This window comes from Diospyros lotus, chromosome 3 (assembly GCF_014633365.1).
Source record: "Diospyros lotus cultivar Yz01 chromosome 3, ASM1463336v1, whole genome shotgun sequence".
Taxonomy (NCBI): domain Eukaryota; kingdom Viridiplantae; phylum Streptophyta; class Magnoliopsida; order Ericales; family Ebenaceae; genus Diospyros; species Diospyros lotus.
Genome location: NC_068340.1, coordinates 31,061,705 through 31,121,358, shown reverse-complemented (window position 1 = coordinate 31,121,358; position 59,654 = coordinate 31,061,705). Strand labels below are relative to the sequence as shown.

General features: G+C 40.0%; 4 protein-coding genes across 5 annotated transcripts in view; all 4 read left to right on the top strand.

Moving 5' to 3' along the window:
• Positions 1 to 9,671: 9,671 nt before the first annotated feature.
• Positions 9,672 to 30,396, top strand: LOC127796636 (ubiquitin-activating enzyme E1 1-like). Of its 2 annotated transcripts, XM_052328887.1 has the most exons (7): positions 9,672 to 9,895; positions 10,086 to 10,483; positions 10,860 to 11,077; positions 26,833 to 27,627; positions 27,846 to 28,714; positions 28,861 to 29,293; positions 29,541 to 30,396. In XM_052328887.1, exons 2-7 carry the CDS (start codon positions 10,096 to 10,098, stop codon positions 30,135 to 30,137), a joined length of 3,300 nt encoding a protein of 1,099 aa, XP_052184847.1. In that variant the 5' UTR covers positions 9,672 to 9,895; positions 10,086 to 10,095; the 3' UTR covers positions 30,138 to 30,396. The 2 variants fall into 2 exon arrangements, with proteins under 2 accessions (XP_052184847.1, XP_052184848.1); XM_052328888.1 differs by lacking the exon at positions 9,672 to 9,895 and having other exon boundaries at positions 10,063 to 10,483.
• A 6,664-nt stretch (positions 30,397 to 37,060) lies between these two features.
• On the top strand, positions 37,061 to 38,449 carry LOC127796407 (uncharacterized protein At5g39865). The gene has a single exon (XM_052328539.1). It carries the CDS (start codon positions 37,379 to 37,381, stop codon positions 38,120 to 38,122), a length of 744 nt encoding a protein of 247 aa, XP_052184499.1. The 5' UTR covers positions 37,061 to 37,378; the 3' UTR covers positions 38,123 to 38,449.
• Positions 38,450 to 41,735: 3,286 nt separating this feature from the next.
• LOC127796935 (protein NODULATION SIGNALING PATHWAY 2-like) lies at positions 41,736 to 43,136 on the top strand. The gene has a single exon (XM_052329336.1). It carries the CDS (start codon positions 41,736 to 41,738, stop codon positions 43,134 to 43,136), a length of 1,401 nt encoding a protein of 466 aa, XP_052185296.1.
• A 15,804-nt stretch (positions 43,137 to 58,940) lies between these two features.
• LOC127797404 (probable phytol kinase 3, chloroplastic) overlaps positions 58,941 to 59,654 on the top strand; it is a 15,181-nt gene continuing 14,467 nt past the window's right edge. Inside the window, exon 1 of the mRNA XM_052330269.1 lies at positions 58,941 to 59,328. Coding sequence (XP_052186229.1) covers positions 58,987 to 59,328 — 342 coding nt within the window. The 5' untranslated portion in view covers positions 58,941 to 58,986. The remainder of the gene's footprint in view (positions 59,329 to 59,654) is intronic.

Genomic DNA, 59,654 nt, shown 5'->3' with positions numbered 1-59,654 from the left:
GATTGAACTCATAATTCACCTAAAGTAAATGGATAAAAATTTTTTTATTTTTTAATAAAAAATATTTTTAACTTTTTAAATAAATTAATTACATTTTATAGTTACTTTTATGTAAAATATTTAAAATATCCTTAATCAAATTTAAAATGGAGGTCTATATTGTCATTAGTCGCATTTACCAAAATACCTTTGTTTATTTCACATTATTTTTCATTTATCTCTTCACTTCCATTATGCACACCTCTCACTTTCTTCATTATTGAAACCATCAAATAATAAAGGCTTTTCCTCGACCATTATTCCTACATTCAAGATTTTTGTTTGTTGGATTATTCAACCTTCTTCATCAATCGTAATTAAGACTTCCATTAAAGCGGCATTCACCAAGTTTTTTTTTTATCTCTAACAAACATTCTCAATCTCAATATGAAAATATATGGTTGGTTGTTGGTTGTTTTTCAACTATATTTTTGTTCACGTTACTTAGTTTAAACTGTGTAAAATGATTGTAATAGTGAGTAAAACATATTAGGTAGATATCATGCCAGATTTTAACTAATTTGTGCGAAAATTGAGTTTCAGCACTATAATCAAGTTTAATTACCCAATTAAACTAGATCAACAAGGATGTTCATTGGCCTTCGTCGTGCAAGGTAGCTCGAGGCATCGCAATAAAGCACGTCCACAAATGCTTTACAAATCTCATCATAAACTTGATTTTTAACTCTAAATCACATCTCAAACTATATGTAAATGAAAAATCTAAGAAAAATCACACAAAATGGGATAAGACTCGCGATCTAACATCTCGTCATTGACAACAAAAGTTTGGGAGTCACGATGCAAGGCAGTGGTAATGGCACATGGCTACGATAATGGTAGCGCTCGGGTTTATGAGAGAAGGATGCTATCGATTTTTGTGGGTTGAATGTGGATAAAGGTATTTTGGTACTTGTTTATTCTTATTTAAAAAATAATAATAAATAACATGGTGGTCAAAAGTAATAAAGTGAGTATAGCATGTAATTAATTTGTTCAAGGGGGATAAAAATGTTTTTTTGTAAGAGAAGTAGTTAGAAATGAATTTTGTATAAGAGAAGTAGTTAGAAATGAATTTTGTATTTGAAGGGTTATTAGTTTTTTCAATTTTTATTTTTTTTATAGCAAGAAATTAACTGTCATCATTTTTTAGATGCATATAAGATCAATTTTAAGTATTTATAATAATTTGTAAATTACACACATCATATCAATTCATTAAAAATTAATGAATTCATGTTCCCATAGAGACTTAGATTTGACTCCTAGTAAGGTGAGAATAGTAATAAACCAAATTTTTATCTTAGCATATCAAAATTTTGCAATAACAAAATTGCTTTCTCGTTCTTATAAAAGCTAAATCTTAATTTGAAAGTGTCACCATATAATTTTATAAATAGAAAAATAATTTGTTATATGAGAATAAGCAATGATAGATGAGGAATGAAGTAGTCCTTGAAAAGGGCATTAATGTGACGGACAATGGTTATAATTGATAACTTCAAACGATTGTAGATAACTGATAGTGATAATGAGAGGGGGGAAATGCACATTGAAAAAGATGATTACATCAATGGTTTGCTATAACTGTCAAAATATATTAATTTTGTTAGATCTAAACTGTAAAAAAAAGATAAAAGAGTGGGGAAGGCATAGTGATAGCAATTGTCGTTAATGGTGGCCCAATGATAGCTAGTGATTGGGAGAAATATAAGGTAGTTGGTGACGTTTGATGACAATGGTAATACTTAAAATACAATTAGAAAAAAAAACATATGTTAGACTGAAAATGATCATTTTGTCAGGTATAAAATTTTGATGTGTTATAATAAAAAAAAAAAATTATGTTAATATCCTGACCTTACATTGCATGTTAAAATTGCAAGTTGGGATCCTATGATACTTAGATGTGTTTTAAGTGCAACATAACTAAAAATAAAGCAACTAATAATCCAGCAGAAATTACTTAAATGAGCCTTGCGTGTTGTGTTAGTAATATATAATATTAAATTGAGACTTAATATATAAGTGGGTATCTGAATTATTGAAAAATGCGAGATTTAGCCCTTGGACTAAAATATTGTCATATTTTCTTATTTAATCATTTTTTTGTCACTTTAAATCCCATTCACATGTGTTGTAATGCGCATATAATTCACACTTTAATTATAAGGTGACAAAAAAAAAATGATTGAATAAGAAAATATGCCTAAATTTTAGTTGGTGGCCTAAATGCCACATTTTTTAGTAGTATATGAATTCCTTTATGTATTAAACTAATTTTAGGTGATGTTGATTGAAAAAATAAAAAAAAAATCTAAACTCTCAAATTCAAGACTCTACCTACCATTGTTTTTTCACTCACCACCATAAGATCTTCCAAGCTTGTTACAATTATGCCCTACTTGCCTCTACAAACTCTTTGTTGACATCAACTATTCTTACTTGTCATACTTGCTATAATTGAAACTCTAAGTCATGGTAAGAAGTCAACTTATTTTCTCTATTTTTGTGCACTTTCAACTATTTCATATATATCTCTATCTCTAATATTCAAACACTAAAATGATCGCAATCACCACCACCATCACAACTAATCGTTGTATCTCAAATAACTAAAACATCTGCAACTATCATCACAACCAGCCGCTTAATCTTAAACAACCACTATCATTACCTCAACCAGCCATTATATTTCAAACAACTAAAACCACCGCCACAATTAGCCACTCTTTTTCTATGAACAGTAGTGATGTGATTAGGTATGATGGATCGGTCTACGTCCATGGACTAGTCAATATATTGATTTAAACTCTGGTCACTATTTTTCATTTCTCATGTCTTTTTATGAATTCGGTCTTTTTCTTTTAGTCACAGTTATTGTAGTTGTAAAGGTTGTTACTGTTGATGAATAAAGTTTGGTTTGTTACTTCTTTGTTTTGTGATCGAGAAAATTAAGCAAAATATGTAATTATGAATCTCTATAATTTTTATTTAAAATTTGTTGCAACCTGTTATTTAATTGCAATTGTGTTATATTCAGAATTTATTCAATCTTGCATTTCCTAATATGTGGTTTTGGTGTGATATGGAGCAGTGGAATGGAGTTTTTGATGGTTGGGTTTTAGTTGCATATAATCGATTGGGGATGGTGGTGTGATGGAAATAAAGGTACGAGTGATTGGGTGGTAGTGGTGGTTGAAGTGATTGGATGGATTTTGCTTTGGTGATGGCCAATGATCGGAGGAAGAGGCAAATAATTAGTTTGTGCTGCAAATTAGAGATTTTTTTTATTATATTTTATTTATTAGAGATAAAGACAGTGACTGTGATAGACAATTGGTGATAATGGTAATAACCACCAAAAAGAAAAAAAGATAAAGATGGTGGCGGTGGTGTAAGATCGAGAGTGAAATAAGAAAAAAAAAAAATGAGGGGTGTTTTGGTGAACGGATAGTTAGAGAGATAAACGATTATGATGATAGTAGTGACTAGCAGAAAGAAAAAAAATGATGAAAATGATAACGGGAGTATACAACCAAAGAATAAAAAAAGAAAGGAAGGAGAGAAAACGTAACAGATTTGAGAAATTTATTTTTATTTTTTCGTGTGATTATTATAGAAGATGATGTGTAAATATTTAATCTAATGTGTATAGATTAATCAACGCGTTAGATAAATTTAGTTTTACTTGCCACAATTAATTGAGATATTAACTTTTAATTAACTAAATGACTTAAATGGCCAAAAAAATGAATGAAAGAGGAAATATGCTAAAATTTTATTTGAGGGAGTAAATGTTACATTTCTTAATAGTTTTGGGGCCCTCTTACGTGTTAAATCCCTAAACTTTGCTTATTTGCCCATTCTTTGTCCTCTTCATATGCTTGTAGCATCTATGTAATTCACGTTATAATAAAGATTAATATTAAATATTTAAGGTAATGAAAAAAAAAGAATAATAATAAGAATTATGATTGATTGCGGTATTATCAGTTATATGATATTTTTATATTGAATGAAACTAGGGAGATCATGTGTCATTATTATTTTTTTTTTGTCTAGTACCTCATCAAATGAGGACGTGACACATAACCGATGACACTATCATGAGTCACATCGTTATTAAAAAAAATAACTGAATGATAAAATATGTTAAAAATTTTGTTGAGGAGGTAAATGTCACATTTCTTAATAATTCATAAATTTCATGACGTATTATACATTAAATTAATCATAACAAACTTACTTTTATAATTAGATAGTGCTTGTGTTTGCAAGGTTAATTGCACCAATAATCACTCAACTTTGTATTATGTTACTGTTTAGTCACTGAACTTTTAGATGTTATCTGTTAGTCACTAATATTTCAAAATTGTTACTGTTTACTGTTTAGTCACTGAATTTTAAAATATTACCTACTAGTCATTAATGTTTCAAAATCGTTTCTTACCCGTCAGTCATTAGTCACTGAACTTTAAGTTCATAAGTGACGGATAAGAAACAATTTTTAAATATTAATGACTAATATATAATATTTTAAAATTCAGTAATTAACTAATAATAAATTTGAAATATCAGTGACTAATAAATAACATTTTAAAGTTTAGTAACCCTTATTTTGCATGTAAAAATCCATTAATGTAATATCCTAAAATTTGAAAATAAATAATAATTATTTAAATCGGTGTTTGAGGATATTATTGAATATTTGAGAATTTAAGAGAAGTATTTATTTATGTGATTTGAGGGAAATAAGGAATGAAAGGTAATTAATTAAATTATTTGGTAGATGATTATTAATTATTGTATTTGTGGTGATTATTGAATATTTGTGGGTTAAAAATGAAATATTAAATTGTTTGAGTATTTGGATAATTAAGAAAAATGTTTAATTATGTAATTTTGAGGAAATAGGAAATTTAGGTTTAATTAATTTAATTGGGGGTATTTATGAAATAGGAAAATAAATTAACTAAGTGGAATTTATAGAAATGTCAGGGTGTAAGTGAAATAAGAAGGAAATAGAAGATCGGGTGTATGTGCAATTAATGGAAATAGTGGGTGCTGAAGTGTGATTTGCGAAAGTGACTAAAAGTCACTTTAAATTTAATAGAAACCCTTATAGGTTGAAGATGGGCATGGGCGCGGGCGGTCGCGCGCAAGGCCGACCAAACGAGGGATACGGGGTCAAACCCGCCGGCGTGCGCGCGAGACTGGGAGAAATTTACTGAATTTTCAGCAAATTCCTCCCCGAAATGACGTTGTTTCAAGGAGGCGGTGAAGCCTTCAGCGGCCGCCACGTGGCCTCTCCCCAACCGCCCATTTTGTTCTCAATTTAAAGCCCGTTTCAGGCGTTTATGAAATAGCAATCAGAAAGAAAATTGAGGAAAGAAAATGAAGAAGAAGCAACGCGCGCAAGGGCCAATTTTTGGAGAAAAATTGAAGATAAAACTATGTTTAATCGCGGTTTAATTAATTAGGTAAGTAAATAAATATGTAATAATTATTCTGTATGGTTGAAATTTCATTTTGGGCCTAACTTTGTTAATTTTGGGAGTTATTCTATTTTACAGCGTGTATTAATTTGGTGGTGTTTAGGCGTGAAAATGCTGTAAACAACTAAATAGAGGCAAACTCCCTCTGCTCTTACAAATTCTTTCCATTTTATGATCCCCTTGTCTTCCCTTAACTCGTTTCGGTATCGCGTATTAATTATATATATAAATTGAGGATGTTATTGGTGGTATTTAATTTAAAATAAATATGAGATTTATTGGGATTTTATTTGAGGTGTGCCTACGTGGGATTTTAGACGGTTAAATTATTTATATTACACAGGTATATTTAATTAATGCGAGCCAGGGTTTTATTAATCGCTATTAAACGTTTTACTTCGAAGCAGGAGTGCAAGAAATGGCCGTGTAAAGGCAAGCTCCTAACACTCTCATCGTGATCTTTAATTCTCGTGAAGACCCTATGATTTCCTGTATCTTATCATCTCCCTTACTCTAATTCGGCGCCTAACCTTTTTTGTTGAATTATTGTTTATTTGTTTCAGGTTAAATTAAATCCGAAACTTCTAGAGTTTTATTTGTTGAGTGCCTACGGGGGTTTGTACCGCCCCCACTCATTTTGGGAATGATGCTAAACCAGCTTGGGGATTAGGTTCATAAATATGCGGGTTTATTTACAGTTTTCTCGGGTTTATTTATGATTCAGTTGAGCTATCGAGCAGTAGGGCAGGGGTCGGTTGTTTGGTGACGTTGGGGTAGACTATTGTACGGCCCTGATGTGGACCGTCGGGTGGACACTCCTAGTCATTGGCCGTTGACCGGTGCTGGATACTGCTGACTAACTTTACCAATATGTGATTTACTACACGTTTAGATTCATTATATTACTGTTCATGATTTGATATGCACATGGGTACGGGTTGCATGTTGGGATATTCATTTATTGAGTATGCTTGGACACGGACATCTGGCTTGGTTAGGTTGCATCCAGCACGGGCATATGCATCGCGTGTAGTTTACTATGTGGGCGGAGCATGGCCTGATGCTTGAATGTATGGGCACCAGTGTATCACGTTGATGCTCACTACGCCACTGTATTTTTATGTGCATTGCATGGCTACTGGTAGTATATAGTTCTCGGACGGGAGACCGTTCCGATAGAGCCTATGGCTCAGGTGTCGGGAGTACTGACATGGACGGGTGACAAGAGTACCGACCCGGGATGACACGCACAGATTTACTAGAGGTATTTGTTACCGTCCAGGGCAGCGACATGTTGGTATGAGACTTGGGTGCCAGGTGTCTTATGTGGACCCCAAGGACCGATATGTGCTTTTATTATGCTATACTATTGTGTTGTAGCGTCTCATGACTTGTGTGTATTTGGGGGTTGGTGTTCTAGGAAAAGTTTATTGGCTTTGTGCAGCATTCAGCCTTTCTTCTCTTATGCTTGTTGAGTCTCTCGACTCACTTTATTTTTCCATCATTCCAAGCAGTGGCAGCGTGGGCCATGGGCAAGAAAGTCAGCTTTTAGCGACAGAGTTGGTATGGTGTACAGGCAGTCCCGTCAATCCCAATCAACTCTGATGTCTGAGTAGGGTTTACTCTATTATTTTGTACTGTGACGGGTCTTTTCTCGAGTCTCGTGTATGTCGGCACAGGAGTCTATGTTTATTTATTTATCATGTAACCGCTGTGCTAGCGGGATACCCGTAGTGCATGCATGTGTTTAATTTCGCTTTCGTTGTCCTTATTTTTGTGTATGCATGCCAGGGTAATTTTGGTCTTGTGTACCATTCTCTTTCTCCTCCTGTAGGCGCTCCCGTTCGGGTATTCCGGGTGATTGGGGATATCCGGGCGGGGCGCTTACAAATAATAGTAATTTAACTTTTGTTCTTAAAAAAGAAAAACAAAAGACTATGACTTTAATTTTTAATCATGTTAATATTTAATTTATTTTATATCTTATAAATTATGATATTTTAGTATAAGTCAAGACAAACCATCAACAAGGGCAAATTACACGTAACACACTTGAGATCTAATAAAAAATTAATTATTAATATGGAAAAAATAGTAGAGGCATTCTCTAACTTTAAAAGTCTAGCTATATTTTTTTTTGTTACTTCATAAATATTAAAAAAATTAATATAATAAAAATATACTCATATTTTCTATTCCCATTGCTCTCTTATCTCGATATAGTAAACTAGATAGAATTCGATCATCTATCAATCTTTCTCTTTGGTAGAAAAATATTAATAAATTATTAAAATGTAATTAATTACACATATTTATCACAAAAAATGTGTAATTATTATATATATTTTTTATGAAAATAATCAAATACTCTTAATTTTTTTATAAAAAATATGTGTATAATACAAGTATTTAAAATTTATTTTCATGAAATTCATTTTATAAGGGGGAGTGATGGTTTTTATTTTTTATGCAATCATTACCTATAATTAAATTATAGGTAATGCAATCAAACACACTCTTAGATTCTTACCAATTCTTGACAAAATATGAAAGAAACAAATTAAAGATATTTTCATCGTGCTAATAATTTTAATAATGAAAAAAAATTATAAAATCAAAATAGATTACTTTCATTAAATATCAAATATATAGTAATTATCATTTTGTTGAATCTCAACAAACTTACAAAATATCAAAGTATAATTTATCCATTATAATAAGAGCATTTTCTCTTTCAAAAAATGTTGGCTTGCGTTGTAAGTAAATGCGCAAACATATAATGTAAGAATTTACGTAGTATTGCTCTCAAGACATAAGTTGAGCGGTCGGACAAATGATATATTAAGTTCGTATCGGTGGATCGTGAGTTCGATATTCACTCTATGCACTGAGAACAAATTTTACACATGCGATTTATCTTATTTGCTGAAATTAAAAACACGAGTGGCGGATGCTGCACAAGGAGTCCCAAGAATTTGCGTAGTATTTCACTCATTTTATTTTAGTATAGTTTTGATGGAGTAAAAAGAGATAGGGGCACCCATATTTGTCTAATATCTTAATAATAGCAAGTAAATACAATTTTCTATAAAGATAATAGTATTTACTAATTTTTACGCGAATCTCCACAACAAGAAGAATGGTATTTACTTTTTTAAAAAGAAGAATATATACAATGATATCTTCAACTACCTTTGAATAAATTTTTGAAAATTCGATAATCTCTTGCAACCAAATTGGACCACAGTCCAGCCCACTACAATAAAAAATTAAAAAATATCTTATACTTACCGAATGTTATTTGCGCGATTCACCATGTAAATAAACTTAAATCATATATTTGAATATTTATTAATTTTAAAAATAGGTTAAACCGCATTTTCACATTAAAAGAGTAAGGTCTGGTCTATTATTTGATTAACTTATTATCTTACACATGAAAGTAGACATTATGCAATAAATTATCTGATGAGAACAATAAAATAAAGGCACATTCAAGTGTCATCTGAATTCAAGAATACCACATTAAGTTTTGTAATAATATTTATTTATCTTTTAAATTCAATCAAATTATGATAAAGGATTATGTGAAACCTCAAAAAAATCATCTACAAGACTTGAACTGAACGTCCGAAAATCGTTGCAAGCAGTGGAATTTGGTGTTGATTTTGAACTGAATGTTTGTTTATTAGATTATATTACTTTTATATCAAGAGTTATATTTTAAGTTATATAAACGTACATAAATAATTAAAATATTTTTTTATTTCTCGTCGTGTCTCGCCGTCTCGCACCGCCCTTAGGTGGAGAGTAAAATAACATTTTCCTTGTTTATTGCGCGGGGGCTATCATTTCACCTCACAGGATCAATCAGCTTTCACCGCGGTAATAATACGCAGTTCGAACAAAGGGCAAATCCTTTGCAGAACGGAAAACGACACCGTCATATTAGTTTTGGATATCTAACGGCGTCGTACAATCTCCAGTTCTCCCCCTGCTTTACGCGTGAATGTTTGTTCTCTCAATGAAGGGGGGCCCACAGGCGCCACAACCAACCAACTCAGAGCCGTTCAGGTTCAGCTGACTTATCTTGGCTGCTCTGTATCTCTCTTTCTAAGATGGTACCGACTTCCCATTTATCGAACAGCAACAAGGGCAAGCCAAATTTTGCACTAGCACCTACCGCCCCAAAACCCTAGAAAATATAAATCCAGAAATACCCCTCCCCGTCCCCCTCTTCGTAATGGTCACTTTTTAGATAAATTCTCTCCCAAAAGCGTAGCACCACTCGCTCAATGCCAAAACCATTGCCGAAGCACTCTCAGATTCCATTCTTTTCCTCGCCAGAGCTCCAATCGGTACGTTCGATATACTTCTCTGTAGATTCATCGTCCTTTCTTCGTTTATCTTTTTCTGGATCGATTTTAGATGAGAGGTTAGGGTTAGGGTTAGGACCAGGATCTGAAGTGTTGTTACCGATCGCTGGTCGATTGGTGTTTTAGGTGAGTTTCACTGTTTAAAGGAAATATTGGTGGGGTTTTGTGGCAGTTTGCACTTTATGCTTCCTAGAAAGAGAGCTGTTGGAGGAGAGGTTGTAGAAGAAGACGCGAGTGGCGGAGAGAGCTTGCTCAAGAAGCATCGGATCGGTTGCGTGATCTCATCATCGGTCGACAAAACAAGCACCACCGCGGCGACAGCGGAAGACGGCGAAAAGAGCTGCGACGTGAACAAAAGCGGGGAAAGCGTCATCGGGAACAGCAACAGCAGTAATCAGAGCAGCGGCAGCAGTGGTCTGGCTGACATGGCTTTTGGAAATGGGAACCCGACGGACATCGACGAGGATCTGCACAGCCGACAGCTTGCTGTGTACGGGCGCGAGACTATGCGGCGGCTCTTTGCCTCTAACATCCTTATCTCTGGGATGCAAGGTCTTGGTGCCGAAATTGGTATGACTTTCACTAATTTGTTAGACGGCATCTTCAAAATTATGGCCTGGTCTTGAACGCATAGTAGATTTCTATTATCTGACAAACAATTATGCATCATATTTGATCTATATGTAGCTTAGAGTTTGTTTTGATTTTTATTTCTTGACTGGTTTAGGTAACAATATGAATTGCTTGCTTCTTGATGTAAAATCTGGTTGCCTGTCGCTGCAAGATCCTGATTTGGTATTGTTGTATTGGTCACAAATCTTAATGACTACTCATAACAAGTTGTATGGAATGATGTGTTTCTGCAACTGTGTTTTTGGGGTAATACTGGAGGATTTTATTATGTCATTATATGGTCTCTTTGTGATTTTCTGTTTTCCCTTTGCAGCAAAGAACTTGGTACTTGCTGGCGTCAAGTCTGTCACATTGCATGATCAGGGGGTAGTGGAGTTGTGGGATTTGTCTAGCAATTTCATTTTTTCAGAGAATGATGTCGGTAAGAACAGGGCACTTGCTTCTGTTCAAAAGTTACAGGAGCTTAACAATGCTGTGGTCATTTCTACCTTAACCACAGAATTGACTAAAGAACAACTCTCTGATTTCCAGGTATTTTGATTGTTTGTAATTTTCTCTTTTATCTGGACAAAACATGCTTAGGCCTCTCTCTATTTTATTTTTGGCCAAGACTTCATTATTGCCTCTTTACATAAAGCAATGCTTTATTTGCTTTAATAGTTATGGAATTAGGTTTGTTTCTTTTAAATTTGTGAGGCATTTGATCTGCTTATACCCTTATAATGTATTGGCGTGGTGTAAACCTTTTTTGATTTTTATGGATACATTACACCAATCCTTCTTCTCTATGTTAATGTTCTGGTAGGATTGCGAACCACCATTTTGTGTTACAACTACCATTATCTGCTACTTAGTGGCCTTGTTATATTACAACCACCATGTTTTTGTGAGTATAGCTTTGTTGTTATGTTATTTAGTTGGTAAGAAATCAAAATGTTGTATCTTTGATGAAATCTTAAGTTTCTATATTTCCCCTAACATGATGGTTTGTCTTGAGTTGCCACACCAAAAATTGTGATAGATATTGTTGTATAAGTGGTCTATAGTCTCACATGTAACTAAGTAACTTCGACAAAATTGTGATTTGATCTTTTCATTTTTCAAGTTGGTTGGTGTCTACATGCTTTATGGATGATTGGGTCCTTGACTGGCTATGTTATGTAAGTGGAAGCAGATGTGTAAGACTTTTAAAAGATGTCGGACTATGCATTTCCATGGCTTTCTAACAAGCTGTGTCACGACCTAAATGTCCCATTTGTAATTTTTTTAAACTTTTGCAAGTGGACATGTAACTAACTAATCTGGTGATAGTGTGAGGATTGTTATACCCTCACGTGAAGGCTGTAACTGCTGATGCATGGCCTATAAAAGGCTTAGATGCTTGAGGATGGGAATTCATTCATAGAAATAATGTTGAATTCTTTGCCTCCAATCTTTTTCTCTCAATTCTCCCTTCAAATTCTATCTCTCTTCCCCTCATTCTCTCTCTCTCTCTCTATCTCGGATTAGTGGTCGATCATCGGAGGTGACTTGGATGACAGAACTCGGGATGGCTGAAGGTACACGAATGAAGCAATTGGAGAATAGGATGGAAGCGATGGAGTTCGGTTTGACACAAACGTAGGAAGTAGCTACTCAGAGTAGAGAGGAGGTCCGATCCATTAGGGAAGAGTTGCAGGAGGACATGGCGGCTTCCTGAGAAGGCATGATGAGAGAATTGGCAGAGAGTCGATGGATCAGTGGATCAATAGTGTGATCAACATGCTGTTCGCACTTCCCCAATTCAGGTTGTCGTTGGAGTTTCCCCCTCGATTAATACTGGAGACAGGGACTTCAGGACAAGGGATACTTTCGAGGCCTCAAGGAGTAAGAGAGGCTGGTAATGTACACATTGAGGAGACATGCAATTAGGTAAGGGATTTGAATTCCCCTCGAATTAATCAAGGACGCATACCAAGGCTGGAGATACCTCTGTTTGAAGGATCTAAATCGAGATGGTGGATCTGGAGGTGTGAGAGGTACTTCCAATTCTACAGTATCCTGAGAACTAGCGGATCACGCTAGATTTAGCATATCTTAACGACGTAGCCGATTGTTGGTACCAAGGGTGGTTTAGATCCAGAGGTATGGGGATGAGATGGATAGACTTTGCAGAAGAGGTGTGTTAGGTTTGGGGAGAGAAATATGGCCGATGTAATCGAGGAGTTTAACAAGTTGAGGCAAGAGGGAACAGTGACCAAGTATCAAGAGAAGTGTGAGGAATTGGGATCGCTAATGTGGAGTGCTCAGCCCACTTTAACCAATCAATACTTCGTATCCAGTTTTATTAGTGGCCTCGAAGACGAGTTAAAATCAATGGTGAAGATGATGATGCCAACATCAGTGAGGGAGGTAGTAGAGAAGGCAAGGCTACAAAAATTGACGCTTGAAGCCATTTTCAAAAGGAACAAAACCATGGCTAAGTTGTTCCATACGAGAATGGCCTTGTGGGGGAACTTCGAAGGCTATGGTGCCTGTAGTCACTCTAGGGGGGCCAAAAGGGGGATCCAATGCGTGGGCAAACAAGAGCACCACTCTGGACCAGAGGAGGATGTTGGGGTTATGTTTCAGATGTTGGGAGAAATATAGCCAAGGGCATCAACTTAGGAGATAATTGTTTAATATGGAAGGTGGAGAAGGGAATGAAGAAGAAGAGCTGGATTAAAAGGAAGAAGAAGACGAGAAGGAGGAGGTACCACCGTTAGAAGTACTGGAGGAAGAACAAGGATCGGAAGGTGGGGAGATCTCCTTCCACACCTTAAAAGGGGGACCTACGGGGAAGATAATTAAAGTCAAGGGCCAGGTGGGGAAGAAGAAGCTCATGGTACTAATAGACAACGGTAGTACCCATAACTTCCTCAATGAAGCTACAACCAAGGAATTGGGATGTAAGTTGACCCATACTAACCCCCTATCAGTGATTGTGGCCAACAAACACAAATGTATAGCCAATGCAAGTATGCGGGGTTCACTTGGATGATGCAAGGAAACGAGTTCAAGGCTGATATGAGGATCCTAGAGTTGGGTGGCGGTGATTTTGTGCTTGGTGTGGATTGGATGAGAACAATTAGTCCCCTAACCTTCGACTTTAACAAGTTGGAAGTAACATTGGAAATGAGCTGCAAGCGGTTAACCTTAGTGGGAAGTCTAGAACAGGGGGAGTGCAAAATGATCAAAGGAGACAAGCTAGAGAAGTTGGTGGTAAAGAAAAGGGGACAAATATCTTAGCTATACTCGATACATGCCATTGAGGGAGAAGAATAAGACCAAACAGTTGAGTACCTACTAGAGGAGAGGGGAGCATCCCGTGTCACCCATCAAGAGGTAACTACTTTAGATAGGTAGAGCTTATCGATACTCACCTACACAAAAGGCAGAGATTGGAAAACAAATCTCTAGCATGCTGGCCACTTCATTTATACAACCTAGCCAAAGTTCCTTCTCATCCCCTGTTTTATTGGTAAAAAAGAAAGATGGGACTTGGAGATTTTGTGTGGATTATCGCCAACTTAACTCACACACCATCAAAAACAAATTTCCCATTCCCCTCATTGATAACCTACTTGATGAATTAACCGGAGCCAAGGTCTTTTCTAAACTTGATTTGAGATTTGGATACCATCAAATCTAGATGAAACCAACAGACATCCCAAAAACTACATTCCGCACTCACTAGGGCCTCCAACCACTTTCCAAGCCCTTATGAACCAAATATTTGCTCCCTACCCCCGAAAATTCATCCTAGTTTTCTTTGACGATATTCTCATATATAGCCCAAACTTGGACCAACACTTAAACCACCTTAAAACTGCAGTTGAGGTCCTTAGAGCTAATCATTTGTATGTCAAGCTATCCAAATGTATTTTTGCCAAAGATGAGGTGGGCTACTTGGGGCACATCATATCAAGAGGAGGAGTCAAAACCGATCCCAGCAAGGTCACAACAATGGTGGAGTGGCCTAGGCCGTGGACAGTGAGGGAATTAAGGGGATTCTTGGGATTAACAGGTTACTATCGCAAGTTCATAAGGCACTATGGATTGATTAGTCGACCCCTGACAAACATGCTCAAGAAGGAAGGGTTTTTCTGGAATCCCCAAGCAGAAGTAGCATTCTTAACTTTAAAGAATGCCATGACACAAGCCCCTGTATTAACCCTTCCAGACTTCAACAAACAATTTGTGGTGGAGACGGACGCTTGTGAAAAGGGGATTGGAGTAGTCTTAACGCAAGAAGGAAGGTTTATCGCTTACATCAACCAAGCTTTGGGGCCTAAACACCTAGGATGGAGCGTATATGACAAAGAGTTGCTGGCTGTATTGAAGGCTGTGGATAAATGGTGACATTATCTAGTGGGCAATTTGTTTATAATCAAGATAGACCATGAAAGCCTAAGGTTTTTCTCCCAACAGAGGCTGCCGTCCCAGTTACAAAGAAAGGGGGTGTCTAAACTAATGGGGTTGGATAACACTATCCTCTATCGAAAAGGTAAGGAGAATGTAGTAGTAGACGCACTGTCCAGGAGAGAGGTCATGGAAAATGAGGGCCAATGTTATGGGATCACTGCAGTAGTGCCAGAGTGGGTGTAGGAGGTGGAGCAAAGTTAGGAAAACACAAATTGGGTGCAGTCCCTCTTAACCAAATTGGCGGTGCAGATAGGGAGGGAAAAAGGCTACTCCCTATCAAATGGTCTCATTAGATTCCGAGGGCGCTTGGTGATAGGAGATGACAAGGAACTGAAGGAGAAGTGTTAAAATCGAACACTGATATGGCCCAAGAATCACTCAATACTCTCACCGAAACCAATCACAACACATTTACAATAACAAAAAGTAAATAATTGACAGAATTTAAAAGAGAACATAAATGCAAACCACAATGCAACACACCCGATTTACCCTGGTTCATGCCATAGAAATGGCACTACTTGCAGGACTCCAACGAAGAGAACAATCCACTAAGAACTTTCAGAAATCAGTACAAGAATCCCTCACTCTCCTCCTCTTATCTCTCGAATACAATACTCACATGAAAAGACTCCAAGAACTATACTTAATCACAACTCTCTCCCTTTTCTCACTGCAATCGAAATAAGTGAATGGAATGACAAATGATTGATGATTGCAGGTCCTTCTGCCCTTCTATTTATAAACTAAATGGGCTGACCTCCCTAAGAGAAATAACTGACTAATACAAAGTCTAAAATAGCCCTACTAATTACAGTTAAAATAGCCCTACTAATATGATATGTTTTCCAAATCAAGACACAATTTGTTAAAATCATCAATACGATTTTGGAGCTTTTGCCCTTCTTGCATTTTGAAAGTAAAGAAGTTAGCTCTCAAATATAACCTACTCGTGAGAGACTTAGTCATATACAAGCTTTCTAATTTAGACCACAGAGCCTTGGCAGTTTCCGTTTTAGACACTTTTCTTAGGACTATGTCTCCTAAACTCAAGATTAGGGTATTGAAAGCCTTTTCATAGATTTCTTGCCTTCGATTACTTGCTTCTAGTCTTTGTTCATTAGTAGCAGTTTCTGGGAATGGTTTTTGAGGTTCAAAGGCTTCTTTTAACCCTAAGTTTCCCATCAAGGCTTTCATTTTTATCCTCCAAAGTCCAAAATCATTAGTGCCATCAAATTTTTCATTGTCATACTGGGCAACAGGGCCGTGGAAGCGATAGTAGACAATTGTTCTATAGGTTTCTTGATGGTTCTTGATTGAGTAACCTATGCTCTGATACCAGATTGTTAAAACCGAACATTGATATGGCCCAAGAATCACTCAATACTCTCACTAAAACCAATCACAACACATTCACAATAACAGAAAGTAAATAATTGACAAAATTTAAAAGAGAACAGAAATGCAAACCACAATGCATCACACCCGATTTACCCTAGTTCATGCCATAGAAATGACACTACATCTAGCACTCCAACGAAAAGAACAATCCACTAAGAACTTTCAGAAATCAGTACAAGAATCCCTCCCTCTCCTTCTCTTATCTCTCGAATGCAATATTCATATAAAAAGACTCCAAGAACTATACTTAATCACAGCTCTCTCTCTTTTCTCATTGCACTCGAAATAAGAGAATGGAATGACAAATGATTGATGATTGCAGGTCCCTTTGCCCTTCTATTTATAAACTAAATGGGCGGACCTTCCTAGGGGAAATAACCGACTAATACAAAGTATAAAATACTCCTACTAATTACAGTTAATTACAGATAAACCTTACATCCTAACTGTCATCCGACCATCCTCATTCTATCCGCTGATTTCTTCTAGACTTCCAACACAATAACTCGAGCAAAACATCAACAAGAAGATTTTGAAATCGCATTGCTCACCCCTAGGGGGTCACTCAGGTATCTGGGTTACCTACCACAAAATAAGGCAACTGTTCTTTTGGCCGAGGCAAAAGAAGGATGTAGTGGAATTTGTACTAGCTTGTGAAACATGTCAACTATGCAAACATGAGCAAGTCCCATACCTGGGCCTGCTACAACCCTTGGAAGTGCCGGAGCAAGCATAGGAAGGTATCTCCATGGATTTTGAAGAGGGCCTACCCAAGTCCGAAGGTAAGGATGTGATATTAGTGATCGTTGACATATTGACAAAATTTGGGCACTTCCTCAGCCTAACACACCCCTTCTTGGCACAAGAAGTGGCTCGGGTGTTCCTAGATTCAGTGGTTAAATTGCATGGAATTCCAAAAACCATTGTGTTTGACAGAGATAGGATCTTCACCAACAATTTTTGGCAGGAACTATTCAAGAAGTTGGGAGTAGGGTTGCACCTATCAATTGTTTACCACCCTCAATTTGATGGTCAAACAGAGAAGGTAAATTAATGCCTAGAAACCTATTTGAGGTGCATGTGCTTCACCAAACCACGGAGCTGGAACAGATGGTTACCACTAGCCCAGTGGTGGTATAACTTCTGTTTCCATAGTGCAATCAAGAGGAACCCCTTTGAAGCAATGTTTGGGTTCAAGCCACCTCTCTTACCTGCTATAGTGAGCGAGACATCTAATTTGGCGACAGTGGAGCACTACTTACATTAGAGAAAGGAAATGCTTTCTATCCATAAAAAGAGAGCTAACTAACGCCCAAAATAGAATGAGGCAAGCCATAGACATCAAGAGGAGTGACAGAGAATTTGAAGTAGGAGACAAGGTGTTTTTAAATGTGAAGAGATTTCTGCAATAGCCCTTCACGTCCACACCGATATTTAAGCTCAACCCCAAGTATTTTGGGTCCTATGTCATAGAGGCTAAAGTAGGGAAGGTAGCTTACAAACTGAAGCTACCCGAGGGGATAGAGGTGCACCCCGTGTTCCATGTTTCTCTACTTAAGAGGTCCATCGAACCAGGAGCACCCATGAGCCGGTAGTTGCCAGAGATCGAAGATGAATTGGAGGAGCAAAGGGAACCTCGAGCTATACTAGACCGGAGGGTGGGTTTACCAAGGTATAGTCCCCCTCATTCAAGTTTTGGTCCAATGGTCGCACCTCTAGCCCGACCATACCACCTGGGAATACCTCCCCGAGTTACTGAAGAAGTTTCCTAGAACGACCAGCCTACTTTGAAGACTTCTTGGGGACAAGAATGCTGTTGAAGGGTAGGGAAGTGTCACGACCTAAGGGTCCCATTTGTAATTTTTTTAAACTTTTGCAAGTGGACATGTAACTAATTGATCTGGTGATAGTGTGAGGACTGTTATATACCCTCACATGAAGGCTGTAACCGCCGATGCATGGCCTATAAAAGGCTTAGATGGTTGAGGATGGGAATTCATTCATGGAAATAACATTGAATTCTTTCCCTCCAATCTTTTTCTCTCATTTCTCCCTCCAAATTCTACCACTCTTTCCTTCTTTTTCTCTCTCTCCCAACTCTCTTATAATTCGGAAATTCAAGTCTCTATCCAGAGACTTGACAAGCTGCCACCTATTTTTCAGTGACATTTCATTGTCTTACCAGTCCAATCACACTGATTTCATCCTTGGTAAATATGCATGCACACTTTTCACCTAGTCATTTTTATGCATGGCCCTTTTGTGTTATAAGTACAACGTGAGCAAAAACATTAAACTGGCAAGATGCTGTTATTTATTGTGTCCAAGAGCATAAAGGAACACTGGTATTGCTGGATTTGTTTGTTCAGATGCTAGACTTCAATGTTGTTGCCCTTATATGTGCTTTTAATGTAGTCTGGATGAGTGACTGTTCAGGAAGGCAAAATATTGAATGAATTACTTTTGATAAAATATATTGAATGAATTATTGCATGTATTTAATTATCATAAAATAAAAATATTTTTTCATCAAACATGGTTTTTTATTTTTGTTTTTAGATTTTGAAAGTAGACAACTATATTTGATAACATGTTCAGTTTTCATGATCCTTAAAAAAAATGAACAAAAGAAGCAGGACATTGAATTCAAATGGGCCTTTAATAAACTTCTGTTATCCCTTTTTATTTGGAGAGATTGGGGGCTGCATTTTTCCCTTTAAGTTACCATTTTCCTTGATTTTCGGACCTTTAGGGTTTGTTTGGTTCTGTGTGTGTATGTGTGTGTGTTTTGTTTCATTGTTTTTTAAAATTAAAAGTTATGAAAAAGGAAAACATTGTTTTAAAATGATCCTTTCCCCAGCCATATAAAAGCAGGGATCTCCTCTTTGTAATTTTTATTTTTGTGCAGTATCAAGTTTTAGTATAGTGATTCTTCTGTTGGCGATTTCCTAAAATTGGTTGTTTTTAGATATTGATGAACCAAACAAAACAGGTTTTTTAATGGGATTATGAGGTGGGAATGATGAACCCAAAAGTTTCTTGGATTTCATGCTGCCTATTATAGAGGTTATCTCCTTTTTTGTTTGAATATATAATTATATTGTTGGTTGTGCCTCAATTTGTGAGTAGCATTTCATGTTGTCCCTTTATGGGAGGCAAACGTTATCTTTATTATATTCCATTAGATGGATTGATTTTATTGGAGCTCAACTACCTTGTTTCCTTCTTTATGAAAGTTGCATATTATCTCTAGATGAGAATTATCATGTCGTCTTCATGTACACAAGCCCATTGAGATTTCATAGTTGGTTTTGTTTACTCTCTCAATTATTGTTGCCTATAGTGGTGTTAGTTTCAATTTTCTAATGATAGGTCTTATGTTGAACTGGAAGATGTGTGAAATGTGTTTAAGATGGTTACATGTGAAAAGAAAATCAAAAGATGCCCTTGTGAGGAGAATGGATAGAGTGGAGAAAAATTGGTAGCTTAAAGAGGTAGAGGAAGGCCAAAGGAAAATTTGGTGGGAACTCTTAAGACCTGTTATGGGATATAACAGCCTAAGAGGTATGGTCATGGAGAGAGATGATTGCCCAGTTAGAATCAATGTAAATGACCTCACTTGGCTATATGTTGGACTATTCCTCTTTTTTCTTGTAGCTTTTTAGCTAGTTGTCTTCTTTTAACTCACACTGTCTTACCTGTTATTTTTATGTTTTACTAAGGCTCTTCTGGCTGGTTGGGAGTTTGAATGGCTGTTCGTTGGGTGCTTGTGTTATTTGAACCTTGAATAGAATATTGCATCTGCTTTGTTGATTTTTTAAGTCCCTACTGTCCCTTGAATGTACCTTTTTCCGTTCGAGGCTCTGTATGTTCATTTGAAGCAATTGACAACAGCTATGAAGCAACACTCACCTCTTGAAAGTGTTTGTGGCTTCATCCACCAACTCGGATGTTTTATTAGTCCACTCCCTCCTGATGTGTGTCATTTTTCTATCCCTTGATGGAATGCTGGTTCACCCCATCTAAAGGTTATTGGGGAACCCCTTCCTTTTATGGGAAAACAAGTCTCTTGTCAGCTTCCGAGGACCTGACCGTTTGATTCGTCCGGTTGAGCGATTGAAAATGTTAACTGAGAAGAATTAGAAGGGAAGAGAAGAATTAGAAAGAATGAGAAAGAGAGAGAATAGAAACTTATGGGAATATTCATTCATAATCATTGGAGAGCTGGTCAGCTGATATATATAGCTGAGCCACTCATCCATGTGTGTAACAGATTGCCGTTGCTAGGAATGTACTACCCCATAATGCCGCAACAAACAATTTACAACTCCTCAATGCAAACTTTCTAATATACTACTTACTATCCAATTACACTAGCACCCACTGTTAGAGTATCTCACAGCTTTCCACACTATTCTCTCAACCCAACCAGCTTCCTACCACAAGAATATATTGATAACAAAGAACAGAAAAGAGAACAACACAACCACACGAGACAACAACAAGATTTATCCTGGTTCGGTCTTGAAATCCAAGACCTACATCCAGACTGCTTAGGAGCCACTGAAATCCACTATCTTGAAGCCACCAAGGATGATTACAATGAGAACTTAATCCCTCCCGCCCATATACACTGAAAGCTTATAGGGATTATAGGAAATACAAGCTAGAACCAGCCACTCCCAACCTCTCGCACTCAATCCCAACTTAAGACAGTAAATCTGAAACAATCCTTCACGATTTCTGGCACACTAAGACTCTCTCCCTTACAAACCTATCCACGACCCCTATTTATAGGATATAGGGGTGGTTGAGCACAAGGAATAAAACTAACTAACAGCCTAACCGAATAACTAACACATAAAGCTGGCAGCCTTCTTCTAGAAACAGACCTTCTAGAAGAACAATTAAGTCAACACTAAATCAGGAATTAAAAATATGCAGCAATACAAAAAATACATGATTACATTTAATCTAATCTAATACAAATGTTACAACACCCACTCCTTACACTACCCTTAGTATTACCCGTCCCTTCAAAATTTTCTTGTCCTCAAGAAATGCTAAAAAGACCGGCTGTCTTAGGAAATTGCTTGAGAATATTTGGAAGGTGTTCCCAAGTATTGTTGTCAAGGTGTAGATTAGACCATTGCACAAGCACTTGGACGATGAGAACCCCTTGTTTGTAGATCACCCTTCTGTCAATTATAGTTATAGGTTCCTTTGGACTGTCATCTGTATCTGGAAAACAAGGTAACACTGGATTGATAGCTTGCTGCCCCACTGCCTTTTTAAGTAATGATACATGGAAGACCGGATGTATATTGGAGCTATTTGGTAGTTGTAAGCGATAAGCCACACTTCCTACTCGAGCTAGTACCAAAAAAGTTCCATAAAACCTTGGATTAAGCTTTGAACTAGGCTTCCCGAGTAGGGCTTTCAAATGGCTCGGTTGGAGCTTCAAATATACCCACTCTCCCACTTGGAATTCTCGTTCACTTCTCCTTCTATCAACAAACTGTTTCATACGATTCTCAGCGTTGGCCAATTCTGTTTTGATTGTCTGGAAAGCTTGTTGCCTTAGTTGAAGATAGGTATCCAAGGCTGCCACCGTCGAGGAGTTTCCCGGATCTAGAAGTAAGGTCAGCTTGTACTCATATAGGGCTTCAAAAGGAGATCTTTTTGTGGAGTTGTGGTAGTTGGAATTATACCACCACTGTGCTAACGCGAGCCACTTATGCCAGGACTTCGGTTGTAGGAAACAAGCACACCTTAAGTATGTCTCTAAACACTGATTTACTCTCTCGGTCTGGCCATCAGATTTTGGATGATAGGCCGTCGACATATTGAGTCGGATTCCCAATAACCCCATCAATTCCTTCCATAATAGGCTAGTAAAAATTTTATCCCTGTCTGACTCTATAGCCTTGGGAATTCCGTGTAACTTCACCACTTGGTCTAGGAAGTAGGAACACTTTAGCTATCTCTTGAGCTGTGTAGGGGTGTGTCAATCCTATGAAGTGGGCATACTTGGTGAATCTATCCACTATCCATTATGCAATCATGCCCTTCCGATTTGGGTAAGCCCTCAATGAAATCCGTTGAGATACTTTCCCAAGGCTCACCTAGTATATTTAATGGCAACAACCTTGGAGGAGCCACCGATTCTGATTTGCACCTTTTGCAGACATCACAACTCAGCGCAAAGTCCATCACATATTTTTTTAGCCCCGGCCAATGAAATAGTTGCTTAACTTTGTGATAGGTAGCAACTATACCGGAGTGTCCAATTGGAGAACTATGCAGTGCCTCCACAATCTTTTTCGTCAAATTCTCATCCTTTCCTATCACCAACCTTTCTCTGTTTCAAATAAGTCTGTTGGTCAAGGTATACCCTTGTTTAGCATTAGGGTCCACCACTAGTTGCGGTAGCAGCTCCCGAATGCTCTCATCCGTTTCATAGCTCGAGACCACTTCTCGGTGCCAGTCTAGAACCACCACTGTGAGGGTAACAGAATGCCCCTCTTCATGACACCTTGATAAGGCATCCGCAACTAGGTTTTCTTTCCTCTTCCGGTATTGGATTACATAATCCAATCCCATCAATTTGGTCATCCCTTTCCGTTGCAATTGTGTATGTAATTTCTGTTGAAGTAGAAATTTCAGACTTTCACGATCTGTTTTGATCACAAATTTACTTCCTTCTAGGTAATGCCTCCATTTATCTACAACCATCAACATTGCCAACAGTTCCTTCTCATAAATGCTCAACCTGAGGTGTCGAGGAGCTAATGCCTTGTTGAGAAATGCCAAAAGCCTTCCTTCTTGTACCAATACAGCCCCAACTCCAAAAGCGCTGGCGTCAGTCTCCAATACAAATGGCTTGTCAAAATCCGGCAAGCCTAATGTTGACACCTCACTCATAGCCCTTTTAAGTTTGGCAAAGGCCTCTTCAGCTCTGTCGTTCCACTGGAAGCCATCCTTTTTTAGCAACTCTGTTGTGGTAATTCTGTAATCTTTGACAAACCGACGATAGTAGCCAGTCAACCCCAGAAATCCCCTTAATCCTTTGACATTTTGAGGCCTCGGCCACTCTACCATGGCTGCTACCTTGCTAGGATCGGTGCTTACTCCTGCATTAGATATTATATGGCCCAAATATTCCACATGACTCTGTGCAAAGGAACACTTGGACTCCTTAACATACAATTTATTGAGTCGTAGGACCTCAAAGGTAGTTTTCAAGTGGTTTAAGTGCTCGACAAAGGTTGGGCTATAGATCAAAATGTCATCGAAAAAGACTAGAATAAATTCACGCAAGTAGGGTTCAAATATTTGGTTCATTAATGCTTGAAAGGTAGTTGGGGTGTTAGTGAGTCTGAAGGGCATTACCTTGAATTCATAGTGCCCTTGATGAGTTTTAAAAGCAGTTCTAGGGATATCTCGAGGCTCCATTCGAATTTGGTGGTAACCTGCTCTAAGGTCCAGCTTAGTGAAAATTGATGCATGCTTCAACTCATCAAGCAAGTCTTCTACAATGGGTATGGGAAACTTGTCCTTGATGGTTATGGCATTGAGCTGCCTATAATCCACACAAAATCTCCATGAACCATATTTCTTTTTGACAAGTAGTATGGGAGATGCGAAAGGGTTATGACTGGGTTGAATAATCGATTTTTGTAGCATGTCTTTGATGAGTCTTTCTATTTCAGTTTTCTGTTTAGGTGGGTAACGATAGGACCTCACGTTCACTGGTTCGGAATTGGGTTTGAGATTTATGGTATGGTCACAGGGCCTTATAGGAGGAAGTGAGTTGGGTTCAGAAAGGAGGTCCTTGAACTCAAGTAATAGCATGTTAAGAGAGTTAGTTTTACGTACCTTCCATTGGTCGTGTGAGTGGCTACTTCTCCTTCTAGCTCCTGTCCTTTCTCGAAGACTTCCAAGGCTTGAATGGAAAATAGCTGCGCTACTTGGGAAAACTTGCTCGAGCAATTGTTGAAGTCTCTTTCCCGTTATCATCTTGCACATACCCGCATCCTGGCTGCCCTTGAGTATCCTCCCTTTTCCATCCTTCTCAAAGGTCATCTCCATCTTGTTAAAATCAAAGCTGATGGGGCTCACTCCTCTCATCCAATCAAGCCCAAACACCACATCATAGCCCCCCAATTTCAGCAACCTCAAATCTACCACGAATTCTTCCCTATTCATCTCCCAGCAGAATCCCAGACACGAGGATTGACTTAATACCTTATTTCTGTTTGCTATTGTTACCGAAAGGGGGTGAGAGTTCGAGACCTCACACCCCAATTTCTTTGCCATACCTTCATCCAAGAAGCTATGGGTGCTTTTGCTATCAATGAGTATCATTAGTGGACATTGGTGAGCTCGCCCTTCTACCTTAATGATCTTGTTGTGTGCCAATCCCTTTAGTGCATGTAAAGAGATCTCTCCTTGATCACCTTCGTCCATCTCCAAGGTCTCATCCGCGAGTTCTTCCTCATCCTCCCCTTCCAGTAAGAGGATTTGTTGTTTGCACCTGTGTCCCGGAAAGTATCTATCCCCGCACCTATAACATAAGTTCGTTTGGTGTCTCTGTTCCATTAACCCTCCTCCATTCGTTGGGTTAGGGGCTGCAGGAGGTAATGCTAGGACCCCCTTACCACTGTGCACCATGTCTCTTCCTTGAGTCTTGTTACCAGTCTGCCATCCTCCAGAGATCACTCATTTCACTTGATTGCACTGCCTCTTTAATAATGCTTTGATCGTCGTTTCTTGCAACTTTGCACTCTCTGCAGCTAGCCTTATTGTCGTTGGTTGCATCATTTTTACCATGAGTCTCACTTCATCTCCCAAGCCACTAATAAAACTTGATACAAAATACTCTTCTGATAGATGGGGATTTTGTACCATCATTAAGGACCTCAGCTCCTCAAACTTGAGCTGGTAGGTCTGCACTGACCCCAGTTGTTTGAGCTTGTTGAATTCTTCAATTATCTCACATACTCTTGTCTCCAAATCTTTCACATAGGTCGTCAGCGAACTCATTCCATGGGCTGCCTTCTTTCATCGTGAGCCATCCCTGGTACCACGCATCACCCATATCGTTCAGGTAGGCAGAGGCCAAGGTGACCTTCTGTTGTTCCTGTACTTGATACAGGGCGAACATATGTTTGCACCTCCTTGCCCACCATCTCGGGTTTTCTCCATCGAAGAGTGGAATCTCCAGTTTGGGTACTGGGAAGCTCGGCTTATAACGATCTGCTTGAGCTCCTGCTCTTCTCTCCCTTATATTATTGTCTGTTCCCTTTGTCTCAAATTCAAATTCTGACGTTCCTAATGGTCGGCGCTCTGTTCCTACTCCTTGAAGAATGGGTTCTGATTGCTCCCTTTGCGGAAAATCAATCGACATTCTTACCGGTTGCTGGGTTGAGAACATCTGCATGATCTGGTGCATCTATTCCATCACTTGCTCATGAAACCGAGCGTTCTGTTCTCGATTCTCACCCCGCCACCTTTCCATGGCCTGATCAATCCGAGCATCCATCTACCCCTGCTCCAATCAAGGATTCAAAAGTTTCCATTCTTGTTTGCATCTCCGTCGTTGCTGTGGCCACTTGCTGTAGTTGGGACTCCATCTGTTTCATCCTCGTTCCTTCGGCCATATGGATAACCTTCTCCTATTCTGTCTGCGCCCAAGGACACTGCTCTGATACCAACCATATGTCAGCTTCCGAGGACGTGACCGTTTGCTTCGTTCGGTTGAGCGATTGAAAACGTTAACCGAGAAGAATTAGAAGGGAAGAGAAGAAGTAGAAAGAATGAGAGAGAGAGAGAGAATAGAAACTTTTGGGAATATTCATTCATAATCATTGGAGAGCTGGTCAGTTGATATATATAGCTGAGCCACTCGTCCATGTGCGTAACAGATTGCCGTTGCTGGGAATGTACTACCCCATAATGCCGCAACAAACAATTTACAACTCCTCAATGCAAACTTTCTAATATACTACTTACTACCCTTAGTATAGCCCAATTACACTAACACCCACTCCTTACTCGCGACACATGACATCTCTGTAAACTGAGAACTCTAGACTATGGACGACTCTACTGAATGTGTTTGAAATGGGTGTAACTGTTGCTAATATTGCAACTTGTCCTTTGAATTCAGATGAGAAACTTAAGTTTGAATGTTAAGTTTTAGAAGCTATTTATTTGTCTCCTGTCAAATAGAAAAGTCTGAGATGAAACAGTTAGTGGTTCTCACTGTTTCTGTTCACTTTTTGATGCACCCTTAGCATACACATGCATGTTTGCAGCTCGTGATGTTGTTTTCTTGTTTTCTTCCTTCCATTTTTCTTGTGTTAGAGATGCAGGGTGTGGCATTGAATATAACTGCTATACACAGAAGGTGATTCTTTGATATTTTGTTGATGTTGCAGGCTGTGGTATTTACTGACATAAGCCTGGAGAAAGCCATTGAGTTAAATGACTATTGCCATAGTCACAAGCCTCCTATTGCATTCATCAGGGCTGAAGTTAGAGGGCTTTTTGGAGGTGTTTTTTGTGACTTTGGACCTGAGTTCACAGTGCAGGATGTTGATGGTGAGGAACCACACACGGGTATTATTGCATCCATCAGTAATGATAACCCTGCACATGTGTCGTGTGTTGATGATGAAAGGCTTGAGTTCCAGGGTGGGGATCTTGTTGTGTTCTCAGAGGTCAAAGGAATGGCAGAGCTTAATGATGGAAAGCCAAGAAGGATCAAAAGTGCTAGGCCTTACTCATTCACTCTTGATGAGGACACCACTAATTTTGGTACTTATGAGAAAGGTGGCATTGTCACTCAGGTTAAACAGCCCAAGGTCTTGAACTTCAAGCCATTGAGAGAAGCACTCAAGGAACCTGGGGATTTTCTTTTGAGTGATTTCTCCAAGTTTGACCGTCCACCTCTATTGCACTTGGCATTTCAAGCACTGGACAAGTTTATTTCTGAACTGGGACGCTTCCCCGTTGCTGGCTCAGAAGAGGATGCTCAGAAGCTGATATCTATAGCCAGTGCCATCAATGAGAGCTCAGGAGATGGGAAAGTGGAAGATATTAACCCAAAACTTTTGCGGCACTTTGCATTTGGTGCCAGAGCAGTTTTGAATCCTATGGCTGCCATGTTTGGTGGTATAGTTGGGCAGGAAGTTATGAAGGCGTGCTCTGGAAAGTTTCATCCTCTTTTCCAGGTTAGTTATTTTGTCAGGTTGTTGCAATTTCAATTCTGTATCCTTGTATTTTCCTTGTATTTTAGTGTTTTCACACTTTTGTATCCCCTTCTGTGGTTAATCATGTTCCTTCTGAAACACAAAGCTGATTCATATTAATCTCGTTTTTTCTGTACTTCTGTAAGTTTGATGTTTCACTATGATTGTGTCTAATTATTTGTTTCTCTATGTTTCTACAGTTCTTTTACTTTGACTCGGTTGAATCACTTCCCACAGAGCCCCTAGAACCCAATGAGTTCAGACCATTGAATAGCCGTTATGATGCACAAATTTCAGTTTTTGGGTCAAAACTCCAGAAGAAACTGGAGGATGCACGTCTGTTTGTTGTAGGATCTGGTGCACTAGGCTGTGAGTTTCTGAAGAATTTAGCTCTGATGGGAGTTTCATGCAGCAGTGAAGCAAAGCTAACAATCACTGATGACGATGTCATTGAGAAAAGTAATCTCAGTAGGCAGTTCCTTTTTCGTGATTGGAACATTGGGCAGGCAAAATCCACCGTTGCTGCATCTGCTGCTGTAGCAATAAATCCTCATCTACATATAGAAGCCTTGCAGAACCGTGTGGGCCCTGAGACTGAGAATGTTTTTGATGATGCCTTCTGGGAGAATTTAAATGTTGTAATTAATGCCCTTGACAATGTAAATGCCAGGCTCTATGTTGATCAGAGATGCTTATACTTCCAGAAACCACTTCTTGAATCAGGAACCCTAGGTGCAAAGTGTAACACTCAAATGGTCATTCCTCACCTGACTGAAAACTATGGTGCCTCAAGAGACCCACCAGAGAAACAGGCTCCCATGTGCACTGTTCACTCCTTCCCTCACAACATTGACCATTGCTTGACGTGGGCTCGATCGGAGTTTGAGGGCTTACTTGAAAAAACACCAGCTGAAGTGAATGCTTTTCTCTCAGACCCAAGCGAGTATGCAGCTGCAATGAGGAATGCTGGTGATGCTCAGGCCAGGGATACTCTGGAACGAGTTCTTGAGTGCCTCGACGGAGAGAGATGCAAAACATTCCAAGACTGCATTACTTGGGCTCGTTTAAAGTACTTATCTTGAATATTTGTTCTTTTTCTTCGATTTCTTCCATGGATGTGGGATCAAGGCTTGTGATTGTTGTTGTAACCTATTCATTCATTACTCTGATAATAGAGCAACTGCTTCTGACACTTCTCCCCTGACATCTGTGCAGGTTTGAGGATTATTATGCCAACCGTTTGAAGCAGTTGATCTTCACTTTCCCTGAAGATGCTGCAACCAGTACTGGGGCTCCCTTTTGGTCTGCCCCTAAGCGCTTCCCACATCCGCTGGAATTCTCATCAGATGATCTCAGCCACCTCCATTTCATTATGGCAGCATCCATACTACGGGCAGAAGCTTTTGGCATCCCAATTCCTGACTGGGCCAAGAACCCTAGGAAGCTCGCTGAAGCTGTTGATCAAGTGATGGTCCCTGAATTTCAACCAAAGAAGGGCGTGAAAATTGTGACTGATGAGAAGGCTACCAGTCTTTCAACTGCATCTATAGATGATGCAGCAGTCATTAATGAATTAATCATGAAGCTGGAACAGTGCTGGAAGAATCTTCCTCCTGGGTTCAGATTGAAACCAATTCAGTTTGAGAAGGTTTTTCTCTTCTCATCTCCCTCCTTTGAATTTGAATAAGCATATTTACTGGGCATATTAGTACTTAAGCGTCTAGTCTGCCTTTGGTCTAACTTTTAAGTGCGAGGACCAAAAACAAGGGAGTGGGAGACTGCAGAAGCCCTGCTCCTCAGTATGGTTGCTTGACTTTGCATTTGGAATAGAACTGTGGAGAATATTCATCTCTCTTTTTGAAATCAGGGTTCTTAATCTTCTTGTGAATGCACAGGATGATGACACCAACTTCCATATGGACCTGATAGCTGGGCTTGCTAACATGAGGGCAAGGAATTACAGCATTCCAGAAGTTGATAAGCTGAAAGCCAAATTCATTGCTGGAAGGATCATCCCTGCGATTGCAACTTCCACGGCAATGGCAACGGGTCTTGTTTGCTTGGAGCTCTACAAGGTTCTAGACGGAGGACATAAGGTGGAAGGCTATCGGAACACGTTTGCAAACCTGGCGCTCCCTCTATTCTCCATGGCTGAACCAGTCCCGCCTAAAGTTGTGAAACACAGGGACATGAGCTGGACTGTCTGGGACAGGTGGATTGTCAAGGACAACCCAACTTTGAGGGAACTTCTGAAATGGCTAGAGGACAAGGGGCTGAATGCTTACAGCATCTCATGCGGAAGCTGCCTGCTGTACAACAGCATGTTCCCTCGGCACAAAGACCGGATGGACAAGAAGGTGGTGGATTTGGCTAGAGAAGTGGCCAAGGTGGAACTGCCCCCGTATCGCCACCACTTGGATGTAGTGGTGGCGTGCGAGGATGATGAAGATAACGATATCGACATCCCTCAGATATCCATCTACTTCCGTTAACCAATTCTTGGATATGTTAGTTTTCAAGTGCATCATTATTAGCTAAAGAATGTTTAGAACAAGCATCACATGTGATAAGAGAGTCTCGAATTCATGTTTCAGTGGATGATATACCCCTACAGTATGGATGGACGTCTTTTACTAAAACCTAGCTCAACATTACATACATAATCTGAGAGTTACACTAGATACCGGAAGTTTGTTCTGGATTCGTTTACTTGTTTAGATATCAATCAAGCTTGTGTGTTTACTGTGCTTTTATCCGATCTTTAGGCTCCCTGTTTTCTTCTTTAACTGGCTTGAGTACTGATTGGGTATTCCATGGAGCTGCTCTATGGTTCGCATGTTTGAAATTTAGAACCGTCTAGCTAGCTTGCTGGGGTTGGTTTACGTACTTACACTGCCTCAAAAGGGCATATGTCTTGGAGTCCACTTGAGCTTGGCGCATGTATGTGGGTCCAAGTTGCTATGAGGGCGGCAGACCAGAATGGAAGGAACCAGCCGTTACTGTAGAATCGTCCTTTAAAGAAGTAATGGAATTAAATTAGAGCATCGATTAAGCTGCTGAAGTAATAAATAAGTTGGGTGTGTTTCATTTTGTTGCATCCATGCCTCAATGTAGAAATGCATGCATATTTAATTTATTTAAGTGTGGAAATACTACATATTGCACAGAGAATCACCGCACCAGCCCAGGCAACGTGGAAGTTGTAACGATTCTGTTAACACAAGGACATGAGAGATAATTGACAGTTTGGAACATGATTCACTGCAAGTTAGATACAAAAAGTAAAAAAAAAAAAAAAGATCAACTTTTGTTTTACGAGGATCAGGTGGGCCAAAAGGCTAGGCCCCCAACTTGTTTGGCCCAATCATATCTGTCCACTAATGCTAGGGCCCAAAAGATGAGTCCATCGGGGAGGGGTTGTTTCCGTTTGAAGAATAGGGCACGTGAGTTAGGCTTGCAATCACAAGCAACAACACCCCCCCTCCCACCCCCCCCCCCCCCCCCCCCCCCCCCCCCCCCAAACCGTCCACTTTTTATATTATCCGCGCTGCAGCAGCTTTAGCCTTCAGGCACATGGAGATGGAGATCGAGATGGAGATGGAGCTTTTCAGAGTCCACTCTCTGCTTGAATTATTGTATCTTTAGCTTTTGGCAACGCACCTTTGTCTCCCCCTGAGTTTACACCTCCAGCGATACACACATTCACATCCATGCTCTCCAATTCCAACTTTTTCTTTCATTTCTTTTTAAAAAATCCTATCAGGTTTATAATAAATATAAAACATACTCTCAACGTTGAAAAAAATAAAATAATATTACTGAGCATAGTTGTTAAATCAAGATTCGAATCGAGAATTGAAATCCTTATTTTATGAATCGTGAATCGAGAATCGAATCGAATCGTAAGATTCGGTACATATTCTCAATTTTAACTATAAATAATATATATCCATAGAAAATAAATAATGTGCCCACCATGATCAATTCTTTTAAATATAAATAGATAAATAAATTTTTAAATATATTTGCTAAGTTTAAAATTATACCAAAAGACAAAAGTATATTCATGTTGCCTTTAAATTCAAATTGCACCAAACCAAACCACTTTCAAAATAACAAGCTAGAAAAAAAAATAAAAAAATCTACAACTATAAGGTTACTAATAAGATCCATTGTCCATAATTTTCACTAGTTATCAATCATCTTCATCTTCAAGTTCAAGAGTATCATCATTTTTATCATCTTCTTTGTTTTCAAAGATAGCCAAATCGAACAAATATTTGATTAAAGTGCATGACATGCAGATGAAGTCACACGAATTGGATGAATCGGATGAATCGTGCCATTCATATGATTTACGGTTGATTCGTCCGATTCATAGCTGATTCTAAGGGATTTTTGATTCATCCTATAAATTCGACTCAATTTTTATATGAATCAAGTCAAATCGTACGATTCAAATCGTGAATCGTACGATTCTAAGAGATTTTAGATTCACCCTATAGATTTAACTCGATTTCTATATGAATCGAGTCGAATCATACGATTCAAATCGTGAATTGTAATATTCTAACAACAGTGTTACTGAGCTTTAATATTATGTTGTTGTTTTTATTATACAGTCAGTTAATCTCATTAAATATTTAAAAATAATTAAAATACTCTCTCTTAGCTGATGACACCAGCAAGAGTAACAGCGGTGACAAGACATCATTCTAGATTTTAGATATGGATAATTAATTGTTTCAAATTTAGAATGATTTAATCATATTTTAGATTTAAAGAATCTTTCTAGATTTAAAACTATTTGAATGACAATGGGAATAAAGCCAAGAGCAGGTCATGATGAAGAGAAAAAACTCTCTATTTGTGCGCGCGCAACGGGTTTGAGTTCATTGTGAATTATTCGCATTGAACTGAAGTTATTGTCTTTTTAGATCTAGACACTTGTTCAAGATCTAGAAAGATCAAAACAGTGGAATGAGGATGACAGGATGGTTTGGTTACATCGGTTTGGTATCGATGGTGATAAGACAAGTATCACTCTTTCTTTCCCCTATATGATGAAGGTTTATCGCATGTGAACCTAAGCAGTTGAGTTCATTCATAATGAACCCAAATCTAGTTTGGGCTCATCATCTTTCTTTTTTTTTTTTTTTCTTTTGAGTTTAGATGATTTTGGTTTATTAGTCTGGATTCATCATTATCATCTATCTTTGCGATGAACTTATATCTAACTTAGATTTATCTTCATTTCTCTATTCGAATGGCCTTCAGTGGTCGGTAGCAATAGATTGCTTGTTATTTTTTTATTTTTTTCTAAATTAAAGGAGAAAGAATATAGATGAAGGGTAAAATGGTCATTTAATTTGTTTCTTAATAGTAGGAGTGGCTATTGCTATTTTTCAAATGTTAAGGGATTTCTTATAATTTTACAAAACTTCTAAGGTGTCCTTTTGCAATTTACCTTTTTTTTTTTTTGCTATGGTTGAAATCAACGAAACTTAGAATTAATTTGTACATTATTTGAAATATGAAATTTAATTAAATTCAAACACAAATTTAGAATTAAAATTTTATTTATTCTTACTTCTTAAAATACCCATAACATAATAAGTGAGAAAGAGATGAGAAAATAAAGGTTGTGGGTATTTTTGTTGACAAATTTTGTTTGTTTTAAGTTTGTGAAATTCATTTGTAAATTTTTCCAATTTCAGTAAATTTTGGTTTAAATCCACAAAATTTGCTTCCTAAGCCTGAAATGCACATTTTTTTCCCATTCTAAATATAAAAATTTAAAATTTAAAATAAAATTTACAGAATTTTGATGTGGAGTTGTGTGAGATTGGTTAATCTCTTTATAACTTGTTAATTTATCACAGTCAAATTTAAAAACTTGAACAAATGTGCCATTTTGGCATAATTTAAAGTAAATATGGCAAAAATAACATAACAACAACAAGTACAAGCCATTATAATTGATGAATTTGAATATAAAAAAGTTATTTTTTTTATAATTGAAATTATATAAAATAAAAAAATAAAATATATATAGACAATATTACCACAAGATTATAAAATAGTTAAACATTTGAGTTATAAAATATGAATGTTGATATGTTGCTCGCGTAAGACTAACAAGGGAGGTGAGTGTAGGGGACATGATGAGGATCGCAGCCAGCCTTACACTTGTCCTCTCACAGTCATCTATGTCGGACAACTATTATATTATTTTATGTGAATAATATAATAATTCTCTATAAAATATAATAGGATATAAAATGAATGTGACTTGTGAGAGACACTGCTTTGTAAGTTAATCACTGTTACTAATTAGGTCCCATGCTTTTGGTTGCAAACTCTTTAGCATCAATAAGACAAAAAGAAGGCTTTAAGTATTTTTTTCTTCTTTTCTTTTGCCAAAAAGTGTTAAAACATTTTGCGGAAAGGTGATATTATAAAAGATATTATTACATCATTTTTATAAAGAAATAAATTAGAGAACTGTCATTATTTTAATGCTGGAAGTTAGTGATATTGATGATACAGCAATAATGATAAGACTCTTTCCCACGCATGAACAAGACACGTGTGACAATTATGGAGTTTATTGCAGTACTTGAATGCTGCTATACTTCACTTAGGAAAAGGACTTCATTTAGGGCCATCACAATACAGATACATCATATCATATCATATAAGTGGATAGATGTCTTAATATCGGCATTAATTGAAATCTATCCACGACTTGAGAATGAAGGGTCATAGTTGCTGCATTTGTTTTTCATGAGCGACAAAGGTAAGGTTGGACTATTAACAAATGTCCTTGTATTTTGTTTTAGCTTGTTATTTTATTTATTTATGAGATTGGGTATGATATATTTGATAATAATTTTATTATCAAATATAAATTTAACATATTATTTTTGGATTCAACTATATCTTATTTAAGTTTGCGTGACAACATTGTTAATCTCTTTATTTAATAAAAATGGTTACGGAATATAGGAGAATTAAGGGATATAGTACATTTAAAAAAGTTTAATAGACTTGAACTTAGAACGATAATTAAGAGTGTGTAATTGGTTTGGGTCTAATAAAAAAACTTCTAATTTGAAGATTGAAAACTGAATAGATTTATATTAGACGGACATGGTCTAGTTTGGCCCAGCAAATTAATTTTATCTCAATTTAATATGTATTTAAACAAATATATATACATGGATTTGAATAAAATTAATAATAATGTAACATTTAATTTTTAGTTCTACAAAATAATTTAACTTTAAATACACACATATATATATATATATGCACTCAATTTTTTTTTGTCTAAATCAGGACTAGATTGAGAATCGAAAATTGTCATCTTCTAGACCAAAAATTGGACCAAGATGTTCGATTTTAGACTAAAACCAATGTTTTCAATCTGAATCAAAATTTGTACATCCATAACGACAATCCTACTAGCACAACTACTTGGTGGTAGGCCAACCCTCCAATGATCAAACTTACGTGGTGTTCCTCTCATGGGTATGATATAGTGGTAATTTGGAGTTTTACATAGAGTATCGAGATTCGAATCAGTGTAATAATTTAAAAGACAAATTTATTGCTGGAAGATAAATTATGTATGAACTGTGTTGAATATTCAATCTTGAATGTATATAAATTGTGTCCACGTTTAAATTTATTTGGGGAGTGCATTAAAGAGGAAGGTCATCCATCTTTGAAGATTAGTCCGACAAAGTTCGAATACTGTGAATAAAAAAAAAAAAAATTGTAGTGTTAAAAATGAATCATAGCTCTTTAATTTGAAGCTCTCTTTTAAGAATACTGAGCTTAAGATTAGAACTGGGAAGGGGTTGCAATGATAAAACCTTTATTAGAGCCAAGTTTTTATATGAAACTGAAGGATAGGAAGTAGGAGTAAATGGTTATACAAACATTAATATTAATATTAATATATATAAATAATATTTCGGATTTTTTTATTTTTGCTTATAAATAATTAATGTTTATGAAGTTTTGGCTTAATGGTACTTTAGTTGTAATTGTATTTAATTAATGCTTTAGTGATTATATTAATGATGGATGATAAAGTAATTGAAATTAAAATGTAATTATGCTTATGAAAAATACTAATAATTGTAAATAATTGAACGGAACGTGATGATTGGTTATGGATTGACAGAGGTAATTAATTAATTATTGCAAGTGGATAATTTGCATCAAATGTTAGGATTTGCTTTTTTGTTTTATTTTTTTTACATAAATAAATAAAAATACATAATTTATATATAAGATAGCTTTTAATAGAAATTTTCAAAAAGTATAGAATAATTTAGCAGTTAGACAAAAGGATTATATATCTCAAATTTATCTTTAAAATAAAAATTCTTTTTCTTTGCCTAAATTTGAGATTATCCCACAATTAAGAGGTGGCAAAAAATGATTTATTAAAAAAACAATTAAAATTAGAAAAAGGGGAGATCAATTTGACTTGATGCAAAGATACTTAAGAAAAGTAACCTCACTTTATTAATTATTAACAACTTTTATTTATTTTTCTTATTCTCATATCCATTGATTAATTATTAATTAGTAAAAGAATCATTTATTTTTTTTAAAAAAAATTATAATTTGACACACTTAATCTCTTTATAATTTAATTTTTATTAAGAATCATTTTCAACATTATTTTTTGGCTAAAAGGACTAAATTTACATATTGAGAAAAGAAAATGATGACAAGTGTCTCAATTAATTTGAAATAATTATATACAATTCTATTATTATAAATTAATTAAAAATAAAAATATCAAGCTTATCCTAAGTAGAAGAAGAAAGCAATGTCAATTAATAATTTACAGGAAAAAAATTAGAGAAAAAAGTGAGAAAATATAACCTGTATATCTAATTAGTTTCTAAACTCAAATAAAATCTGAATTTATTTCTTAAGAAGTGCAAAGATCAATTAATTCACAACTTTACGTGTAATTTAATTTATATTTGAATCACAAAAGAAATTAAACAACAATTTATCTTGAAATCGTACAAGTAAAATGATCTCTAAAGAATTAAATTTTTGATTAAATTTTTTTTAGTAAATATTAAATTTTTGAACACAATATTTGTGCTTCTAATTTTAAAAATTGATTTTTTTTGAATTAATGGTTAGCAGAAAAATAATATAAAAAAAAATCTTTGATAAAAATAAAGGAAGAATAGTATTAAATAAATAATAAAAATGTAAAGAAATTTAATAGATATATGAAGGATAAATAAGGTAATGAGGAGGCGTCTCTGTCTAGTCTAGTATCATCATTTTCACGAACATAATAATAATAATAATAATAATAATAATAATAGAATGAAGAAGATGATTAGATGAAGAAAGCGAAAAAAATTAAGAAATAAGTAATTAGGACCTCTCATCTTCTTCTTCTTCTTCTTCTTCTTCTTGTGATTTTTCACCCCTCTCATCACATTCAGAAGCAATCATCGGATCGGATAAAGCCATCCTCTCTCTCTCTCTCTCTCTCTCTCTCTCAACCAACTTAACCAACAACCTCTCTCTCTCTCTCTCATCACTCTTTTCCATTCTTCTCCTTTCCTTTGAAAATTTCAAGCAAAGCTAAATCTCAGCCTTTCATTTCCAACGCCACCGCCTTCTCTCTCTCTCTCGGGTTTCTCCATTCTGCGTCTCCGCCCCGTCGGATCTCCGTCTCTCAATGTGGCTGCCGAGGGCTAAATCGACGGCTCGGATCCGCTCCCATCCCGCATGCTTCTCCTGCTCCTCCTTCAAAGACATCCAGAATCTTCTATCGGAAGATTTCAACAACAGCAGCAGCAACGGCGGCTCTCAAATCAAATCCAGGCCATCGATTTTCCACCGAGTACGGATCGCCAAATCCATTCTCCGAGCGTGGTCTGCCCAATTACCTCATTCAGAGCCCGCGCTGCCACAGCCGGAGCCCGAGCCCGAGCCCGAGCCGGAGATTTACCTCCCGGGATCTGAGAACCGCGTGGTCGTCTACTTCACGAGCCTCCGCGTGGTCCGATCCACGTTCCAGGACTGCAACGCCGTCCGATCGATTCTCCGCGGGTTTAGGGTTTCGGTCGACGAGCGGGATGTGTCGATGGACGCCAGGTTCATGGACGAGCTGCAGAGGATCATGGGCCGCGACAAGGGGAAACTGAGATTGCCTAGGGTTTTCGTCGGCGGGAAGTACATAGGCGGCGCGGACGAGATCTGGCAGCTCCACGAGGCCGGCGAGCTGAAGAAGCTCGTCGAGGGCCTCCATCCGGCGGAGGTCGGCGTCTGCGAGGTCTGCGGCGGCTACCGATTTATCCTATGCGACGAGTGCAGCGGGAGCCGGAAACTTTTCTCGGAAAAGGGTGGGTTCCGGACGTGCGCGGCGTGCAACGAGAACGGTCTGATCAGGTGCCCTTCTTGTTCCTGTGATCCGCTCTGAGCCGCACGATCATTAGATTAAAAAGCAAAGGAAAAAAAAAAACACAAAAAAAGGGTCCCGAAGGAAAGTAGGATAAATTTTTGGGGTTTTCTTTTTGTGAATTTTGTAGTATTGGTGGCTGTAATTTTGTTAGGATTGGCAGACAGGGTAAGCTAGGTAGATCTGCACCCAGTGGAGTACTGCCCACTCCAAAAACCGTGCTTTTTTGTTTTTGGGGTTAAATATTTTTGTTGTATTTGTAAAGGAGTTGTTAACACGTGGGAATGGACCATGGAGGCCCATCGCCTGCCCTAAAAAGCTTTTAAGGTAGTGGCGTCGTCACTGTCAGTCTCTCGTCTGCAAATTCATTGCTTTTGATCTCCTTAAATCTAATTAACCTTGACTTCTGGCTGGATCTTTCTGACGTTTCAATCCCCACCACATTTCCCTTCATTTCTACTGTGTCTGTGTGATTTGTTTTTATTTTTTCAAATATAAGAATCAGAGCCAGTGCTGATTTTATTTTAGATATATACTGAATAAATTCATCCAACATATCCATCCAGTAACTTACAAACTGACTGGATGCTTCAATTCAAATAAACTTATCAACCGTTGCCCTTCATTTCTAAGGTCCCCTTTGAGAGATTCTCATTTATAGAAGAAATTTGGTAAAATACATGGTGCAAAAGCTAATTCTATTTACTTGTTAAACGTCCGTCAATTGCAATGGTTGGTAACTTAGAACAATATTTGAAACGTAAGAGTTCATGATATTATTGCTGGGTTTGGCGTTTGGGAGGGAAGCCAGGATCCAAATCCACCTGATTTTCGAATTGAAAAATGCCAATCCTGCCAATAGAATGCCTTTTGGCTACTTTTTTTTATTTTTATTTTTTTTTAACTTAGAAACAATGAAAATTGCAGAGGTGTTGCCATGTCATGTTATCCAACGCATGCATGTGGGGATGCGGGGATGGGGCCCACATCAGAGCTCACGCACCTCTCTAAAATTGTTTATGTTAATAAACGTTATATTATTTAACGTAGATAACATAACATTTCACTTGCATAAGAAGTGACAAATGTGTCTTAATATAATTTTTATTTTCAGGTAATCACCTTCGACTTGGAAGGTAAAATAATTTTTATGTCTAAAATATATTATTAGCTTAAAAAGCGCTTTCTATTTGTTTGAAAGAGTTACAAAAATGAAAAAGAAATTGGAACATCCTTTTAATGAAAAAATAGTATCTTGTTAAATACAAATTAGAAATTTTATAAAATTATTAAGGGTAACGTACCTTGATAAGAACAAATTTTGTAAAGTTATTTTTTATCTATTTTCATTCAGCAATATATAATAATAAGATTTTAGAAGATAATGAATTACAATCACATAACATAACTGGGGATTGGAAGCACCACCTCCATTCCATTCCATTCCATTCCATTCATGTATTAAATAGATGGAGGAAGCAAACAAAAAGAGAACAGTTGGTGCCAGAGCTAATCTCTGCATCCCAATTTTAAATAATTAGTACTACAAATGTGATTTGTGCTATCTACTACGTGTATGTTAAAAAAATACAAATTTTTAAATAAAAATTCATTACCCACATTTAATAGTTTTAGTATAATATTTTACTTTTTTAGTAGGATTTTTATAAATTTACTATAATCGAATATTATAAATTCAAATTTTATTAACACAATTTCTCAAAAAATATCACTAAATGATAAATTTACTTGTATATAATAATAGGACATATATAAATTTAATTTACTTATATAAATGCTCCCTTTTAAGTTCCATCTCCGTACTGAGACGTGGGGTTTCAATTTTCAAAATCCTCCTTGTTGATTCAGATCGAGGGTGGGCCGGTTTGACATGGGTAATGGGTTTGGGCCTCTACACTATATGCCATCCATTGGCCATAATCCAATCACTAGCTCAATCAATTGCCTAATTGGGCTCAGTTTTTGGCACAAGCTTAGGACTTAGGGGGCAACAGAACCAATGCTCGTAGTCGTAGACTCATACAAGGTCTTTGGCTGCTGTTTAGAGGTGAGATTTTTCTTCCAAAGCTAGAAAAAAATTACTGAATGCTGGCCGTGCTTAACATCACCCACCTATTGGTGGAGAGAATTCTTCTGGCTTGACAGCTGAAGAACAGAAGAATAAAGATCGATTAATCAATACTTCTTACACAGTAAGGAGATTAATTGTTGAAAAAAAGTCGGGGAAGAGTGGATAATAAATACAAGAAGGTTAAGGCGTGATAGTAAACGTCACCAGGATTTCCACCCCCTCAAAATAAACGGTGCAAAGGCTTCAGTGGTTATCTCCTAAGATACAACAAACTCTTTAAAACTCGTGTGCACTTACGGGTTTTGGGGACAAAAAGAGAGCAAGAAAATAGTGTATGAACCAGCAAAGTAACTATAGCAACAAGAGGATGAATGAATAGAAAGGGCAATCAGTTTCGTAACTCACAAGTGCAGCAAGAGGTTACTTATATAGGGAAAAAATGTGAACGTTGGGTGGAAAAATCGACAGCTGGAGACTGGTTTAAATGGATAAGAAAAAAAAAGAGGAAAGAAAGAAAAAGAATAAAGGATAAGAAGAAAAGAACTGCTCAGTAGAGACCTATTTTATCTCAACAATTGAAGACCAATTTAGAGCATTCATGGGTAAGCCCAGAAAAAGAAAAATAATTTAAACAGAAGATTGTAATGTGCACTCACTCTTTCACAGCTTTCATAAGCCCAAATAAACTCAATGTACATAAAAAGATGAGTAAAACTTTCTATCCAACCAATGTGAGACAAAGACTCTATATAGATCATTTGAAATACCACTTGATTTACAACATTAATAAGATTATTTCTCAATTCTAATTCTAACTTAACTCGTATCTACCTCTTGTTAATCCCCATGGGCGGCTAATTCAGCCAACATAATAAGACAAATCCGAATATTATCAAAGCAGCTAAAAGCTATTGGAATGCAGCCATGACCTACACTACGGAGGAAGATGTTGGGTACTTGCTGCCAAAAATCAAATGATTTTAAGTTTTATAATATCTTCTGTTGCAGCTGATTCCTCTTCATTGATACGTTTTATAAATTTATAATTGCTTCTGGTATCTGCAACAGACCCTCGAGTTAACCCCCCTCATCCTAATCAAACCAGTAAATTGTCCTTTCTAAGTAAATTGTCCTTCAGATATTTTTGAACAATTAGGAAGGTCCTTCATTCTTAGGTTTCCTACCTTTTTCTGCAAAGGGACTTTGAGAAGAACCTAGAGTTCTAAAACATATCAATAGTGGGGTCGTTGAGATCTTGATGGAGATGAATAAGATTTTGATGGGTTGGATTAACCACACAAAACATTTTACATGTTTGTCTCTAGTTATTTGTCAGTACCATTCTCTCGCATCGTCTAAACAAAGCAAGGGAATATATACACTGCACGTTCTCCTTCTTAGAAAGTTGCTTATGATGCGCTGGACGCGTTTGGAGAAAGCATATGGAAGAACGATGCTGGTATCTATTTATGTTATCCATTTATACTGCTATACTAGAGCTCCTTATTCTAGGAACCATAAGAGCCAGACCCTTCCAATACCATGTTGCAGCCTGAGGTTCACCAATCTTCATCGCTGCACTTGAACCACACCGATGAAGTTGGTTCTCAAGGGCTTGACATGGATAGAGAGAGAGGAAACCGTGAGTTTTCTTCTTGGTTCCTCTCTACTGCTGAGGATATATTGTCCCCATCCCCAAGTGAACAGGGTCTTGTTTCTATGGAGGAATCTGGTATTTCTTCAAGTCATTCTTCATCACAATTAGCCCAAAAGAGTTTGATTTTTCCCAAGGAAGATATGGAACTCGACAAGGGACTGAGCATTCTCCATTTGCTCAAGGCTTTGGGGGAGGCGATGGAGAATGAAAACAAAGAGCTTGAAAGGGTAATATTGAAGCGATTAGAGAAGAAGGCAAATCTGAATGGTGCAGCCATCCAACGGTTAGTTTTTTACTTGATCCAATCACTGGACAAACACTTGAGTAGCTTAACCAAAGAAGCAATCAAGAATTATGAGGTGGGATTCAGGGCCTTCTACCAAATATTCCCTTATGGAAGATTTGCTCACTTCATTGCCAATTCATTGATACTTGAAGCTTTGCCTGGGGATGCAGAGACTATTCATATTCTGGACTTTGACATGGGTGAAGGAGTGCAATGGGCTCCCTTGATTGAGGCACTAGGAAAGCAAAGCCCGGGAACCATGCGACTAGTATCAATTAAATGCGACAACTGCGCTTCTGTGCCTCCCCTGCAGAACTTTGAGAAGACACAAAAAAGGCTCTGTGAACATGCACATTTGTCCGGTTTAGAATTAAAGGTTGAGGAGATGGACATGGACGGGCTGGCATCCGAGATGAAGAAAATGAAGATGCCAGGAAGAAAGGATTGGTTTGCCTTCAATTGCATGGTGGGGCTTCCGCATATGGGGAGAGTAAGAAGTGCTAGGCTTGTCACAGAGTTTCTGAAGGTGGCCGAACAATCAATCAACGCGAGTAAGAGAATTCCTAATAGTACAATTAACGGGGGCATTCTAACGTTCGGGCATGGACATGGCATGGAGGAAGCAGTGAGTGATTGCTGCGACTTTGGCTCAACCTTTGAGCAGCAGCTGAGCCATGTCACAGCCTTGCTTGAATCAATGGAGTGGCAAATGCCTTTCCTTGAAGAAGCAAGGACAGCCATGGAGTGCCTGTTTATGGCCCCCTTTGTTTCTTCTCTTGCTTGCTTTGAGAAGTTGGAGGAGAGAGCTTGCCCAGGTGGGTTTCTCCCAGAGATGGCATTGGATCCATGGAGGGTGAGCAATGATGTTATCTTGGAAGCCAAACAACTTGTGAGAGAAGGCAATAGTCCATATTGGATAAGAAGTGAAGGCCAGAGTGAAAATCAAGTGCTCTTGTGTTTTCTGGGGACTCCACTAGTGAGAGTTTCCAGTTGGAGTTGACTACAATTAAGCATACACACACACACACTTGTATATTGATTTTTGATTTTTACCATACTTTTTCTTTATAAAATGCTATTCTAACGGGGAGTTTTGAGGCTTAGTACTAATATTGAGTTAATCTTTACAAAATTATTTTTTATAAAAATAAATATACAACACATGACACGGCCAACTTGAGAGATAGGACGTGGAATCTTGAGAAGTGAGACCCACACATCTGCCACTTCAAACTCGCATTGTGAAAATGCTTAGGGGGTGTTTGGTATAGAAAAATTTTAAAATTCCTGAAAATATTAGGTTAGAAATCTATATTTCCATGTTTGGTATTGTTATATGTATTTCCTGTATCACCCCGCATGGGGCAGACTCGGTCCGATAGACCGGCCCAATCACCCAAGACCAAGAAGGCCCGGACGACCTCGTCAAGGAAGGTCCAGCCTCCACCAAAGATCCGGAACTCGTAAAGCGAGCATATGGCGAGCTCCCGGTAATCCCCCAACGAGCTCGGAGCAATCGACTAACGAGCTCCTGAAATATCCTCCAGATCGCTGGACCATCCAGGTCGCTCGCCTAAAACCTCCAGCTCGCATGAGCGACAAAGCTGCTGAGAAGTCAAAGGTAGGGTCCGATCACTTTATCTGTAACAGTCCATGCCCCTCGTAATGAGGATCCCACTCCCGGTCTTGCGAAGGCGGTAAGAACTGTTTGTCCCCCATTATACAAACACTGTATTTTTATATATTATCTAGATTGTAAAAGCCCCTCAAGATAAATGGAAATCAAAGAGACCATGAGGGGCAAGGAGGACAAGAAAAATATAATCAGATACCGCCACTCTGGGAGAATAATCAGATGGCGGCCGTGGACTAGGCATCGTTCTGGCCGAACCACGTAAAAGATTCTGGTGTACACGCTTGGAACTTTGGGGGGGGGGGGAGGGGTTTTCTTCCTTCCTTCTCGGTATTTTTGGATTGACTCACCGCGGCCCAAAACGAATCACGGTCGGCCGAAATCAAACGTCGACATTTTGGCGCTAGAGGAAGGGGCCGCTCTGATCAATAGCCATGGCTAGAGGAAGGAATACTAGAAGTTCCGAGGCGGCGATCGACCCACCTGAAAATCACCACGACCGACCACGAGACTTACCACCAAATGGAGGACCCATTGCCCCGACAGCCGATACTCCTTTGCCGCCGCCCGCCGGAGACGCTCCCGGCATACCACCACGGGTCCCTGTCCAGCCTACTATCCAAATCACTGGGACAGGGACGATCCGGGACTGGCAGCAGCGCCAGGAAGCATTGGAGAATACGATAATGCAACTCGCTGACGCGGTCAGAATTCTGGCCCAAGCTCAAGCACGGGCTGTCCACGACCCACCGGCGTCGCCTCGAGGGTCCGCCAACCGCGGGAGGAGAGACACCCACCCGCGGAAGAAGATATCGGGGATAACTATCCGTCCCCAATTCACCGCTCCCCAGTCCGAGAAAGAAGCAGGCGATCGCAAGCCCAGCAATCAGTAGGACCGGACTCAACTGTGGAAGAGCTGTATCAAAGGGTGCGACAGCTGGAAGAACGACAAGGAGTCCACAGCTAGAATAATGGCCGTGGGGATAGGACGCTGTTCGCCAGAGAAATTGAGCTCGAACCCCTGCCCCGGAGGTTTAAGGTCCCGAGCATGCCACAATATAATGGGGACAGCGACCCCTATGATTACCTGGATGCGTACAACGTGCAAATGGATCTACAGACAACCAGCTCGCTGGCTAAATGTCGCGCCTTCCAAGCAATCTTAGGAGACATCCCCCGAGCTTGGTTCAGGAGCCTTCCGCCTCGTAGCATCAACAGCTGGGAAGAGTGCCAACAGAGGTTCCTTAACCAATACAGGGCTCTAAGGAGGCAGCTCGCGCCACCTTGCCACCTCGCCACCGTATTCCAGAAAGCAAGCGAGCCATTAAGGGATTACATCGCCAAGTTCAGGCGCGAGGTGAGCAACGTCGAGGATCCCTCGGATGAAAGTATCCTAACGGCGATCTCCGTCGGCCTCTGAAAAGACGGAAAGCTCTACGAGAGCATCTACCGAACCCCGGTCAAAGACCTGGGGGAATTCTATGAACGAGCTTCCAAGGAAATCCGATGGGAAGACGCCTTCGGGACGAAGAAGCCCGTCGGGTCGAGAGAAGAAGCTGGGGGCTCCAGCCAGAATAAGAGAAGGCACAACGGAGACGCCGGAAGAGAAGCTCGGGGGGAGCGCTCGAGCAATGAAGTGTTCAAGCGAGCTCGGAAGGCAGAGGGAGATGAGCGACCTCATAGATCACAACGCTTTGATAGCTACTGTGCCCTGTCAGACCCCCAAGAAAGGATCTTCGCCATCGAAAGGAACAAAGAGGAATTCGGGAAGCCCAACCCGTTAAGAACCCCAAACAAATTCCGAAACAAAGAAAAATTTTGCGCGTACCACAACGAGGCGGGTCACAACACCTCGGAATGCTGGGCCCTAAGGGACGCCATCGAAGATCTGATAAGAAGAGGTCGCTTGAAAGATTACGTGGTGCGGCCGACTAATCAACCAAGCCAGCCGCCGGTACAGCAGCAGCCTCCCACCGATGATGACCAATCACCGGCTGTACGAACCATCTACACGATCCATGGCGGGCCCCACCTCGCTGGATCCTCCCACAAATCCCGCGACAAATACATACGAGAGGCCAACCATGTCTTGCTAGCGAGATCGGGCGAACAGCCGGTTCCCTCGAAGCAGCCTAGGGGTAACCCAATCCCAGAGAAGATGTTTTTCTCGGAAGAAGACGCCAGAGACGTCCATTGGCCACACAACGACGCACTCGTTATACGAGCCCAGGTCGGCAACTCCGAAGTGCGAAGGATAATGGTGGACACGGGCAGCTCGGTAAATGTAATGTACAGAGCATGCTTCGATCAGATGGGTTTGGGACCGGAACAGTTGAGTTCGTCCCCAGAGCCACTCTATGGGTTCACGGGAGACGCAGTGATTCCCGTCGGTCGGATCAGCCTTCCCCTCACCATCGGGGATGCGAACCGCCAGGCCACTACTTTGGCAGAATTCCTAATAATTGACTGCCCCTCAGCATACAACGTCGTACTTGGAAGGCCGGCGATGAACGACCTGGATCTAGTCACCTCAACCAGGTCGCTTACGGTGAAATTCCTGACCCCCGACGGTGTAGGGTGTGTACGAGGCGAGCAGCACCTCGCAAGACGTTGCTATGAGGACGCCTTGAAAATGGGAGCAAAGGGAAAGAAAGTAAATATCATCGCAAAAGTCGGCCCGCGATCAACCGGCCGATGGGAGGACCTGGATCCACGCGAGGTCGACTGCGAAAAGCCCACCGGTCCCATGGAAGAGCTCGAAGATATCTCAGTCGGCGAGGCAGATGAGGAAAGGCAGCTCAAGCTAGGCAAGAGTCTAGCCCCCGAGGTAAAATCCCAACTTACAGATTTCCTTAAAGCTAACCTTGATGTATTCGCATGGAACCACGAAGATATGGTGGGAATCGCCCTAGAAGTCATGTCACACAGGCTCAACGTAGATCCAGGCTACAGGCCAGTGCGCCAGAAGAGGAGGCCAATGACTCCGGAGCGTTATACCGCTCTTAAAGAAGAAGTGGACAAACTCTTGGCGAATAATTTCATCAAGGAAGCCCACTATCCGGTCTGGGTGGCCAACCCGGTCCTAGTAAAAAAGAAAAACGGGAAGTGGAGGACATGCATCGACTTCACCGACCTGAACAAGGCCTGTCCTAAAGACAGCTTTTCCCTCCCCAGAATCGATCAGCTCGTGGATGCAACGGCTGGTCACCGCCTCCTCAATTTCATGGATGCCTATTCAGTCTACAACCAAATCCCCATGAACCCCACGGACCAAGAGCACACCTCGTTCATAACCGACCGGGGGCTCTATTGTTACAAGGTCATGCCCTTTGGATTGAAGAATGCTGGCGCGACCTACCAGAGGCTGGTCAATAAGATGTTCGAAACACTGATCGGAAAAACCATGGAAGTATACGTTGACGACATGCTGGTAAAATCCGAGCAAGTGACGGACCACGTTTCCGATCTAAGAGAAACGTTTGGAGTCCTCAGGAAATATCAGATGAAGCTCAACCCGCTCAAGTGTGCCTTCGGTGTAGCCTCTGGAAAATTTCTTGGGTTTATGGTAAACAACAGAGGCATTGAAGCCAACCCAGAAAAAATTAAGGCTCTGCTCGACATGAGGTTGCCCATAAGAAAGAAGGAGGTGCAAAGCCTCAATGGTCAGGTCGCGGCTCTGAGCCGTTTCATTTCAAAGGCAACTGACAAGTGTGCCCCGTTCTTCGAGCTTCTAAAAAAGGAGAAAGACTTCAGATGGACAGAAGAATGCGAGTTCGCATTCCAACAACTAAAGGAGTACATGGGACGGGCCCCACTGCTCGCCAAACCTAAGGAGGGAGAGAGGTTGACCTTGTACTTAGGATCATCCCAACAGGCTCTCAGCGCGGCCCTCGTTCGGGGGGAAGAAGGGGTGCAACACCCCATTTATTACGTCTCCAAAAGCCTAATCGATGCAGAAACAAGGTATGCACCAATCGAAAAATTGGCTTACTGTCTAATAGTGGCATCAAGGAAGCTGCGACCCTATTTTCAAGCTCATGAGATCGAAGTCCTGACCAAATACCCGTTGAAACAAATCCTCCAAAAACCGGATACCTCAGGCCGTTTACTAAAATGGTCTATTGAGCTCGCTCAGTTCGACATAAAGTACAAACCAAGGACGGCGATAAAGGGTCAAGCGTTGGCAGACTTCATTGCCGAGTTTACTAGGCCAATTGATGAGGAGCCGGAAAACCTGAAAGGACCGTCCTGGGAACTATACGTCGATGGATCATCGAACGAACAAGGAGCGGGAGCCGGGGTTATGCTAATAAGCCCCGAAGGTCACAAAATCCTCTGCGCCCTGAGGTTCGGTTTTTTAGCCACCAATAATGAATCCGAGTATGAAGCCTTATTAGCAGGACTCCGCCTGGCAAAGGAAATACGAGCTGAATTCTTGGAGATCTTCAGCGACTCTCAACTAGTTGTCAACCAGGTGCGGGGAGAATACCAGGCCAGAGACACGAAGATGGCAGCATACTTACAGAAGGCACGCGAACTTTTAGCCACTTTCGAAAAATATGAAATGCATCAAATCCCCCGTTCCCAGAACTCTCATGCGGACGCTCTGGCTCGCCTAGCAACTGCCCGGGACGCAGAATTCTTGGGGGACATACCTGTCGATTTTTTGGCCACCCCGAGCACAGAACAACGAGATGAAACGCTACTGATCACGGTGCCCCAAAACTCATGGATGACCCCCATCTTGGAGTATCTGCAAGACGGGAAACTACCGGAAGACAAGCTGGAAGCACGTCGCCTGCGAGCTCAAGCCGCTCGATATTGCATCTACGATGAAAGACTGTACAAGAGGGGATTCTTAGCCCCACTCCTGAGGTGCATTGACGGCACCGATTGCCAGTCTGTGCTAGAAGAAATTCATGCAGGCCACTGCGGTAATCATGCAGGGGCACTTTCTCTGGCACAAAAGGCCCTCCGACAAGGGTTTTATTGGCCCACCATGAAGCAAGATGCCATAGAGACGGTCAAGAAATGCGAGAAGTGCCAAAGGTTCGCCAAGGTTCCGCGAGCTCCGCCGGCTTACCTGCAGCAGATGAGCAGCCCTTGGCCCTTTGGGGCATGGATCTAATCGGGCCGCTGCCCACGGCTCGCGGAGGATGCAAACATGCCATAGTGGCAGTTGACTACTTCACCAAATGGGCAGAGGCCAAAGAGCTCGCACAGATCACCAGTGCGAAGACACAAGCTTTTACATGGGATAACATAATCTGCAGATTCAGAGTGCCACAGCAAATAGTAACGGACAACGGAACCCAATTCACCAGCGAGCAATTCATCCAATTCTGTGAGTCAATGGGGATTCAAAAGAGTTTCACCGCCGTTGATCACCCCCAGGCCAATGGGCAGGTCGAAGCAGTCAACAAAATAATCAAGCAGACCCTGAAGACAAAGCTTGAGGCTAGAAAGGGGGCCTGGGTGGATGAACTGCAAACAGTGCTATGGACCTATTGGACAACAGCCCGAAGCAGCACTGGAGAAACCCCATTCTCAATGGCGTATGGGTCGGAGGCTATGATCCCCGCTGAGAATAAAGTGGCCAGCCACCGAAGGGCCACCTTCAGCTCAGATCGCAATAACGAGCTACTGGCGGCTAATCTGGACCTGCTCGAGGAATCAAGAGATGTAACTCGCGTGAGGATCGCCATTTATCAACAAAGAGTGGCACGATACTATAACAGGAAGGTCCGAATCCGACGTTACAACGTCGGAGATCCGGTACTACGCCTAGTACTGCCAGGAGCACGGGCGGCAAGCGATGGCACCTTAGGTACTAATTGGGAAGGTCCATTTATCATCAAAGAAAATTTGAATAACGGAGCATATCATCTAGCAAACATGGACGGTCTCCCTCTCCCACGAGCTTGGAATGCAGAACACCTTCGTCCTTACTTCAGATAAATGTAATCGTTCTTGCCTATGCTCCGTCTTTTTCATTACGAATGACTTTCATGATTCTGATCAGAATTTATGAACTTTCATTGCACTTTATTCTTATTGGTATTCGATTGAATGCCCCCGTAACGAGGGGTCGAGAAGCCATGGTTTGCGAGCTGAGGCCTAAATAACCTAGCCGCGGCGCTACGGTCAACGGCTCAACCGAGCATTCACCTTGGTCCCTCCCTCAGGTCGTGGTTTGCGAGCTGAGAACCAATCATTTTGACTTTATGTCATGGTTTGGAACCTACTGAGCAACCACTTCCACAAGTAACCCCGAGCTTGGGTTCGCTAGCCAAGGTCCTTTTATCTTGGCTTAAAGCCATGGTCTGCGACCTACCTGGGTGTTCCCTCTCAGTTCAAATAAAACTTGTAGAAGCCACTGGGTGTTAGCTGAGGCCGTAACGCGACCTACCTGGACACATATCCCGGCCGTACAAGTCAAACGAAATAACAAGCCATGGTGTGTTAGCTGGGGTCACTCTATGACCCGCCTGAACATATAACTTGGTGGTACAGGCTGCGCTTTCACTAGCTGGGGTCCTCCTGTCTTGGCTTAAAGCCATGGTCTACGACCTACCTGAGTGTTCGCTCCCAATTTATTGAAAACTTATTAAAGCCTCAACATGCCGGCCGAGGCCATGGCATAATCTCATACCCTAGCAAACTTTGCGTATTGGACTCTATCAGCTGAGGTCCGTCTTAACTTGGCTAAAAATAAAGCATTCGCGACCTATCAGGCACACGCCCTATAACGAGCTTCTCAGCCACCACATGTTAGACAAGATCACAAGGCCATCCGACTTTACATATATCTCAGGAAGGCTCTCGTTATTTCATCAAAATATGCCGAACGGGGTTTCCTGGAAATTGCCTAAGTATGAGTGTTCGCGCTGATTATTACAACTATCATCAACGAGCTGATAAAACTCCGGATCTACCTGGACCTATGTTCGAACAGTTTATTATCAAGTTACATACTCAAAAGTTCCTTATCAGTGAACCTTTCAAAAATACGGGAGCTTTGTTGAAGAAATTTTTAAGTTATACCATGAAGAAGTTACTTTCAAGTCATGATTCAAGAATCGTCATGCCAAAATCTCGCCAGAGTTAACTTGAATTCGCGAAGAAATCTGAGGCAACGTGCACAAAATGCCAATTTTTATTATTAGATGAAGCTTACATTACAAAAAAAAAAAAAAAATACATGTGGGAATCCTAGCTAAGAGGGGCGTTCGATTCTGCAGGATCAACCTCGACAGGGCGAGCTTCAGTAGGTAGGGTCGGCTGGAGATCGACCTCGACAGTCCCGGCTGGGCAAACCTCGGCAACCTCCACAGGAGGCTCCTTGGCAATCTCACCAGGTTGAGCCGCGGCGACCCCGGATAGCTCGGCCCCGACCTGAGGAGCTTGCGTTGCGACCAAAAACGAGTCAAGGGGACTGGCATCATCAGCATCCTCCGCGGCCTCGGCAGCATACCGAGCCACCTCCTCGACAGCCTACGCACCAAAGAAGGAGAAATCCATCTCAGGATGGTTCACCCAAAGGGTGTACAGAAATGCCGAGCAGGTGTCGGATCTGGTCTCCCTACACGCCGCGTCCATCCGCTCTCCGACCTCCGCCCTTATATCGTCAATGGTCCTCTTGGCAAGCTCCTCGCATCGGACGGCACGATCATCCGCCCGTGTCCGCTCCTCCTTCGCCGCCCTAAGCTCTACCTCGGTTGATTTGAGTCGCTCCTCAGCCCTCCGCAACTCCGCCTTCGCTCCATTTAGCTCGCCGGTGAGCCCGGAGTTGGCTTGCTCCCACATGTTCTTCGACCTGCGAAGCTCCTCGTCGAGATCTTTATTCTTCTGGATCTCCATCCTCAGACGACTCAAGCAACCCTCCACCTCCTTTTGAGTGGCAAGGAGCTCGACCTGGAGATCTTTCTTCTTGTCCGAGAGCTTCGTTATTTCGGCCTTTTGGGCGTTCTTCTCATCCTCAAGCTTCGCTATTTCGGCCTGACGGGACATGCTCACCGACTGAAGCTGCTCCTCAAAATCTTTGTACTGAGCTCGGAGCTTCACGGCAGCAAGAGAAGTCTGCAAAAGAAGAAATGTTAGCTCATTAAAAAAGTAGGCTAAGAAACCGAGGTACGAAGAATTCCTACTTACCACCAGGCTGTGACGGGCGACAAAATCACAAAGGGGGATTCCCTTTAACTTCGGGTCGTCGAGGGGCTTCGAGTTCGGACCCAGGAAGTCGGGCACGGAATCCAGGAGGGGACCAACAAAGACCCCTCCTGGCAGGGCCTCCACGGCCAGCTCCTTCTCACGGACCCTGACCCGTTTGGCCCTGATATCCTCCCCTTGTTGCAGCTGGTCCGATCTCCGTTTCGAGCTGGCAGCAGGAGCGTCTCGAACCTCCACTGCGACCTCCTTCCCATGGGCTCCACTCGAACCATGGTCTCGGGAGGCAGGGGGCCGATGCCCCAGCTGCAGATGAGCTTGCTTTGACTGTTGGGGCTGACGGGGCAGTGTTCTTTGCCGCTGCTCCTGCTGCCCCCCCTCCGCGACTGTTAGGTTTGCTGCTGCTGAGGGCGTGATTGCGGCTGCGGCTGCTCCGACCTGCCATCCCGCGAGCTATAGCTCGGGGTTATGGAGGACGTAGTGCTCGACCTCGCCCTATGACGCTTCGGTTGGAGGAGCTCGAGATCAAACATATTATCGTCTTGGTCGGCTTCCCCTCTTAAACTGTTCGTCTCAGCGAGCTGTAAGCCGGAAGGGAGAATCTCCGCACCCAAGTCCCTGAAATGATCTCCCTCGATAGTCTCGGTGCCAAGAGGAGGGGCGAGCTCGTATTCGCGAAGTAGCTTGTCCGAAAGTTCAAGAATCTCCGAGCTCGACTTCACAGCCACAAGTTTGCCAAGGATATCAGTCTCCTCGGCCGATAAAATCGGTTTCTTCCCCCCAAAATCTGCATCAAAGCATGAGCAAGTTAAAACAAGCACTCTCGGAACAAAGGAAAGATTTATGAGAGCTCATATTCTCTTACCAGGGGTCAGTGCGAAGCTACAATTCCTAAGTAGAGAAAGGGAAGGGCAAGACACGAAGAACCAACTGGACTTGTAATCGCCCACGTTGGACTTCCCCTTTGCTTTATCCTGAGGAAGGGCGGCCTTGTACGGAGAAGGACGAGCCGCCAGGTAATACAGCCCGTCCTTGGCATTTTTGAAAGAAAATAAAAATCTTATCAGTTTTGGCGAAGGGAGAGGAAGTTTGTTTATAAGGAATAAAACGGCCAAAGAAGTAAGTTGGGCATACGAATTCGGTGTTAGTTGGAAGGGGGCGAGCTTGACGTAGTTCAAGAGGGCGATAAGGTACGGGGCTATTGGGAACCTAAAGCCAGACTCGAGGTGTTGGGGGCTAATAGCTATGAAATTGGCTGGCGGGTAGGCTGCATGGGAGCTCGATGCAGGGATGTATATTCGGTAGGTCCTGGGGAGACGAAGCTCCTAAGCACAAGTCATCACCTCGTGAAGCTTGGCCTTAGACGAGAATCTCTTGAAGACCGCAAGATCAGCACTCCCACCAGCGATCTGATCTTGAACCTTCAGCTCGGTTTCCCGAGAGGTCGGGACGGCGACCTCCCTGCACCCCGAGCTCGCACCCCCAAGATTTTGGCCCTCCATAATGAGACAATCTTCGGAGCTCAAAGTGTCGTTTTCTCCTACGATATAATTGCAGCGCTTTTGACCTGAATTTCCACGGTGTTGGTCGGACATCTACAAAGGAAAAGAGAGAACAGTCAGGTCGCAAGTCGCGAACCAGACCTCAAGAAACTAGAAGAAAAGCCCTAAAACGTCCCCTAAGTCTTCCAGGCCGAGCGCTTCGCAAAAGGGGTACCGCCTAGGGCGGAGGGGCTGCAGCCGCAAGCCCGGTGTTCCATGAAAAGCTAATCCTAAGGTCATTGGACCCAAAGGCCCAGCAAACGACAAACCGAATCGTGCCGTTTCTCCAAAAATGAGAACGACATCGATCGACGAAGCCAGAGAAACCACCGACGGCTAACCAACGGTGGATGGCCTCACAAGAAGAAGAAAGTCACGACAAACTTACCTAAAAGCTGCGCTTGACGACCGAATGGGGACTCGTACCAAGCACCGGACGAGAACGGCAGACGTCTGAAAGCACGGCGATAACGGAGGCCTCGAGAGAGGAAAGAGAAAGCAGGGAGGCAAAGGTTTGAGGGAGTTTCAAAATAGCGTGAAAGAAGAAGCGGGTGGACACTCCCCACTATTTATACTGACGGCCTGGTCCATCCCAACCGTCGGATCGAATGACGACTTATCACATGCTCCGCATCCAGCGGCCGCACAACAGCTTGTGGGTCCCACGAGTGTAATCATGCGCAGAAATGGGGAGGGGGCGCGCATTAAATGCGCTGTCGACAAAGCGTGCTGCGTGGAACGACGAGACTTAAGGTGATTGGACAGAAGTTGGAGAGATGGAAGAACAGCTGGCACGCGTCAGTTCCCAGCACGAAGATCGTGCCGCGAACTGGGGGGCTTATGTTATATGTATTTCCCGCATCACCCCGCATGGGCCAGACTCGGTCCGATAGACCGGCCCAATCACCCAAGGCCAAGAAGGCCCGGACGACCTCGTCAAGGAAGGTCCAGCCTCCACCAAAGATCTGGAACTCGTAAAGCGAGCATATGACGAGCTCCCGGTAATCCCCCAACGAGCTCGGAGCAATCGACTAACGAGCTCCTGAAATATCCTCCAGATCGCTGGACCATCCAGGTCGCTCGCCTAAAACCTCCAGCTCGCATGAGCGGTAAAGCTGCTGAAAAGTCAGAGGTAGGATCCGATCACTTTATCTGTAACAGCCCATGCCCCTCGTAATGAGGATCCCACTCCCGGTCTTGCGAAGGCGGTAAGAACTGTTTGTCCCCCATTATACAAACACTGTATTTTTATATATTATCTAGATTGTAAAAGCCCCTCAAGATAAATGGAAATCAAAGAGACCATGAGGGGCAAGGAGGACAAGAAAAATATAATCAGATACCGCCACTCTGGGAGAATAATCAGATGGCGGCCGTGGACTAGGCATCGTTCTGGCCGAACCACGTAAAAGATTCTGGTGTACACGCTTGGAACTTTGGGGGGAGGGGTTTTCTTCCTTCCTTCTCGGTATTTTTGGATTGACTCACCGCGGCCCAAAACGAATCACGGTCGGCCGAAATCAAACGTCGACAGGTATAATTTTTTTATAAAAAGAATCATGAGAAATAAGATTCTCGGAAATGATTTTTAAGCAACTTTCCCACAAAAAAATTTTCATAGGGGGTTGGGAATCCAAATTTTTTATAGACTTGAGAATGTTTTTAACAAAATAAAAAGATTAAAACACCCCTTACAATTTTATAACCCCATACAAACATATTATATATATATATATTATATAAATATAATATATTTATATTAAATATAAAAATATATTATAATATATTTATATTATTTATTATAAAATATTATATATATTAAAGTAAATATTCATACAAACATATATATTATGTACATATATTTATATACATATACACATATATATATACATAATGTGTAATAAAATAACATTTTTTAATTTTCTAAAGATATTGTGGGTCCTAATTTTTTATATAATAGAAAAAAATAATTATTTTTTAATAAAAAATTAAATAAAGGTAATTTTAAAAAAAGAGCATGAATTTCTAAGAATGTTACATTTAAACTAAACATGAGAATGTAAAATTCTCATAAAAGAATATTCAATATTTCTGAAAATGTTTAAATCTAACAAAATATAGAATTGCATAAATCTTGGGAATTAAAGATCTCTAAGAGCATTCCCAAGAATTATGAATCCCAAAAATTTAAAAACTTCTCCCGTACCAAACGCCCCCTTAGTGTGCACATACTTAAATACTTTCAAGTAATATAGTTGATGCCTCCACAGGCGTAGCACGATTAGTATCCGGGTAGCAGATTACATTTAAGGATGTAGATTTAAGTCATGACAGTCGCAGTGTGGGAGTTTTACTTTGATGATTTCTTGTGGACATCATGTACTGTATCTCTCACTTAAGAGACTGTCATGTATTGTAATTTATCCTTCTTACGTGCATAAAATAACGTGTGAGAGGCTTTTAAGACGAGAAAATTCACTTTAGCAGCTAAATAATACAATCGATGATTGGCCACCTGTACCTTCCATAGCCAGGGAAAAAACATGTACAGATCTTATGACTTTTGGGATTTCTCTGTATCAACACAGTTTTATGATTCGCCACGCCAGTTCATACATTTTAACACGGATCCTAGTCTATGATAGCCAAAGGTAACGCCTAGAAGATATATTCTAGAAAATTGGTAGTAATACTAATACTGGATGCATTCAAGGGAAAATTCAACTGAAATTTATATCAATCTAACTGTATTTTTTTTTTTTTTTGATAATTCAGATGTCTGGATTTCACTCGTCTACTCCTAAAGGAGACTGGCATTTCTCTTTGGTTTGACCTCTAAGTAAATTAAATGTGGTCGTAAGCTTATATAATGCTAAACAGACACGCAGTCAATCTCCATTGAATGAGACATTTTTGTCTTCACTAAGAATTGATCACCAACCACTTTTAAAAAAAATTAAGAGTTTTACTACTTGCGCCATGTCCTAAGGGCTGTATTTACTACTTTTAATTTGTTTATGAATGAATAAAAAAAAAGGGATTAGAATCAAACTAGAGAGTCTTTGGCTTAGTTAATTAGCTTAAAAAATAGGACTTTTAAACTCTAAAGTTTATAAGTTTTGTAAAGCACTTATAAATTGTAAGACCTTATTTTGTATTATAGAGTATTTTGGTTTTTTATTTAATGATCAAGAATTTTTTGGAAACAAATTATAAGCTCTCAGGAAAAAAAAAAAAAGAGTTTTAACAGTATTAACTTGTCAAAAGAACTATTGACAAAGTTCATAAATTAATCTAATTTTGTAAAAAAATAAAAAATATTAAGTCATGAGAAATTTTAAAACTTTTTAACCAGATAAAAATTTTATTTACGAGAAATTAAGACGCGAAATAAGAATTGGCAAAACGCCATCGAGATATTAGTTTTCTGAGTTGGGGACGTGAGAGGCCCGCCGCATCTCACATTGTCACACTTTACTAACATTATCAACTATCAATAGTATGAGTTCACATTTTTTTTTTTTGTAATTTTCACTTAGTTTATTTAAAAAAATAAAATAAAATTACACTCAACTAAGTATTATGCATAAAAAATTTACAAGGAGAATTTTAACAAAAGTATACATTACATTACATCCAAATAGCTAAGGCACGCAACCTACTTAAGTTGACTACTTTTGCCTACTTAAGTTGACTCCTTGATCACTATCCAAGTATATGGATAGAGGTGCATGCTCTATGTACATTACAGTGTGCATTGTCTTGGTCGGTTTAACCTGCAATTTGGCCATTGATTTTTTGGCTGACGCTCAAAATCGATTGTTGTTGTTGGTAGGGTGGTGATTGTAGCTGTTGTCTTTTTTTTTTTTTCTAAATTGAATCTGATTACATTGCTTGAAAAATTGTGTTTTGAGAGATTAGGTTTACAGTGCGTTTGATTGCAAGTATAGAATTTGTATAGAAAAAAATATTTTCTAGATAATTGAATTGTCTAGAATTAAATTTTAAAAAAAATATCAATTGAAGGTGTTTGATTGGCTTAATTTTTTACCTAAAAATTGTAATATTTTTTTAACTTTTGGTGTTTGATTGCTATTGAATTTTAAGAAATTACCTAAAAATAAATTAAATATACGTACACAAAATACTCAAAAAATTAAATATACACACACAAATATACATACACTCAGTAAGAGGATGCAGGAGCCGCCATCATTGGCCTTTGTTGCCATCGTTGTCGTCATTGGCCGCCGCTGCTGCCATTGCAGTTCACTTCTTGTCACTCACCATCCCTATTGCTCGCTGCCTCTCGCCCTTTCTCTCGCTCAGTCCATTGCTCCATTTCGTTCCTTATGATTGCTGACCTTGTTTCCCCTCAGTTTCTTCGATCGCTAGTTGCTCTTTTTCTCCTTCACACTTCTCTTTGGCTTCGTGAGTCTTTAATGATTTGCAGAGAAGGAATGGAGATCTGGGCTTTCGAATTCCCTAGAAAATTTGTTCCAACCCCCTCCCCTCCTAAGATTTTTTTTCCAGCAAAAGTGAGAAGATTATCACTGACCAAAAGTTAGAATTTAATTTACTTAAAAAATTTAGACAATCAAACACTTCAAAAACTAGAATTTAATTGAAAAATGACTATTTGTTATGAAAAATGTGACCAATCAAATATGCCTTAAATATCTCATTAATTTATCAACAACTTTATTGTGAAATTGACATAAGACATAAATATACTCTCAAACTCTTCCCTTATAATTATTTGGCCAACTCAACTTGAAAGTGGACTTATTATACCCCTTAACTTTCAATTTTGTTAAAATCACGCATCTCATCTTTTAAATGAGTGTGCGTACAATGTATGTGCATGATCAATGGATTGTCAATGAAAGAAGGAGAGGAAACAAAGGTTGCTGACGAGAGAAAGGGATGAAACAGAAGTTGGTGGTGGGGGTGGGGAAGGAAATAGAGGTTGCTAACGAGGGAGGCAATAGGTTAGTTGCCATCGACCTATGGGTTCAATCAATTAATAAGTGAGTCGGTTGATCAAGACAAGAGGGGAGATGAGTGAATCGCATGGGATATTTATTTAAGCATTACAATTTAGATTTTAAATCTCCTTTTGGATTTGGTTTTTGATTCATAATTAAATTATAATATTATTTATTAAAATATTATTTATATATTTATATTGATATAATATAAAACATAATACATTAATACAAAAATAATATAACAAATATTATGTATGTCTTTGCGTTGGATAATGATTTTTAAATCGAGATTTTCGGCCAGGCCCAGACCTGTAAACTTGACTTTGCAAAATGTCTGAATTATCCTTCATCGGTTTTCACTTTTCACTGTGCCAGATACCGTGCCACGGACTGACGAACTCGGATCGGACCACCCTTTTACTGGTTACGGACCCTGACAGTACAAATTAGCAGTCAACAGGAAAGCAGGTAAGCCTTTCATTATCTATCCGATGGGAGACCAGAAAAACCCTTGTTATTATGGCTCCCGCCCTCTATGTCGTGGCTCAACTCAGGCTAACCCGCTTCGGCCCCGAGTTCAAGCTCACGACTCGTACTCCGACGACCTCATCTCTCCAGCTGAGCATCCGACCTCTCGGCCGTCTATCCTCCGGCGTAGATTGCCTCTCCAGTTCCGGAGTCAATTTCCGGCAGCCAAAGCGCCGGGGATTTCGCTGGAATCTGTCGTTGTCACCGGTCGCTTCAATGTTCGCGGTGAATTCGGTCGTCCGAGACCTCGCCGCCACCGCTTTTTCTGGCTGCTTCGCTCTTTCCATACTTCGGCTGTGGGGGGAAACAGCCAAACGAGGGGTTTTCGACCAGGTTTGATTTCGAAGCAATTTTCCATGGCGTGATCGGTTGTTTGAAGTAGATTAGGTTGATGTGTATGCAATTGAACAATTGGACTGCACTGGCAGGTTTGAGTAAAATTGACTTGCCGCAACAAGGAAAAACCAGGGGAAATTGCTGTAATCTAGATACCGTAACAAATAGCAGAACGATATAGATCGAGTCAGTGTGGAGAGCTTTCTCTAGATGTAGTACAAACTGTTGGAAATAATGGGTGCTAGATGACTTGCAACTAATAGTTAGAATGTGATAAATTAAAGATAAAATGAATACAAATATTTACTTGATTCATCCAATAT

What these genes read in the sequence shown, in the direction of transcription:
- LOC127796935 (XM_052329336.1), top strand. Translation starts at nt 41,736, where the DNA reads ATGTTGCAGCCTGAGGTTCACCAATCTTCATCGCTGCACTTGAACCAC.
- LOC127796407 (XM_052328539.1), top strand. Translation starts at nt 37,379, where the DNA reads ATGTGGCTGCCGAGGGCTAAATCGACGGCTCGGATCCGCTCCCATCCC.
- LOC127796636 (XM_052328887.1), top strand. Translation starts at nt 10,096, where the DNA reads ATGCTTCCTAGAAAGAGAGCTGTTGGAGGAGAGGTTGTAGAAGAAGAC. An exon ending in AGTTTCATCCTCTTTTCCAG is followed by an intron (nt 27,628 to 27,845) that starts GTTAGTTATTTT and finishes ATGTTTCTACAG; the next exon opens with TTCTTTTACTTTGACTCGGT. An exon ending in ATTACTTGGGCTCGTTTAAA is followed by an intron (nt 28,715 to 28,860) that starts GTACTTATCTTG and finishes ACATCTGTGCAG; the next exon opens with GTTTGAGGATTATTATGCCA.